The following is a 67,604-nucleotide window of genomic DNA, read 5'->3' as shown; positions in this document are numbered from 1 at the left end:
GGGAGAGAGAGAGAGAGAGAGAGAGAGAGAGAGAGAGAGAGAGAGAGAGAGAGACCGGATGACAAAGTTCAAGTCCTTGGCTCCAACTTGGCCCCGGAAGCTGGTCTCCGCTAGGACTCTTCAGGGAATAAATTCCTCCCTTGTGAGGCTGACTCTGTTTTTTGTCATGGTAACTGAATGGTTCTGCATGCCCCAAACACAAGCTCCCCAGCTCCTTCACTTTGCAACGAGCCACTCACTAGCCAGGGGAATGACAGAGGTATCATGAGAAGCTTTCTTCTGTTGGCCTGGGAGCCCACTCTCTTGGTGGCACAGCCAGGTGACACACCAGGGTGAGAGCATGTTCCCTTTCTGGGAAAAGACTCAAACCTGATGGTCAGAGGAGATTCCAGGGTGAAGGCTGAGCTCCTGCTTCCCCTCTGCCCAGATCCCCACTGGCCCGTGCACCTGGGCTCTGTCGAGGGCCCCCTCCCAGCCTGGAGTCTCCCTTAAACCGCTCCTCCCTGGAGTGGTCTTCTCTGGCCACCTGGCTGAAGGACAGCACTCGATCCCAGCTTGGGTTTGCTCTGCGAGTGGCCTTCTGACACGCCACCTCTGTGAAAGCAAGGACCGGTCTGTCCTGGTCCCTGCTGTACCCCCAGCTCTTCCCAGGGTCTGGGACATTCTGGAAGTACCATCTGAAAACACAACTGCAGGGCCTGGGGCTATAGCTCAGTTGGTAGGGTGCTTGCCTCGCATGCACGAGGCCCTGGGTTCAATCCCCAGCACCACCAAAAAAAAAAAAAGAGAGAGGGGCTCGGGATGTGGCTCAAGTGGTAGCGCGCTCACCTGGCATGCGTGAGGCACTGGGTTCGATCCTCAGCACCACATACAAATAAAATAAAGATATTGTGTCCATCTAAAATTAAAAAATAAATATTAAGAAAAAAAAAAGAGTGCCTAGCTAGCTAGCACAGGGTTTGTAGTTTGGAGGCCGGGGGGCGGGGGGGGGCAAGCAGCAGGCTGCCACGTCTCCAGATAGTCCGACATGATGCTGTATCACCAGGACCACGTGGCTGGGAACTTATTTCCTCTTGCCGTATTTTCCCGTGTCTTTGGGAGTGAAAGAGAAGCCCTGGTTCGCTGATAACAGGTCTTTGCCCTCTGAACCAGGGACCACCTTGCCTGTCCCGGGCCGGGGCCTGCTGGGGTAGGATACGGTGGCAGGTTCCACTGCGGTTATTTGATAGCTGCCTTCCAATTATAGCCAGTGACTCTGATTTTCCGTTCAGGGTAGTAACAGGAAGTTTCTTTTTCAAATAAATTTACATAAGTAAAAGGATATCAGCTACAAGGAAAATAGCAATTCAGTGACAAAACAGGTGGTGGCATTGTTAACAGGGCCCCAGAGGAAGGGGTGCGTGACGGAGCACGAAGATGCCAGAAAGGCAGCCTCTGGGGGAGTGGCCAGTGCAGTCTGGCTCTGAACCCCAGAGGCCACCCGGCCGGGCACAGGCCCCTGCCAGCAGGTAGAGTTGGTGGTCACTTAGCTGCTCTGAAGCAGCCTTGGCTAGTGGGACGGGTGCTCTGAGGACAGCAAAGGGACGCTGGCCTCAGGACTGCAGCCCAACCTGAACCGAGCTTCCGCCTGGGGCCAGGAAGCCAGGCCGGGCTAAAGGCTTCCACCCAGGCCTCAACGCTGACCCTGAGCCCAAGTCCAGCCCGGTGGCCTCGCCAAGGGTTTTCTGGAATTTGAACCTGGAATTATTTGGCCTGCCTTGCCTGTCAAAGCATATCACTTTGATGTGGATGTCCCACGTCTGGTTCTTGCACTGTCCCTGTCTCCTGTGACCTTGAGTGACCCTCTGCAGGCCTCACTTTCCCCATCTATAAACAGAGAATATGAATTAAATGGCTTTGAAGGAACATTGAGAGGACCAGGGACGCGTCCCCTCCCTCCCCTCTCCTCTTCCAGTACAGGGCTCAATAAGTGAAGTACGGGCCGCGGGTCCAACCCATCTGAGCTTCATTTCCTGGTCTACCAACTGTTAGCTGTGTGACCCCAGGTAAGTCACCTAGCCCCTCAGGGTGTCTGTGTCCTTCTCTGTACATGGGGTGGGAGCAGGGCCCACACGGGGGAAGCCTGCCTGCAGTAAGAGACCCCCAGCATCTCCGGATGCAGGTCTCACCAGCAGGCCTAATCCCATCCCAAGGGGAGACCCCAGGACACTGGCTCCTTGGGGCATCAGGACCATGTGCCCAGAGCACGTTCCGGGGAGAGGCTGGCATGGTGCCACCAGTGAGAGCCACCCAGGACCTGGGCTGGTGCACCTGTCAGAGACAGGGGGAAGGCCAGGTGGGGAGGAGCCCAGGAAAGTACCTGCCCGGGCTCTGGGGGTGATTTTCCTCAAGGCCCCCCTCAGTCAGTTTGCAGGGAAGCCTCACCTGCAGGGGGCGGGAGTGGGGGTAGGAGTAGGGGTGATCTCGTTAAAGTGGCCATTCTGGCTGAGCAGGCCGAGGCGGGACTGAAGGTCTGCATTTCTCCCAAGCCCTGGGGAGCCCGCTGCTGCTGACCCCAGCCCCACCCAGGCCTTGAGGGCAGGTGCTCCTCACCTCTCCCGTGGGCCCAGCTTTTGTGAAAGCAGGAGAATTTCAGCCCGGCTTCCTTCCAGCTCCCCAAAGCCCCCTGGAACAAGGTCTAAGTGAAATGCACAGTGGAAAGGACCCAGGAAAACGGGAAGTGGGGTGTCCCCGTGGGGTCACCGTGAGCCATGAGGGAAACTCCCTGGGGAAGGGCCTGAGAATTCAAGGACTTATTCCCCAAACCCAAGAAATGAGTGGGTCTCTGACTCCTGGAGCAAATGGCATGTGTCAGGAAGAGATGGCCATCACGGTCATCCCAGGACGACCCACAGTGGATGAGGACACTGTGCACATGACCAGCAGAAACTCCACTGGACCCACGGGCTGCGGCTGTTGGGAGAACTGGGAGAAGAGCATGAGTGTCATGCGCTGGGGTCCCAAAGCTGCCCTTTGTGGCGGCTCCTGATTATTCAGGAGCTGGAGTGATCCTTTACCTGAGAATTCTGTCAGGAGCCAGTCCTTCTGCAGGTGGTAGTGATGGGGAACACCCCTCTACGACTGTGTAGGTATTTCTAACCCATATGGGTATTTTCTCTGTGTGTGCACGCCACACACACACACACACACACACACACACATCATATATTTGTGACTTTGAGATGCACAGTGTCTTCACCTTATGCTCCTTCTTGACCTAGATCCACGTTGACTTCCTTTAGAGAGAGCTTGCAATAGCAGTTGCAGGAACACCTCCAAGTGAAACCGCTTCAACACGACTGCTCTTCTGGTGCTATTTTGGACCACACTGTTGTACTCAGCCCCCAAACGTGGGTGAGCACAAGCTTGCAGTCCAAATTCTCTGACATCCCCTCCTCTACCCATGCCAAGCTTGATTCATGCAAATGTCCTCTTGTCCCTCCCTGCCCAGCAGGTGTCTTCATCCACTTTTATTGTTGCTATAACTGAATAGCACAGACAGGGACATTTATAAAGAATGAATATTTACTCAACTCAGAGTTCTGGAGGCCCCACATCTAGGGGATGCAGCTAGTGAGGACCTTTCTGCTCATGAGGATCCAGAATCCCACGGCAGGGCGGCTATCACCAGGCAAGACAGAGCAAGTGGGTCAGCTTGGGTCTCTCTTCCTCTTTTAAAGTCACTAATGCAATCATGGGGTTCCCACCCTAATGGCATCCCTAATCCTGACTGCCTCCCAAAAATTCCACCTCCAAACACCATAGATTAAGTTTCTACCCTCCTAATACCTCACAGTAGGGATTAAATTTCAGCATGAAATTTAATCCACCCAGAATGGTAGGTTTCTCTTGCATTGACTCTCATATTGGGGACCTAACTCTTGGTCTCCCAGTCTGCTGGAATCCCCTATGAAACTCTTCAGCGTTTGGGTACTTTTTCTTTCTTAGTAAATATTTGGTGCATTTTACAATTGAGAATATTTTATAGTTGATGAAATAATTTGCAGTTTCAGTAGGATCTTCATAATAGCAGAGTCACGACTTTTATTTTTTTCATTTAACACTCTAGTTTCCCATATGCCCTGGCTTTCAAGAAGTCCAACATATTCCTGCTTCCAGGGTCCTTCTCCTGGAGTAAACAGAGAGACAGGAGGGTTTTCTTTGTCCAAAGCTGTCTGTGTTTTATTCTCACCCTCAGGAAAGAGCCGGGATTGGGCCACACAGTGGTTGCCACAAGGTGTCGCTGTTGAACAGACTCTGGTGTAGTTTAGTGAATGCTTGTCCACTGCTGCCTTGACCTGGGCCATATCCCACTCTGGCCAAAGTAGTGCCCAACATTAAGGTTTCCAAATTTTGGCCAGAGAGTTTAGTTTAGGTCTTCAGGGGCTTCCAGGCTCAGATACACATTGGCCCAATTCAGCCTGTACCGTTAGCTCAGGTCATTGGTGCCGGCTCTCCACCCCACTCTGGTGTCCATGGTGTGAGTCCTTTCCTGATAGTAGGCCTCAGTAGTCCTTTCCTGACAGTAGACAGTAGGCCCCACACTATCAGAGAGGTTCCAGGAACTCTGTACCTCAAATGGAGAGCTGTTGAGAATTCAGTCTGTTTTCTATCCAGAGGCCCCACTGCATGTTCTTATTCCCCCTCCTTCCAGGGCTACATCTACATATCTGGGGATGCCATTCAGGTAACATTGGCCATATGAGTGAAACTACAACTCCAGGCAATGTGTTCTAGCATCCTAGTCAGAGAGGTCTCTGGAACTTCCCTTTCTAAAAATGCCCGTCATAGAATCTTATGATATGATAGCTTTCTGGCCCAGTATCCTCCTGCCACCCTTCAAAGACCGGTGTACAACCTTCACCCTGGGGGCTCTGCACGGGGAGAGGCTGTCCTGAAGGGACAATAGGAGAGCCTTTGATTTGCCGAGTGAGGTCTGCATGCTAAGGGGAAGAGCAAGAATATTAGGATAATGGGTGGGTCTTTTTTTTTTTTTTTTTTTGGTCTTGCAGATTGAACCCAGGGGCACTTGGAAACTGAGGCACATCCCCAGCCCTTTTGGGGGGGCTTCCACACCCGGCTGGGTGGGTCTACTTATAAGCATAAGAGCAGCAAAAAAAGACCCAGGGCAGCTGGAGAGCCCTCTGCCAGGAAATTACCTGCGCTTAGTCCATGATTCGTGATGCAAACCTCTCCTCCTGCTTCCCACAAAAACATCAGTAAGGTCCACAGCACTCTCCAACATTTTTTGCAGCTAGTTTTGTGGTTTGGAGATGAAGGGAGCCTGACATCAGGGGACCTAAGCTAGAAACACAGGGGGTCCCAGGAGCACCTCGTTCCATACAGATCAGAGGGACTTGCCCAACGTCACCCAGCAACTCACAGCTCCCAACAGGTCCTCCCGTGAAAAACGCTGCCCGCGCGGCCCACCGGAGCCACGGTGGCCCCTAGTCTCCCTGCCAGGTGCCCGGCTGGCTCAGGACAGATACTCCCGCACCGTGAGCTCCTTGAGGGTGAAGCCCCGGTGGGTGGGCTTCCGGAGCTGGCTCTCCTCCAGCCTGCCCTGCAGGGACACGAAGTCCTTGCCCAGCACGTAGGCCAGGCGGATCATGGCGTCCAGCAGGGGCGCATAGTAGCGATGGCCCTCCCGGGCCTGCAGGCACCGCAGGGCCCGCTCCCCGGCGGCGAAGGCCTCGGCGGGGCGCTCCAGGTCGCGGTGGCACACGAGCATGGCGCAGAGCGCGGGGACGGCGGCCGTGGGGCAGTGGGCCGTGAGCTTCTCCTGCAGCGGCACCACGCGCACCAGCAGCTCGAGCGCGCGCGCGTACTGGCCGGCGCGCAGGCAGCCGAAGGCCTCGCGCAGCTCGGGCCGCGTGAGGAAGTCGGCGAACTCGCGCGAGCGGCGCACGCAGCGCAGCGCGTAGAGCAGCCCCAGGTACTCCTTGAGCTCCAGCTTGCGCTCGCAGATCATCTCCTCCGAGAAGTTCCCCGTCAGGCGCTTCCGGGGGAACACCACGTCCTCCATCTCCTCCCGGAACGTCTTCAGCAGGCTCTTGTGCAGCCTCTCGAAGTCCGAGTAGCGCCGATCCAGGACAGCCTTGTTGCTGTCGAAGCTCCCCGTCTGGATGACCACGATCTGGTACATCTGCGGGACAGGTGGGGCCGGGCACACCTTTGACTACGCGCGAGCAGGTGAAAATGACAGAGCCCCCGGCAAAGGACAGTAACGACGAGGATACCCTGCAAATGGGTCATCCTTATATGCAATTCTGTTCTAATTGCCCTAGCCGTCGTCTGAGCTGTAAAGGGGCTCAGGACAGACACCAACCCTGCAGTAACGACTACAGCACCATAGGGCAGCTCAGAGGAAAAAAAGACACATGCAGGGGGCCTGGGGACCCTCGTGGCTTTCCCTCATCAAAGCTGGGCCTCTGCGATCTGAACTGGGAAGTGGGTCAGAGCATCCTGCACACACACTGGTAGTGATGGCCCATCAGGAAATTATTGTTTTAATTCTCCTTCAAGAGAGTACTGGCGGGCTGGGGCTGGGCTCAGTAGCAGAGCGCTTGCCTCGCATGGCATGTGTGAGGCACTGGGTTTGATCCTCAGCACCACATTAAAAATAAATGAATAAAATAAAGGCATTGCGTCCATCTACAACTAAAAAAAAAAAATTACACACATACACAAAAAAAGAAGAGTACTGGTGAAGGGTACAGACTCTGGAGCCAGACGGCCTGGGTTATAATTCCAGCCCCATCACAATCTAGCTGTGTGGTCTTAGGTAATTTATCCTCTCTGAGCCTCACGTATCTTATCCATAAATTGATGATAGGAATAGTACCTACTTCAATCACTGTATGAGGATTAAATGAGTTAATGCACTGAAACCACATGGAACTGTGCCTAGCATGCAGTCAGCACGCAGTGGTAGCTATAGTTATTGTCCTGGTTCCAATTAAGTGGAGAAGAGGGGTCAAGTGTGGCTCTGACATCTTCCTAACACAGGCTGGAATTCCAGCCTTGCTAAGACAGCAGCCCCCAAGCACAGAGCTGTCCAAGGCCCTAGTAGCCAGCCAATTGAATTACAGTATTTAGTTTTATTTGTTATTTACATTTGTAGTTGTACGTACTTTTCTTTATGCCATGTGATTGTGATTTTCCATTTAAATATATTCAGTGTTTTAAAGAAGGGATCCAAGTTATGGTGGCAGATGCCTGTAATCCCAGCAGCTCGGGAGGCTGAGGCAGGAGGATCATGAATTCAAAGCCAGCCTCAGCAACTGTGTGGTACTAAGCATCTCAGTGAGACCCTCTCTAAATAAAATACATGCGGCTCAGTGGTTGAATGCCCCTGGGTTCAATCCCCAGTAAGCCCTCCCCCTGCAAAAAAAAAAAAAAAGAAAAAGAAAAAGAATTGATTCAATCTAAAGAAAAAAAATTAAATAGCAGTAAAAGACACAAGGTTAGGACAAAATCCAGTGGAGAGGGATGAAGATGACTAATACCTGATCACCTGGGCTTCAGCAGGGCTATTTCTTAGGGTCAGGAAGCTTGACTCCTCCTACCTCTCTAATTTTCACAGAATTTAGCACAGTGCTCTTTGGCCATTGCTCTGGAAGAACTCTGTGAGTTAAAGTCTATCAACCCATTTCGTGGTTGGGGAGGTTGAGGTCTTGCCCAGGGCCATTTGAAAGGGCTCCATCACTTCCCCATCTCAACTTACCACAAACTTGGAGACCTTTCGCTCCTCGATGCGGGCTGAGGCGATCTCAAAGAGCAGCTTAACGTGCTTCCAGCGGCACTTCTCCTTCTTCCAGTACTCCTGCAGCTCCCGGGTGGTCATGCTGGAGTTGGAGCTCGGACTGGGGTGGGCACCTGGAAGGACAGCCTCCTTAGGGATCTGCACCAGGGCTGTGCACTTGAGAGGCAAGGGCTGGGGCGGTGGCTGGGTCTGTCTTGGAGGGGGCATCAGGATTCAGGAGGAGCGGTAATTATGCCCCTCTGCCCACCCTTACATTTATAAAACTGAGTGTGGGGGAGGGCATCAGCCAGGAGCCTGCGTCCAAACTGGCAGAACCCACCCACTGCTGACGACTTCAAATAGCCAATCACCGCAGCTGGTTTCCTGATGGTGAAATGCAGTGCGGGCATGTTGCAGAAGCCCTCTGGCCTGCAGATCAGCACTGTGCAGCCCTGTACTGCTGACAGTACCCTGCCTTGTCTACCTGGGCCCTGCCTGCAGCACTGACTGTCCGTGGCTGCCCCAAGGACCCTAAGCACATGCCAGAGGGGTGGAGGGAGCTGCCAAGATCCTGGGTTCCAGCCTCAGCCTGGCCCGCCCCTCCTCGCCCTCGCTCACTGCCCACCAGGCCTGCTTTTTCTACCATGGGCCACTTATCTGCTTTGAACCCAACCCTCCCATTGCCCTATCTGGAAACCAACTCTGTTTCTTTCCCTTTTTTGGTGTTTGTAATCTTTTTAAAAAATTGACTTATCCTAATTTGTTGTATATGACAGCAGAATGCAATTCAATTCATATTACACAAATAGAGCACAATTTTTCATGTCTCTGGTTGTAACAAAATAGAGTCACACCATTCGTGTTTTTATAAGTGCACTTAGGGTAAGTCTCACTCCACCGTCTTTCCTATCCCCAAGCCCCCTCCCTTCCTCTTCCTCCCCTTTGCCCTATCTGAAGTTCATCTATTCCTCCCAGGCTGCCCCCAACTCCCATTATGAATCAGCCTCCTTGTATCAGGGAAAACATTTGGCATTTTTTTTTGGGGGGGGGAGGGGATTGACTGACTTAGCATTATCTTCTCCAACTCCATCCATTTACCTGCAAATGCCATATTGCTGAGTAATATTCCATTGTGTATAAATGCCACATTTTCATTATCCATTCATCTACTGAAGGGCATCCACAGTTTAGCTATAGTGAATTGTGCTGCTATAAACATGATGTGGCTGTGTCCCTGTAGTATGCTGATTTTAAGTTCCTTTGGGTATAAAGCAAGGAGTAGGATAGCTGGGTCAAATGGTGGTTCCATTTCCAGTTTTCCAAGGAATCTGCATAGTGCTTTCCAGAATGGCTGCACTATTTTATCGTCCCACCAGCACTGTATGAGGGTACCTTTTTTCCCACATCCTCGCCAACACTTATTGTTGTTTGTATTCTTCATAGCTGCCATTCTGACTGGAGGGAGATGAAATCTTAGAGTGGTTTGGATTTACATTTCTCTAATTGCTAGAGATGATGAACATTTTTTCACATATTTTCTTGGTCAATTGTATCTCATCTTCTGAGAAGTATCTGTTCAGTTCCTTGGCCCATTTATTGATTGGGTTATTTGTTTTTTGATGTTAAGATTTTTGAGTCCTTTATGTATCCTAGAGATTAGTGCTCTATCTGATGTGCGTGTGGTACCAACTGTGTTTCTGAAACCTCCCTTGAGACCTGAGCCCCTCTGAGAATCTTGAGACAGCTTAGAATCTTTCTCTACTAAAATTGTGCAAGTAATTGTGCATTTTTTTTGTGTGTGTGTGAATGATGTGGTCCCCAGAAGCCCTGGCCTAGTGTGTCCACCTGCCTACATGTCACTTCAACTGCTCCTTGGCATTACAGTCCTTCCCACCTTGTTCCAATAGCTCTTTGTGGCACTTCTAATTGTTTTGCATGGGTGTTTCCCTGAGGAACCAGAGGCCAGTACAGTGGTTTGTTCTCTGCATTGAGTACAGCAGGTTTTCAATGGGTCCATCTTGAAGGACTGTCGGGAGAGATTAGTTCCAGGAGGGGTGCTATGGGAGGTATCAGTGCCTGGCTGGGGCCTTGGGCACTCATTGTCCTGGAACATGCTACTGACTTTCTAGGGGAAGCACTAGACTCCCAGCGTAAGGGCTTTCTGGGGCCATAGCGACAAGCGCAGGGGCCTCCCTCAGCTGAGACGGGATGGGACTGTGGTCTCACAACTCTGAGATACGTTCCACCACACGACCTCCTAGAAGATTCCTTTGGGAGTGAGCCTGTCACCTACCCAAGTCATGTGCTCACTGGTACCCTGGGTGGCTCCCCACTTTCCCCATCCTCATTTCCCGATCCCCTGCCCTTGCCTCCTGGTCACCTACCACATAAGCAACTAGCACCAAACCTCATCCCAGGGTCAAGGGTGACCCAGGGTAAAAGAGCTGCCAGACTGTCCTGCACCCATTCGTTGTAGGCGCCCACGTTTGTACTTCAAGTGTCTTTAAACCTGTCCCCCTCACAGAGTCCCAAGCTGCAGGCCCACCTGAGTGTTCTCTAGGTCCTGGGCTTGGGAGATCTGGGTCTGAGGTGGGTGCTTCCTGCTTGGTCTTAGCAGCACACTGGGTTACAGGTCCTGTCCAGCCAGGGCTCCCAGGGTGCTCAGGACATGCCATGTTCCAAGGCTGCCAGGGCAGAAGAGAGAACAGTGAGTGCCCATTCATCACATACTGTACTGTCTGCTCAGTACAGAGGGGAATGACAATACTCCCCCCAGCTGACCCTCCACTGCCCACCCAGCTGCAAGATCCAGACCTGGGTCTGCTCTTCTGCTGGACAGATGGTTCCAAGGTGACATAGACCTTCTGTTAGGATTATGATCCTTGTACTATTAAGTTGCTCTTGATTTTCAATGTGGTGACTTCAAGCCAAGATAATGGCTTGTCCAGTTAAATGCCCCAATGCTCAATTTTAGATTACTCTGTGTGTATCATCTAACATCATCTATCTACTGTCTATTATCTATCTACCAATCTGTCTGTCATCTATCATTACCTATCATCTACCATTCATCTATTGTCTATCATCTGTTATCTATCATTATCTATCATCTGTCTATCTATCATCTATCATCTACCTATCAAGTTACCTATCTATCATCATCATGTATCCTTTATCCTATTTTTTCTATTTCTGTACCATCTATCTATAATCTATACATCACCTATCATCTATCTATTTATAAGGAAACTTTTACTGACAGCTTATTTGGCCCACTTCTTATTCACCTAGTTCTTCATATTCCTTGTCTAATTTACAGCTCACAGAAATCTATCATTTCCTGTAAATAACAGATGAGGAAACGGAGGTCTAGCCCAAGGTCACATGGCTGGTGAGTGTGCCCAGTGAGCAAAGTGGAACTTGTTTGGTGTGCACTCTGCATTCAATCCGCTCACTCTCTCACTTAATCTGACCACCATCGGTGATAGGGACTACTTTTATCTTCACTCTGTGATAAAAGAACTTGGATTTAGAATTGCCCAAGAGCAAGAGCTGGTACCTGGTGTCAGGACACACCCCCGCCTGGCTGACTCTGTCTTAGCCAGGTGAGTTGGGAGGGCAGGCAGGTGGTAACCGAGTTCGGTGGATGCAGCAACTCTGCTAGTGACCCAGATGAGTGAATGAGATGACCTGGAAGCCGGAAAGTTTCTCGGCTTCTCTGTGCAGCCAAGTCCCATGGCATCACAGCCAACCCATCTGCACGAGGTGGGTGGACTGTCAGGCAGACCCTGGAAACAGCCAGTCAGGGCACACACACATACTCGGTGTAGTCATCCTGTTTTTAGGATCTGGTAGGTGCTGGATGCTTTGGGAAGTAGTTGTGGAATCAATGACTCCAGGGTGTGAGCTGGAGTGGAATTCCATATCCCTGCATGTCAGAAAAAGGGGCGGAGCATTTGGAGCAAGTAGCTGGGGCACCGCTCAGGCCAAAGGATTCAAACTTGGGAGGATGCAAGTGACCCCCTACCAGGCTTTATCACTGTGGGATGGTGGCAGTGGGGGTGAGGGGAGCTGGTTCTTGAACTCTGGTCTGTTGGGTTCCAATCCCTGGGTCTGACCCTCCGGCTGGCCACGGCCTGGAATGAAGCAGGCCACTGGTGGTTCCCTGGGGTCCCTGCTCCAGGGGTGAGGGCCTTTCTCATCTGGCCTGACCTGGGGAGGGTGAGCTCGGCTGGGACTGGAGCCAGGCTTCAGGGGGCTGTGGAATCCGAGCCCTGGCCATACTCCAGGTCCCCAGCTGGGCAGTTGTCTAGTGGCTGTCCCCAGGGGCCCTTGATCCGACTTCTCCTTTCACAGATGAGCAAATTGGGGCACAGGGCAGGGGCCTGGCTGGCCAGGACTATGGGAGCTCAAGCCTGCTGCAGCTCACACACCTCAGCCATCTCATTCTGTCCTCAAGGAGTCAGGAGACCCGGCTTCTGTCCTGACCAACTGTGGGCTCTTGGGCAGGTACTGTTTCCCCACCCCTATATCATGCCAAGTGATCAAGCAAGATGGCGGTGGTCCCAGGCTTTCCTATCTAATGGACTCTTGGTAACCGGGATTCCTCGGGGACGCAGGTTTGTGGGCAGGCCTCTGCATGGGCCTCAGCCAGCTTATCTGTAAAATGGGTGACTGTGAATGGATTGGCCCCAAGGGTCCCAGCCCTTCCCGTTCTGCTTTCGTGATTGGGCAACTAATACCAGGTCAGAAGCAAGGCCTGGCTTTCTCAAGAACTTAAAAGATCCCAGAAATGATGCCTTGGCTGGAAACTGCAGTAAAGACCCGAGAAAGCCGAAACCTGGGCTTAGAATGAAAATCAAATTGAAGAGCCAAAGCCGGCTCACTTAGGTTTCCTCTGTGGGGTTTGCTGGGTGTCACCCATTTATAAAGGAGTAGAAAGGGAAAAGTCACGCACTGGTGCCACCATGGGGTCTTGGGCAGCTTCCCATCCATGCCCAGGCCTCAGTCACTCCATCTGTGAAATGGGACAGCAAAGAACTCTAAAGGTCTTTGGGGTCAGCCACATAAGGGATTCTGAGGACTCGTCCCTCCCTTCCCCATGGCCTCTGCTGAAAATATTTCTAAACTTCACTATAAAACACTGAAGTGTGGGGGGCCAGCTTGGCCCAGAGGACAGAGCAAGAGCTGGTACACGGTGCCCGGACACTCACCCAGCCTGTGTGTCTATGTATCAGCTCCCAGCCCCTTGGCCCTCTGGCTTGGTGTGTGTGACAGTCATCCTACTCCTCCTTGACTCCCAGGTCCCCTGACCCTCACTCCCTGCTTTGAAGAGTCCTGCCATGTCCAGTCCTTCTGATGGGCACACAGGGCCATCTGCAGAGCCCACGCTCCCTTCCTGAGGGGGCTGCAGAGGCTTCTCATCTGGGATGAGTCTGGTGGAGTGGAATAAAGCTCCCTGGCCTGTCCAGGAGGCAGAAGAATTTGGGACGTTGGATGCACAGCTGCCCTCACTGGAGAGAGGGTGGGCCCCACTGGACACCTGGACATTCCCTGAGAAGCCTGCCCAATGGCAGGGACTCCCGCATATGCGTGTGCATCAGGATGCCCTGGTGGGGTGGGGTCTGGGAGCTGGTTCAAAAGCAGATTTCCTGGCTCTCGACACCCAGAGTCTCATCTAGTTCTGGGGTGAGCCCTCGGTTTGTATTTTGTACCGATTCCCCAGGGCTGTGCTGATGCAGGGTCCCAGGCACTGCTTTTTGGTTCCCCAGGACCAAGAGGGCTTGGAAGAGTGCTGGCATTTCAAGAGGAATCGAGGTGATGGGAAGGGGGGCTGCTCCCTGCTCGGCCCCAGGGTGCTACAGGCTATCACAACCCTTCCCCGTCCCACCCTCTCCCCAACAAACATGGAGGGGTCACAGGAGGAATGGATGGAGCTCAGAAGCCACCTGATCTTGGGATCAAACACTGACCTGAGGTCTTCGGGCCCTGAGTACGTCCAAGGGTCCAGGAGCGGGTCACATAGCCCCTTATTTTCTCGGTTCCAAGCTCCCGTAAGTGGTTGAGTGGCTTTTGCTTTGCTAAGTTCCCTGTTTGAAAACAGGAAATAGGCTGTGTGACCTGTCCTGATCGCCCCCGCTGATTGGCTGGTGAAAGGTGATACTGAGAAGCCCGCAGACAGACGGCCTGTGGTCTCCTGTAGCAGTCCCCCGTGGGAGGGGCAGTGTGGAGCAGGGCAGGAGTCTAGGCTGGTCTCACTGCTCAGCAGCCCAGCTCCAGCCCAGCCCAGACAGTCCCTGGCACTCCCAGAGTGGCTCCTAGAGCCCTTCATTTTAGTCCTTTTCTGATGCTGTGAGGGAAGACCGTAGACTGAGAAATTTATAAAGAAAAGAAGTTCTTCTCAGCTCACGGTTCTGGAGGCTGCGAAGTCAAGGCTTAGTGGCAGTCCTCGTGTCTGCCGAGGGCCTTCTGCTTCTAGTGTCATAACATGGCAGAAGGTGAAAGGGCAAGCAAGTGCTTGCACAAGACGGCACCTGCTCTGTCTAGTTAGCCACTCCCACATCATTGATCCATTCTGACCCATGACCCGATCTTCTCTCAGGACCCTCTCGACCCAATCACCTCTTTCAAGGCCTCACCTTCCAACCCCATCATTCCTCCAAAACATGAGATTGGGAGGCATTCGAACCCCAACACTCTTTAGTATTTATTGTTCTATCCTCTGAGCTTGGCAGGATGGGAACCATCATGCCCATTAACAGATGGACAAACTGAGGGTCGGAGCACAAAGACGGTGGACGCAGAGTCAGTGCCTGATGTGGATGGGAATGTGACGGCCTCAGATCTTCATCTGGTGCAAAGCCACGTCCAACAGCTACCAGGGAACTGATCCTGGGCAGCTAAGTGATCCATGGCCCTCGGTATTTATGCCTCAAGGGCAAGAGGCTGGGCAGGAAAAAAGAAAAATAAAGTGTGCTGCCTCCTCCTGGGAGTCCAGCAGGTTTCCCAGTCCTGGCAGGGGCCATCAGAGTCTGGATTCTGATGATGGCTACCTCCTCGCTCTGGGAATTTACTGCCTATGAATAGATTCTTACACATCCCAGTTTCTTTCTTCTCAGTTTTGAATTCTATATAAATTGAGCCATCTATGCTGTGTGTGTTCTTTGGCATTTTGCTTCTTTCATTCAACATTTACGTGTGTAAGGTTCAACAATTTGCGTGTGCGTGTGCGTGTGCGTGTGCGTTTGTGTGTTTGTAGTTGGAGTTTTTTAAAAAAATTCTGTTGTAGCATTTCTACATTATTTTAAGGCATCGCTGTTTACCCTTCTTTGGGTCTGTTGGTGCACATTTGAGTAGTTTCGAGGATGGTGTGTTAGTCATCTTTTTGTCACTGTGACCAAAATACCTGACAAGAACAACTTAGAAGAGGAAGTTCGTTCTGAGCCCACAGTTCCAGAGGTTCAGTCCCTGGTTGGCCAATGCCATTTCTCTGGGTCCAAGTGAGGAACATCAGCAGGGTGTGGTGGAGGACAGCGGCTCAGGTAGCTGAGAAGCAGGGACGGGGGAGGGGAAGAGAGGAGGAGGAGGAGAGAGAAAGAGGGACGAGATACAACCCCCAAGGCAACTCCACCAGTGACCTGCGTCCTTCAGCTATGGACCCCCTGTCTGTAGTTACCACCCAGTCGTCCATTCAGATTGTGAGTCCATCAATGTATCAACCCACTGATGAGGCTCCAGCTCTCTTAATCATTTTACCCCTGAACATTCCTGTTGACCTAACATGAGCTTTTCCAGGGGTGTCTCATATCCAAACCTTAACACAGGACCATCAGATCAATGCGGCTGGCAGAGTGACCTGTTCATCCAGTACCTGTGACTACTGGAGGTGAGACTGCGGGGTCTTGAGTGGGACAGCTGCAGCGGTAGAGACTATTCCCGATCGTCCTCTAGCACGGCTGTACCTTTTTGCAGTGACCCCAGCACAGGATGTGAGTTCCAGGGACTCCAGATTCTCACTCACATTTGACAGTGTCATATCATTTTTTTTTATTGTCACCCACTGATGGATGTTCAGTGGTATCTCATCACGGTTTCAACAACTGCATTTCTCTGAAGACTAACCATGTCAGACACCTTTTTCCTGGGCTAACTTCCCATCTCTAGCTCCTCCTCGTGATGTGTCCCCTCAGATCCATCACTCATTTTGTTTTTTTTTTTAGAGAGAGAGAGAATCTTAATATTTATTTTTTAGTTTTCGGCGAACACAACATCTTTGTTTGTATGTGGCGCTGAGGATCGAACCCTGGCCGCACGCATGCCAGGCGAGCGCGCTACCGCTTGAGCCACTCCCCAGCCCCCATTGCTCATTTTTTGTTGAGTTGTCTTTGATGGCGTGGAGGTATTCGTTGCGTATTCTCTTTTGGTGCCTGTGTCCTCAGCATCCTGTCCCTCCTCTGGTTTGCACTGGTACTTACTAGTGGGACTTTGGGATGACCAGAAGTGGCCAACTTTAAAGCCTTCAGCGCTATCGGCCGTCTCTGTCACAGCCAGAGCCGTGGCCAGTTCTTCCTCATCGGCTTCTGCAGCTTCGTCCTGGTTGGTCCCAGGCCTGAGTTGAGATGTGGGCAGCGCTTACAACAGCGCTCTTCTGGGCCACACAGCCCCTTATTCTAGCCCTCGGTGTGTCCTTCTCTTTGGGCTCTAGGTCGCAGGGTTTACCTACTGGCCTTGTTTATTGAAGTGACCGCCCAGCCCCACCTCCTGGCAGTACCTGGTGTCCTGAGTCTCCGCCTGTGGACAGGTCTGTCGGGGGAGACGCTCCAGGGAGCTGCCCTGCAGGTGGCCTCCGGCTGCCAGCTGGGAAGCCCTTGGGCGCAGGTGCGGCATCTCACCGGGCCGCGCCTCAGGTCGCCTGGCCGAGGCCTGTGCTGTGGCGATGGAGGGTCAGAGGTGAGGCTGGACCGCCCTCCTCTGTCCTTCAGCTCCCCAGTTGCCTGGCCCGGCTCTGCCCAGCCTGCTGTGCCATGCCGGCTCCGACTCAGCCCTTCCCTTGGCCGGCAGCTCCGGGCCGGAGTCTGCAGCTGCAGGGGACAGGGGCGGGAGCCTTCTCTGGAAACCCCAGACGTGGAGGGGTGTCTGGCCGGGTCGGGAGGGCCTCGCTGGGTGCAGTGACTGGGGCTTCGTGCCCGGCCACCGGCTAGTGTCGCTTTTCTCTGCAGCATGGCGCTGTGTGCAGTAGGGAGCAGGAAGGGCCCTGTCTTGGGCCACCCGGCACCCGGCCAAGTCCCGCAGCCCCGGCCTTGCATGACTACCGGGTCTCACCGTTCTGGAGGCTGCGAGGTTCACTATCAGGGTGCTCACAGAGTCCGTGTCGGGTCCACAGTTGGCCATCTTCTCATTGTACCCTTCCATGGAAGAGAGAGGGCACACCTCTGTCAAGATTTGTCATTGACACAGGGGTCTTTTCATAAGGACACTAGTCTCCTTCTCGGGGACTGCACTCAGGCCTCCCCTAGGCCCTGCCTCCCAATACCATCACAGGGGGTGTTAGGATCTCAACTGGATTTGGGGGGACCCACTCAGTCCATGACAAGCAGAGAAGGGTCCACTGTCACTGCTGGGGTTGGGACACAACAGTGGTCACCCCTCATTGCAGTACTGAAGCCAGAAAGTGAGGAGGGGGCACCAAGGGGCACGAGGAGTAAGGGGAAGTGCTGTCCCCTCAGAGTCCCATGTCCTCTGTGCAATTCAAGATCAGAGTGGACCTCCCCTGCTGGGACCCTCCGGTGGCTTCCGCCACATGCAGAATGAAGCCAGCTCCCCACCCAGGCCTCTGTGAGCTGCTAGCTGTTCTGGTCCTGACCTCTGGGTCCTCCCCTGCCACCACTCTCCCACGCCCAGAGCCGCCCTGGACCCTCCTCCTGTTCCTCTAACTGGAAATACCCTTTCCGGGGTTCTTTCCAGGATGGACTCTCACATCCTTAGGTGACGGCTTTATTTCTGTCAAGATGTGTCATTGTTTTGCTTCTTTGCTTCCTGATTGATTGTCTGGCTCAAATGTCATCAGGGCAGGGACTTCACCGGGGTCCGTATTTCTGACTCAACACCCAGCACAGTGCCTGCCACCTGTGGGCACTGGAAGGAGTTGGGGTGGGGGTGCATGGGGGTGAACGTGAGGAGGGGCTGTCTGGGCTGGAACTCCAGATGAGCCCAGAGTCACAGCGCGATGCTGGGCGTCCGCTTCCCTCTCTGAATTTTGGTTTTCCTAACCGCAACATGAGATCGGATCAAGTCCTCCTGCGGAATGCATTCTGTTTGAACAGATAACTGAGTCCTAGAAATTCCTCTCACTGCCATTCCCGATGTCGGGCACACGGGGGACCATGATATCAAAACATTTTCTTTGAAAAGTTCAACAGGAATTGATCACCCCCAGGTGCGTCTCCCCTCAGGTGGGGTGAAGCAGATGCAAACTGGGGAGTGTTTTGCAGATGACACAGGACGTGGGGTCCCATCAGTCTTGTTCCCCACAGCTGGTGTGTGAGCAGAGGTGATTAACAAGATTTCAAAGGTTCTGAAAGTTGCAGGACTTTGACATTGCAGCCACAGGCAGAATGACCTGCGGGACACCACTGTGGTGGTGTTGAGGCCCGGTGGGGTAAGTCAGGCTGCTCCGTAGGTGTGGGGAGTGCCGGTCACTACAGTGGAGCCTCCTGGCCCTCGCTCCCCCTCTGAATGGCCAGGTCTGATGTGTGTGAGATTCACGAGGACGTTGCAGAGAAAATCTAATTTTTCTTCTCAGGAGAAACATCCCTCCCATTCTTGGGCAACCTGTTTGTTCAGGTGGAGACTTTGACAGTACCCTGCTGGACGCTGGGGCCACCCTGTATTGTTTTAAAGGTCTGTTCCTTGCACAGGGCCCTGAGAAGAGCAGGGAGGGATGGAAGTCGGGCCCCCTCCCCTGACGATGAAGAGGGGCCTTCTTCTCCTTAGAAAAGCCGTGCAATGTGGCCTGGCCACGAGTTCCTTCATGACGGAGGGTGGAGGGTGAGGAACTGGTTCTTCAAAGTCACTGTATTCCGTGGATGGAACATTTCATTTTGGGGAAGTGGGATTTGTAAGCTTGGGGTGAGAACAAAGGCTTCAGAAAACAGAGGTGATTCTAACCGCAGTGGGGGAGAGAAAGAAGAGCGGCAGTCACAGCAAGGTGTCAGCGAGGGGGACGGGGCAGCTGGGTTATTTTGCTGGGGGTCTGGTGGCCTTGGCTGCTCAGGCTGCTATGACAGACTCCTGGGGACTCTGGCTTATACATTAGGCAGAGATTTCTTCCTCATACTTCTGAAGGCTCAGGAAATCCACCACCGAGTCACCCCCAGATGCAGTGTCTGCCGGGGGCCTTCATCGTAAGTCATGTGGCGGAGGCCGTGAGGCTCGCTCTTGTACAAGGCCAGAAATCCCACTCATGGGGCTCCATCCTCAAGGCCTCATCACAGCCCACGGGCCCCAGCTGCTGACCCCCTGGGCGTTAGGATTCCAAGGGCTATGTTGAGGGGGACACTCGTGTTCAGACGGTAGCTGATCTTAAGCACAGCCTGCCGGGTCACTGGTGAGCTAGAGTTGGGTCAGGATTCCGGAGAGAATCCCGGGAGAGAACTGCCCAGGAGGCCCAGACGCACTGGGTTCCCTGGGCTGGAGACAGCTCAGTGGAAAGCTGCTGCCCTGGTGTGTCCTTCCCTCACGCCTGTCCCTCCTTCAGTAAGTCACTCAACAAACTAACTTGGGCCTACCACTTGGGCCAGAGGCTGAGGTCCAGCCATGATAAATGGGAGCTCTGAGCCCCCAGGACTGACACTCTGGTGGGAAAACAGGACAAACCCAGGGGATACGAGCTGAATGGAAGGTCCCCTGGGCTGATCACAGCGGGCAAGGCAGGGTCCTGTAGGGACGGCAGGGTCCCAGCATCCTCCTTGGGGAGGTGGTATTGAGGGGTAGGTAGGTTCCAGGGAAAGTGGGTAGACAAGGACATGGACTGGACTCGTTGATCCACCGTTTAGTAGCTGGCTCATCTTGGAACCTCGGTTTCTTCATCTTGACGGTAGGGACAAAGAACCGAACCTCGTCCATGAGGGAGGGGTGAGGATGACCCCGGGAGTGCGGAGCCTGGGGGACCCTGTGCCCGTTACAGACGGCTTAGTGCTTACCACACGCCACGCCCCCAGCTCATGGCAGGACCTAAGTGGATGGTCCTCTCCACAGAGCTTTCAGGGAGACTGGGGTCAAGAGGGGCTCAGCAGCTGGCCAAGAACAGGCGGCTGTCCAGAGGCAGAGCGGGGTTCAAGCCACTTCTGCTCGAGCCCAACGTCCTGCTGCCACCCACTGGGGCACGGAGCGAGCGAAAGCTCGGAGCCGGCACAGCCCGAGCCCGAGGGAGCGGTGCAGCTGGCGGGGTGCCCCGGGGGGAGGGGAGGCAGGTCCTGGCTCATGGGGGCTGTGGGGGGCGTGGGGCCTGCTGAGGGCAGGGCTGCCTGGGGACTGCTGCGCAGCGGGACAGCGGGTGGGCACCTGTGTCCACAGCAGCCACAGGTGCTGGGCTGTCCCCTTCCGGAGGCTTGCTGGAGAGGGTCCCAGCTCCCGAGGGCAGCCCGCAGCCCCCTGTTCCTTGCGACTCCCACATGGGAGAGTCTTAAACGACCAAACCCTGAGGTTTGTCTGGAAGAGGACAGGCCCTGGCCAGAGGGTTCCTGGAGGGTTTGTCACCTGCTCCTTCTGAGCTCTGCCCGGCTGCGGCCTACGTCAGAGCCCTTGGGAATAGAAGCATTGCCATGGCACCCTGATTGCCTGTCCCTGGCATAGGGCCTGCATACAGAGAGTTTTAAATGGATGCCCCTTAACACATTGGAATTAATATATATATATATATTATTATACAGGTAGTCCGTGCTTATTAGGAAAGATGGATTATCTTAAAAGAGTTTTAGAAATGCACTTATAATCTGATCATAAATTTTGAAGAACCATAGATTCTTATTGCAAAAATAGGAGCATACAACAAAAAATGTTTTTTAATTGAGATATAATTCACAAACCATAAAACTCACTATTTTAAGGCTCACAATTCAGTGTTTTTACTATATTCATAAGGTTATGTAACCATCGCCATTATCTAATTCCAGAATTTTTCATCGTGCCAAAAAGAAACAGTACGTATTAGCAGTCTCTCCCCATTCTCCTCTCCTCCTAGTACCTAGCAACCACGGATCTGCTCTCTGTTTCCATGGACTTCTTATTCTGGACATTTCATATACATGGATTCATGGAATACATGGCATTTTTGTGTCTAGCTTCTTCCTTTTAAGCCTAATGTTTTCAAATTTCCTCCACGTTGGAGGAGGTATCAGTACTTTGTTCTTTTTTATGGCTGAATAATATTCCACTGTATGGACCTATTACCTTTTTTAAAAAATCCATTCTTCAGTTAATGGGGATGTGGGTTGTCTCCACTTTTTGGATATTACTTCTATAAACATCTGTGTGCAGGTTTTGTGTGCATGTCTGTTTTCAGTTCTTGAGCATATACCTAGGTGGGAATTGCTGGAGCAGATGGTAACTCCATGTGATGTTTAATATTTTAAAGAACCACCCAACTATTTTCCACAATGACTTCACCATTTTTTATTCCTGCCAGCAATGTATGAGGGTTCAAATTTCTCCACATTCTTTGTAACACCTGTTATTTTTTTTCTCCTTTTAACTATAGCCACCTTTGTGGGGGTGAAGGGGTATCTCACTGTAGTTTTGATTTGCATTTTCCTTCTGATTAGTAATGTCTGGCATCTTTCTCTGTGTTTGTTCCCCACTTTTACATCTTCTTTGCAGTAATGTCTACTTAAATCCTTTGCTCATTTAAAATTGCATTAGTCTTTTTAAAATTATTTTTAGGGATCTTCAATGTAGAATATTCTAGATTCAATATGCAAATGTTTTCTCTCATTCTGTTGGTTGCCTTTTTTTTCCTTCCTTGTCTCTCTCTCTCTCTCTCTCTCTCTCTCTCTCTCTAGGTGCTGGGGATTGAACCTAGGGCCTCATACATGCTCAGCAAATGCTTTACGACTGGGTTACACCCCCAGTCCTCTGCTCTTGTTAGCATCTTTTGAAACACGTAAGTTTGTAACTTTGATAAAGTCCAATTTACCTAATTCTCTTCTTTGGTTGTTTGTGTTTTAAGTGTCAAACCTGAGAAATCATTGCTTTGAGGCCACAAAGATCTAATTTATGTTTTCTTCCAAGATTTTAGCTTTTGTGTTTAGGTCTTTGGTCCAATTTGGATTAGTTTTTGTATGGAGTATGAGTAAGAATCCAAATTCATTTTTTTTTTTTTTTTGCATATGCGTATCCAGTTTGCCCAGCACCATTTGTTGAAAAGACGATTTTTTTTTTTTTCCTTCAAATTGTCTTGTTAAAAAGCAACCTACTTGGGGCTGGGGTTGTGGCTCAGCGGTAGAGCGCTCGCCTAGCACGTGTGAGGCCCTGGGTTCAATCCTCAGCACCACACAAAATAAAGACGTTGTCCATCTACAACTAAAAAAATAAATTTAAATAAATCAACCTACTTTTAACATTTAGTATATTATGGGCATCTTTCTATACTAATAAATGGACAGTATAGCATCTTTTAAAAATAAATTTTTATAAAAATATAATGTCCATAAAGGAAAATGCAAATGACTGTTAAACTTGACCAATTTTCACAAAGTATTTGCACCATGTAGCCACGATTCAGAGCAAAAATAGCACCCCAGACTTCCCCTTTGTCCCCATCCTCGCCACCACCTCCAGCCTCCGACCCCCTCCCCAGTGGTAGCTTCCACTCTGGCTCCTACCGCTGTAATTTGGCTTCCCCTACTTTTAAGCTCTATGTCGCACAATTTGCATGCTCTTTGCACCTGGCTGCTTTCACCCAACATTCCACCAAGGCCGAGGGACTCCTGGGATGTGGTGGTTTGTTCCTTGTCACAGGTTGTTAGGATCACAGCATCACTTCTTAGTGTTTTTCCTTTGCAAATATTGACTGCATGCTAGGTCCCGTTCTAGGCCCTGGGAGAGGGTGCGAACAAGGAAGAAGGTTCCTGATCCCTTGGAGTGAGAGAGACAGCAAAGGCTATAAATCAATAGAACACAGAGCCTGTTGTGTGGAGACAGCGCTAAAAAGGAAAGTCCAAAATAAGTCCAGGAAAGGGGCAGTGGGGGATTGCAGTTGGACACCTCACTGAGGTGCAGGGAAGGCCTCACTGAGAAAATCACACGTAAGCAAAGACCCGAAAGAGGTGAAGGAGCAAGCCATGTGGGTTTCTAAAGGAAGAGCATTCCAGGCAGAGGGGACAGCAAGGGCCTGGAGATGGTGGCAGGTCTGCCAGATCTCAGGAACAGCCGGGAGGCCAGTGTGGCTGGAGGAGCTGGAGTCAGGGGAAAGTGGGGCTGTTTTGGTCAGGGTTCTCCAGGGGGACAGAGCCCATGGGGAGGCACATGGCTTACAGGGTCAGAGGCTGGGTACTCCCACAATGGCTGTCCATAGGCTAGAGAGCCGAGGAACCCGCAGCCGCTCAGTCCAAGAAGCTGAAGCCTCAGAAGAAGAGGGACCAGAAGGTCTGGGGGTGCCACCGAGAGTCACCAACGTGAGTCCTCAATTAAAGGCAGAAGAAACTGGAGTCTGCAGGTGGTGGCAGGAGCACTAGCTCAAGAAGAATGAGCTTGATTGTGTTGGCACGCTCTCCCCTCCTTCTGCCTTTTGTCCCACTGGGGCCCCCTGCCTACAGGACAGTGTTGCCCACGTTGAAGGGAGCCCCCACCCCCACTTTGCTGACCCACATCCTGGTCGTCTCTGCAGGCACATGTGACAGACAAGCTGGTGGTCAACGTCCTAAGACAGATCTGTACCCACCCACTCGGGCCCCTAAAGCCAGCATGTGCCCTCCTCAGCAGTGTGGGGTAGTGGTTAGAGCATGACCTCTCGTGTCAGAGGTGTGGGGCTAATGTTGGCCTTGGCAGGTTACCTGGCTTTTATGTGCCTCAGTTTCTCTATCTATAAACTAGGGATGTTAACAGCCAATACCAGTGGGTGGGATTAACTGGGTTAACCGTGTAAAAACGGATGATATATAGTAAGCACTACTCCAATGTCCGTTATTTCCTTATTTCTCATCATTTTTCTTTTGAGTTAGACTTTGTTTTTTTAAAATCCTCAATTTTTTTAAAAATCCTCAAATAAGTGTTTTTATTTTAACACCTTAAATGTACAACCATCGTCACTTGCTTGGAGGAATAAGTTCTAAAGTAACTCTCAATTAAACACAACCATGCTCTTAAATTCCGGGAGGGATGGCTGCAGGGCCCCTAGGACAGACTGCGGTAGGCAGGTGTTTAGGCCCCGTTAGTAGGAAACCTGCGTCCTCTGGCCTCAGCTTTCACAGGAAACTGAGAAAAGAGAAGCTCTGGGCTAGGGTGACTAAGACTTCTGGTCCCTCAAAGGGCGCGTCGTTTCCTACTGACCACGGACTTTCCCAACCTGGTTCCACCGAGCAGGGCCCAGGGTGCGCGTGGGGCCGGGGTGGGGCCTGCTGCCAGGACTCCCCGGTTCCCTCCGGGTTGACACGTGGCCCAGAAGGTGGCACACACTTCGCCAGGGAACGCGGCCAGGGTCGCGCAGTCCCGCCGGCACCAGACTCCTTGGGGTCAGCGGATCCACGCGGTCCCGGGAGAGGACCGGCCAGCCCACCCGGGACCGCACGGCGCGGGAGGGGAGTGGCCTCCTCGGGGCGGAGCAGGGCCGAAGTGGGCGGGGCCTGGGAGGCGGGGCCGAGGGCGGCCGAAGTGGGCGGGGCCCGGGAGGCGGGGCCGGGGGCGGGGCGAATCCTGGACCTGCCGGATCCCCTGGTGCAGGCGCGTCCGGCTGGGCCGAGGATCCGGGTGCCGGCCGCTGGGCGGTGAGTGCTTGTCCAGGCCCCAGGAAGGCAGGCGGACAGTGGGCACCGAGGGTCCCGCCCCGGGGTCACTTGGCTCCGGAGCCAGGCTGGCCGCCCGGCTTGGGGAGGAGTTGCCTCGGTTTCCCCCAGGGGAGGGAGAAGAACGGGGCGTCGCGAGGGCGGGAGCCCCCTGGCAGGGCTCTGGGGGTGTGGACAAATTGGCCAGAACCCTCAGTGGTCTCTGCGACCTGAGAGGCTGTGCCTTGGGGCTGGTGGGGGCTGTGGAGCGAGGAGACTGTGTCCTTTCTCTCCATGGCCAGCGAGGGACATCGCCCTGTAACTCTTACTGGGGTCTCTGGCCTCTCCCTTCCCCCTTGGTGCGGAGAAGGCCCAGTTCAGATCCCACCCTGCCCAGACAGGCCCACCCACCCAGGCCTGCCGTGTGCTGCAGTCTCAGGCTGTGGGCCTCTGCTTTGCTCTCAGGTTGGGGGAGCAGCCACCTGGTCCTACCTGACTTCAGGCAAACTGAAAGCTCTCCCACTCTGCAGCCTTGGGGTGCGTCTTCCTCAGGTGGATGGGGCTGGAGCGGGGACCCAGGCTCCCAGATGCTCTGACTTTCCTGGCTCTTTCCCTGTCTCCCTGCCTGGCTCTCCATGGACCATGACCTGGCTCCTCCAGGGCCCTTGTTCTCAGAGGGGAAAAAGCAGGCCTGCCACTCCTCCTCTGGCCTCTTAGTGAAGACCAGGTTGCTATCCCCACTGGTCCTGTGTTATGGCACTGCCAGAGCCCCTGGTCTTTGGTGACTCAAGCCCCCTTTGCCTCTCTCAATCTGAGTCTGAAAGTGCCCCGTCCAGCCACCTCCCTCCCACCCTGGTGGGAACTCCTCTGCAGCATAGGCCCCCACCCTGAGCCTGTTACTTGTGAGGTGGCCGTTCAGTGTTCTGCAGCTGCAGCTCTTGTTTCATTCAGCTAGCGGCTGTGGCTTGCCTCTGTCACCCCCTTGGGTCCTTGTGTGCCATTGGAGCCACACAGAGCAAGTGCATTCTTTCATTCCTTCCAACAACCTTTCTCAATGCACGGAGGGAGACAAGGGAAACCCAGCCATGGAAACATCAGACAGCACTCCTGCCCTGCTCTTGTGGAGTGCACACTCTAGAAAGGAGCACCAGCCGTGAAGTAAGCAACACATGGCATCTCAGGGGGTGAGAAGAGCTATGGAGAAAAAGAAAACAGGCAAGGTTGGGTGCTGTGGTTGGGGATGGCAGTTTTGTATAGCATAGAGAGGGACCACGGAGCAAAGTCTTAAGGAGGTGAGGGACAAGCCAGGTGACTAGTTTGGGGGGGAGGCTTAGAGATAGTACCCATTAAGCAAAGAGCTGGTGCAAATGTCCTGAAGCAGGAATATGACAGGCAGGAGCAGGCCTGACTTGTTCTTGGAAGGAGGAGGAGGCCAGTGTAGCTGGACCAGGAATGGGTGAGGAATTAGGAGGAAGTGAGTGCAGAAAGGTAAGTGGCAGGGAGCTGAGTGTTCACTGAATGGGTCATTGAAGGTGGCAGTGTGGGCCACCACAGGGCTCTGAGCGGGGGAGTCCACCTGCTCTGCCTTAGCAGGTTCAGCTAGCTGTGAGGCTGAGAGTGGACGGTAGGGCATGAGGGAACAGGAGGACACAGTGAAGGGGGACCACCCAGGACAGAGATTTCAGATTCAGTGAGTATTCTGAAGCTTGGGTTGCCAGGATGTGGGGTGCAGGAGAAAGGTAGAGCCTAGGAGGACGCTGAGGCTTTGGCTTGAGCATCTACAAGTCTGGGGCTGCCATCGCTGAGATGGAGCTGTTTAGGGGGAGGGTCAGGGATTTGGTTTTGTGCTTTTCCAGCTTGAGATGCCCCCAGACATCCATGTGGTGTCAAGTAGGCCACTGGGAAGAGTGAGGGGTGGGATTGGAGCTGGTGAGGACAGTTTAGGCATCGTCACCGTGAGGTTGGTATTTCAAGCCAGGAGAGCAGGTGGGCTCACTCAGGGAGGGGGGTATGGAGGAGAGGTCTAGTCCTTGAGCTCTGGGGCCTCAGTTCCAGGAACCAGCCAGAGAGAGAGAGAGAGACAGAGAGAGAGAGAATCCAGTGGGAGGGGGAGGAGTCGGAGTCTGGTGACCTGAGGGCCATGAGGGGAGCGTGTCAAGGGGGAGGGAGAGCCGTGGGGACCGACGCCTCTGGCAGAGGAGACCAGAGGAGACAAATGAGATTGTGTCATGGGAGGTCACGGGTGACCTCGACCAAAGTGGCCATCAGAGGGTTGGAAGGGCCATCAGAGGGGAAGAGCAGGAGGATTTGAGGACAGCTGTTCAGCCATAGACAGGGGGCAAAGGGGCTTGGAGCTGAACGAGGATAGCAGCCCAGGGTGGGCTTTACGTTCACGGAGGAGGAATTAGTCCACAGTGTCACCATGGGAGTGGTCTCTGAGGGAAGAGCAGCCGAGAGCAGGGGAGGAGGATAGACCCTGTGGCCAGGGGAAGGAGGGAATGGATCTAATACTCCCGGGGAGGCTTGGCTCCAGCTCGGACCCAGGCAGCCCTAGCTGGGCCTCCTTGGGCCTCCCTTTCCTTCTGTCTGCAGGGGGTGGAGGCTAAGATTTTAACACACCGAGCACCTGTTGTGACTGCCAGGCAGGCTGTGATGTCAGGAAGGAGGTGTCCGGGTGCAGGCCTGAGCTTGGGGGTAAGGGAGGTGCCACATGGGTCACCTTGACCCTCTGTTTCACAAAGTGGTGCCTTTCTTTGTTTCAGCCTCACCTTGGGGAGGACAGTAGTGACTCCTAACCTCTAATAACTAGAGAAGAAAAGGCAATAGAGACCGACTGAAGTATTGATCTAAAGAGGAGGAGTCTGCCCAGGTGATAAAGGTGCAAGTGGTAAGATTTCAGGCACAGTTTTTATGGAATAAGTGATAAGTGAACATCTACCTATTTCCCTCCCTTCCAATTTAAGTGGAAGCAGGAGTAACTCAAGCTAGATATAACGAAGAACTTCCTGAGTTTATGAACTTCCTGAGCTGGCTAGTGAGGACAGCACCGAGGTCAGTCTTCTTTGCCAGGTGTTTAAGAAGAGCTAGAGCAACACCTGCTGAGAGGCGGGGCTGGCTGGGAATCCCTGGGGATTCTCCTCGCTCTGAGGTTTCCACAGGATTGGCACAGATGGGATTTTCCCACTGCTGGCAGGAGGACAAATCACCAGGCCTCATGGCTTGGGCCAGCCTCTCCCTCTGAGTCCCTTATGTCACTAGCCAGGCAGCCCTGGCCTTGGCATGTTTGGGAAGGGCCTGCTCCTTGCAGCTCCTGTCCCTGGGGGTGGGCACGTCTGCTGGGTGTGTCTCGGGTCTCCAGTGGGCCCTGTCCTGCCTTTCAGTGAGGGCCACGGTGGACGCAACCAGGCTTTGTGCCAAGATCACGGTGCTCTGGTAGCTGGCTCCGGCTTCCGGCCCATCCTTTCGGGATTTCCCCTGAAGGTGGGGTCTGTGGATGCCCCAGGACTGCCCGTCCTGTGCCCCTCTCTGCTCAAGGCTCACCCACAGTTGGCCTGGCCTGCCTGCTCCTCCTGCCTGGTGGGCTTTGCTGAGAGGCTGGGCTAGACTGTCCACATGAGAAGGAGGTAGCGGATGTCCCTCCCCGGGCATCCCCTAGGTAAGAGGAGTGGGCACTGCCTGGGCTCGGCCTAGTCTTCACCTTCCTCTTCTCCTGGCTGCACCCTGCTTGCCAGGCTGAGGGCTGAGGAGGGTGCTGACCCCTCTTCTGGGCTATTCTCAGGGAGGGAGAGTGGGGGCAGTTACTTCCTAGGACCTGGACAGGGGTTGGGGGCTAGTGTCTCTGCTGCTAAGACGACCCCAGGTCCCACCCAGAACTCCACTGCCCCTTGCTGTCCTCCCCTCCCTTGTCCCTGGTTGTTGGTGGCTCAGTGAGGACACCTTCTTGACCGAGGAGAGCTGTCTTGATTCCTGGTTTACAGTGGCCTGTGCATAGGGACACCATCTCCCCCAAGCTGCCGGACACACAGGTCCAGGTGACATGCAGGCCAGGCATGAGGCCAGTCTGCATGTCACTGTCTTATGAGAAGGTGCAGGATGCTCCCGTCCCCCCTCTCCCTGCTTGGAGGTTTGATTGGTGACCCTTCCCAGGGTCCTCTGCTGGGCCAAGCGCGTGCCAGGCTTAGGGATGGGGGCCAGGAAGAGGAGACCCAGGCTTTGCCATGGGCCCAGCAGGAAGCCACCAGCAGGACAGAGGTGAAGCCCCCAGGCCACTTGCTGCCCGTGTCCCTCTGCTGTCTTCTTCCGTGCCTTTCTTCCTTTCACTTTCGTTTTCCCTGGGCGCTGCACCAGCCCTTGTCCCTGACCCCGTGACAGTCACAGAACTGACCATGCTGAGAGATTTTCTCTGCCACTCAGGGATCCTACTAGCGCTTGACGCTTCTGGAGGTCACTTCCCCTCAAATTCCCAGAGTCTGGGGGCTGAGCCCAGAGTAAGCCATTGATGACGGCCACGGTGACAGTGCCAGCCTGTGATGTGTGATGGTGTGTGTGGAGGAAGTGAGGGCCGCGGGGGCGGCTGTGTGTGTGTGTGTGTGTGTGTGTGCAGACGCTCCAGCAGGCTCTGAAACAACTTAGTTGGCACCACGGTTTTCCACCTCACCTCGCCTGGTATCTCGGTAGCCACGTCCCCCAGTTGGGTGGCCGTGGGTCACCTACACAGGGGTGGGCGCGAGGCCCTGTGGGGAACTCCAATACAGGGGGTTAAGGGCATGCCTCCTGAAGTCGCGCTGCGTGCCTTCAGGTCCCAGCTCTGCCTCATGCACGGTTTGTGCAACCATGACCCTGTGTGCCTCAGTTTCTTCCTCTGTAAAAGGGGGCTGAGCACGGCACCGATTTCAGAGTGGCAGGCAGGGTTAAGTGGATTCACGCAGCAAAGCATTTAGGATGGTGCTCACGCATTATTGAAGCTGCTTGGCGGGAGTCTGAGCTTGGTGGCGAGGTCCTCTCTTCCTGCCTCAAAGAGAGCCAATTCCCTGATCCCCCAGGAGACATTGCCCCTCATCTTAGCTCCAGCCCTTTTGACCTCTGAAGCCGGGGATGGAGCAGGAGATGGGAGCCAGGGGTTCTTGATTTAGTTCTTGGCTGCTTCAATCTTGCCGTGGGACCTGGAGCTCGGGCCTGGTTTGCAGTCTGTACCGTGGAGAGCTTGGGGTGCGTAACGCTGGGGGGGCGCCACGGCTGACCAGGTCCTGGGGTGGGCTGGCCGCCCCTCCCTGGCTGCTGGGGAGCCCTCCTGAGCCCTGCTCTCTGTCTCTCCCTAGGTTGTGAGATGTGCTCCCAGGAGGCTCTCCAGGCACAGAGGAGTCACCTGGTGGGGCTGCTGGTCTCAGGGTCCCTGGAGGGCTTCGAGAGCATCTTGGACTGGCTGCTGTCCTGGGAAGTCCTCTCCTGGGAGGACTACGAGAGCCTCAGCCTCCCAGGCCAGCCTCTTTCCCGCTTGGCCAGGTGCCTGCTGGACACTGTCGGGAACAAGGGCGCTTGGGGCTGTGAGAAGCTGGTCGCAGCTCTCCAGGAAGCCCAGGCCGGCGGTCAGTCCCCTGAGCGACGTGACGGCTGGGACCCCCACTCACTCCACCCAGCCCGAGACCTGCAGAGTCACCGGCCGGCCATCGTCAGGAGACTGTACAGCCATGTGGAGGCTGTGCTGGACCTGGTGCGGGAGCGCGGCTTCATCAGCCAGTACGAGTGTGATGACATCAGACTGCCCATTTTCACGTCCTCCCAGAGGGTGAGGCACAGCCTGGGGTCCGCGAGCACAGGAAAGGCTCTTAGTCATCCAGACTGACTGTGCCTGGGAGGTCAGCCCGTGGGGTAACGCGGTCCACGGGATTCCCCCTAAAGAGCAGCCAGGAGGGGAGGAGCTGCCCTTGGTTATTGGCAGTGAACCACTGCTGGTGAGGGCAGGAGGTTGGCACCAGGCTCCGGTTCTGGTGCCGGAATGATGCAGGGTCAAGGTCAGCTCTGGGTGCTTCCGACTTCTGTGTGGAACCTGTGCATCTTTAGTCTCTCCTGTCTCAGTTTCCTCATCTGAACAATACTCTAAATAGTTCCATACTTATCTTACGTGATTTTGGGGAGAATTTAATATGGCACATAAGAAGCACACATCCACGTCACCCCTGACTGCTGTTATAAGCCATGTTCTGTCCTTGCACAATCTTATCGCTGTCTTTTAAATGAACAGCTCAACAGAGCATAACGCTTCACTATATTAAGTCTGTATCAATAATTGAAATAGCACGCAATGTACTAATATGTTCTCGTAGGATTTCTAATGGGAAATCATGTTAGATCACAGGCGTTTGGAGCTGGGATGTAGCTGTCCCTGAAAATACAATGATTCAACGGAGACCGCAAGGACAGAAAAGTGTCTGTGGGTATTTTTTGAAACGCTCTGTTTTATTTTCCTCAAACAGCGATCGTCAGGCCTTCAGATGGAAAAGAGGCATTAACATTCCACTTGACAGAATAGGGAATTAAGGCCCAGGAAAGTGGTTTGGATGACGGTGGTTGAGCAGAGAGCCACTGTTGGACCACAGCCTTGACCATTCATTCATCACTAATTCATTCGCTCATTTATTCAGCCAGACGCTATTCAGAGCTTATCACATTCCAGGCTCTTACCTGAAGTTTGTACTCAGAGTCCATGGTACTATGGTAAGTGCTCTGTAAACACTTGCTGCTGAAATGAATGGATTGCTGAGTGAATGAATGAAGTGGAGTGCAGTTGGAGTTTTAGAATGGTCTGAATTGGGGAAATTTGTAGTTTTTATGTTTGCCTGTTTTTAAACACATATTTGATGTGTGGACCTAGGTAAGGCTAGGTGGAGGATGATGAAATAAACTACTCTGTTTTCAAGTTGACTCAAGTTGGCTAATTATTCACAGTGCAGACACATTGTGGTCCTCTCTAACTAGTGCAGATAAGACCTACCTGTTCAAGTCTCTTGTGTTTTATTGGAGGGATAGAAGCGGCCCACCCAGGAAGTTACAAGTTAATGTCTGGTTGTCCCTGATCAAGTGATCAGCAGTGTGGTCTGGTCTGGATGCTCTGAGGGATTTGGAGAAGCTAGCTGAGATGCCTAGGGCCCAGACAGAGGAAGTATTTGGATTGGTAAAGAAAAAAAAAATGGTATAGCTTATGGATCAAAGAAGAAACCATACTGGAAATCAGAAAGTATTTAAGATCAAAAAAATAATGAGAGCTGGGTGTGGTGGCCTGTGATTCCAGCAGCTTGGGAGGCTGAAGCAGGAGGATTATGAGTTCAAAGCCAGTCTCAGCCAAAAAAAAAAAAGCGAGGTGCTAAGCAACTCAAGGAGACCCTGTCTCTAAATAAAATTCAAAATAGGGCTGGGGGTGGGACTCAGTGGTTGGGCACCCTGAGTTCCATCCCTGGCACTGCCCCCCAAATGAGAATATTATTATCAAAGTTTATGAGATGCAGCTAAAGCAGAATATAGAGGGAAACGAAGAGCCTTAAAATGCTTAGGTTGGGCACGAAGACGGGCTGGATTTCATGAACTAAGAATCCCTCCTGAGAAAGAACTAAGTGGACCGCAGAAGCCACACACACGGAAAGTGGGGACTGAGCTGAGCGGTGGAAGGGACAGTGGGGCGCAGAGCTGAGGACTGGGGGAGGGGCCAAGGGCGGCCCAGAGAGTTCTAGGTGTTTAGAATCCACCTTTCTCTGAGTTTCCTTCAAGTTGTGCTTTGGTGTTTGGTGCCCCCCCACCCCCCACGGCCGAATTTCGGATTCAGTGTGGGCGGTAACTGTGGTATGTCCTATTAACATGACCCCCCGGGGAACCTTTCAATTTCCTACATAGAGGTGCTAGCATTGACCATTGATAATGATATCAGGTTGGGGGCTGGAAAGGAGTGTGGAATGAAACAAAATGCAAGCTGAGGAACTAAATCCATAAAGTAACCAATGCTACTGTTGTCTGCACTGTAAATAATCAGCCAGCTTGCAGACAGAGTAGTTTATTTCATCATTCTCAACCTAGCCTTACCTAGGCTCACTTAAACATCAAATATGTGTTTAAAAGGACCTACTATGTGCCCCACGCTGTACTCAGCCTTTTCCCTATACTACATCATTTAATCCTCACTACGTCCTCCCAATGGTGTGGTATGACTACAGTCTTCCTTGACAATGTGGAAACCATCCAAATTGCCCATCTGGGAAGGGGCCAGCTAGAATTTGAATCCAGGTCTGTTTTTCTCCAAAGTTTAGGTTGTTTCTTTTTTTTGGTGGGGGGGGGGTAAGGGGAATACCAGGGGCACTCAACCACTGATCCACACTCCCAGCCCTATTTTGTATTTTATTTAGAGACGGGGTCTCACTGAGTTGCTTAGCGCCTCACTTTTGCTGAGGCTGGCTTTGAACTTGCAATCCTCCCGCCTCAGTGCCCCTCGCTGCTGGGATCATAGACGTGCACCACTGCACCCAGCTCTTGTGTTCTTTCTCTGTCATAAAATGTGAGGGCTTCCTGTGGTCTTGCTCAGTTGGGAATAACAGTTGTTAGGAAACCTGAGACTGGTAACACCAGCTGTGACATCAACTGTCCGTGTGACTCATGCAACTGCTAAAGTTAATGGGACTGGGGTGTCAGAGTGAGCTCTGAATTGCTTGCTCCTGTCACAATATTAACTTAAACATTTTTAGATTCGGAAACATACCATGCCTACAGAGTAGTGGATAAATTTCATACATACCGGATAAATATGTTGCATCACCCTGATTAAGAAAGAGAACGCTATCAGCACCCAGACCCTTCTTCAGTTGCAACAACCAGAGGCAACGTCTGGCCTGACCTTGGTGTTAATCATTCCTTCGCTTTATGGTTTTAGCACCTTTTAAACGAAACCCTTAAATGCTGGACTTTTTTTTCTTTTCTTTTGAAAAACTGAGTAGCAAGCCACACATTGTTGTGTAAGAAAAGGGCCAAATTGCCCTTTCTTAGGTCAATGTTCCCAGGTCAGGGAAGCTTAACAGGGTCTTGTGGATGTGGACTGGCCCTGCCTTCCCTGGTAGTTTATAAGGGACTCTGGGAGGTTGGTGGACAAGGTCAGGCTGGAGGATCTGGAAGCACCCGTATGAGAGAGGAGCTGCATGTCCAGTGGGAATATGGTCAGAGTAGGTGGGCTTCTCTTTCACTCAGTTGTGAGCTCACCAAAGGCTATTCTGGCTCCCAGGAAGAGGTCAAGACAAGCGCCCCTGTGGGGTGAAATGAATGTCCTCAGCTGACTTAGGCAGCAGGGTTGAGAGGAACGATGCTAGCTCATGGTGAAGACAAGTCACAAACAGATAAGGATGAGGGCCAGGCTTACCTGGGGTCTCGGAGGTGACGGCCCTCAGATTTGAGTCAGTGGTGATTCCATCTAAACAGGTGGCCCTCTGTGTAGCACACAGCCATCATCCTGATATTGGCCTTCCTGTGTTGGGTTTCCTGTATCCCGAATACTATGTCTTCTTCTTTTATTATTTATTCCATTATGATAGATCATATGTCTTCTAGAAAGAATGTGTGTCTGTCATTTCAACCATACTTTATTGACAGTTAGACTGGGTATAAAATTCTATGTTGGCCATCATTTTCCTTTAGAATTCTGATGACATTATTCCGTTACCTTCTCTTCCGGATGTTGTTGCCAAGAACTCTAAAACCATTGTATATGTCTTTCTGGAAGCTTTTCAGATTTTCTTTTGGTCTTCAAAGTTCTGAAATTTCACACTTAAGTACTTCGGGTGCTGGATACCCAACAGGCTCTTTGAATGCAGAAGCTCATATCTTTATGTTCTGGGAAATTTAATTGATGAGTTTATTCCACTTTATTTTCTCTCTTCTCTCTTTATGCAATTATAATTACTTGAATGTTAGAATTTCTTGACTAACTCTTTAATTTCCTTCTATTTTCCATTTCTATTTTTTGCTCTATTTTATATATGATATTCTCTACTGTAAACTCTTAAATTTTTCGTTTTTGCTATCACACTTTTAATGTGCAAGGGCAATTTTGACTATTCCTTTATTATAGCATCTTGCTCTTGTTTTATGAATACAGTCTTTTCTTTTCCTTAATGATACTTATTTTGTTCTGTTTTGTTTGCTTGGGTAGGTTAGGTTGTTTCCTTCATCACACATAAACTTTTCTATCCAACAAGTTGCTTTCCCTTTCCCCACTGGTTTGACTTTTACCTCCCGTATTAAATATTTTCTTTGGGCATATGGTAGTCCTTGGTTGTCCTTCTTGTTATTGAAATAGAGAACTTTAAAATTCAATGAGTGTGCAGGTGAAATTTGTCTGCTATGTATTCCACTGTAGAGATTTTGGGAAATGGCAGATTGAGATATCTATCTATCTATTTATCTGCATCTTTAGACTTTCCTTCTGGATTGACCAAATTCCTTGCCTAGACCCGCCTGGGGGTAAAGGTCTGATAACCACAGTCCTGGGAGCCCAGGGGCTGCGAGGCAGTGGGTGCTGGTAGGAAAAGTTTCAGTGTTCAGCGTTTGTTTTGCACCGGGTCATTAAACCTGTGTTTGGTGTGTGATGAATTTAATTGTGCCTGATGTCTCATAATCCAGAGATCCACCCCCCACTTCTTTTTTTTGGTACCAGGGATTGAACCCATGGGCGCTTAACCAGTGAGCCACATCCTCAGCCCTTTTTTGTATTTTATTTGGAGACAGGATCTTACTGAATTGCTTAGGGCCTCACTAAATGGCTGAGGCTAGCTTTGAATTTGTGATCCTCCTGCCTCAGTCTCCCGAGCCGCTGGGATTACAGGCGTGTACCATCACACCCAGCCAGGGATCCTCTCTTTACCCTTTCCAGAATATCAATAGGCCGACTTTGCCACGGCAGGCAGGGATATTTGCTGGTGGCTTGGAGTGGGCAAGGGCATCTGGAGATCTAGTTCATAGAGCACTTTGACTCAGTGCTTGCCTTTGTCATTTCCTTTGGTTCCAAAGGTACTGGATGATGAGAGTCTCAGAGCCTCTGACAGATTCTAGAATGTACCTATGCACTTCCTGACTTCCCTATTGTTGGCTTGGGATTTGGCTTTCCGGAGTCTTCTGAGCACTGGGAGTGTGCCCGGTACTCTTCTAGGGGCAGAAGGAATTGAGCTGCAGAGTGTGTTAGAAAGTGCTCGTGCCGCGGAGAGTTGGTGGAGTGTTCTGGACGTGGAGAGGGTAGGGAGAGCAGGGAGCAAGTGAGTTCACGTTTAAATAGAGTAGTTGAGAGATCCCACTGGGAAGATGGAATCTGGGCAAAGAACTGGAGGAGGGGAGGGAATTTGCCATGGTCCAGGTGGGGAGAGGGCATCACAGGTCGGGGATGCAGCCAGAGCAGAGGCCCAGAGGCAGGAGCATGCTGGGATTCCCAGGGAATAGGAGCCCAGTGCTGAGTCGGGTGGTCAAGGAAGAGGAGGAAGAGCGGAGGTCGGGGTGCAGCTGGGAGCTAGATGGTTATGGACAGAGACTTTTGTCTGTTTTGTGCCGTGAAGTTTACTGTGGGACTCAGGGTTTGGTTGTGCTGTTTAACAGGAGGTGTGAGGATCTTTTGTTTATAAAGGAGACGATGGGGCAGGGACACAGAAGGGAGGCCCATTTGGCAGGCTCTGCAGTTTTCTGGGTGAGCAGGGTGTTCTAGAGGGGGTACGGGGGAATGGTGGGGCTCTGCAGCTGTAGACGAGGCCACGTGTGGCCACTGAGTGCTCAAAACACGTGGTCCACACGGATATTCTCCCCACTGTTTTGTAGGGAGAAGAAATCTTCCATTGTAAAGAGAAGATGCAAGCCGGGCGCTCCCTGAGTCTTGTTCCAGCAGCCTCGAGAGGGAAAGCTCATCAGAGTTTAGAGACAATATGGAGGAAAGAATGCCGCATTATCACACTCATTTTTTTTTTTTTTTATAATATTGACTATGTGTTGAAATGGTAATCCTTTGCACATCTTGGGCTAAATGGAATATATAGTTAAAATCAATTTCATCTTTTTAAACATTAAAGAAGGTGGCTGTTGGAAGATTTTAAATCTCGAACGTGGCTCACATTTGTAGTTGATTTCTAGTTCCATTGGGCAGTGTTCTAGGTATCCTTAATGGTGCCCAAAGGATTTCTGGTGGATTGAAGCTTCAAGGGTGACTTCAAACCTCTGGGGCTATGCACCTGGAAGATGGCGTTGACTTCAGCTGATATGAGGATGGCTCTAGGCTTGGCACATGTGTGGGTGTATGTGAGTGGAGATGGCAAATCGGCAATTGATGAGCCAGGCCCAGATTCAGGGACGAGTTCAGGCTGGGGGTCAAGAACAGAGATCATGTTCAAGCATTGAAGCCATGAGACTTGAAATCATTTTTCTTTCAAGTTATCGACAGCTTTTGGAATCATTTTCCTTATCTTTGTACATTTGTTTATTTTTTTAGGTATTTACTTCTTGAGTGGGTTTGGAGAAGGAGCCAGATTGGATGAGTGTGTTTATCTCACCATCCAATGTTGTACCAACTTCTTTTAACTCCTGTGATAATTTATTTGTCTTTCAGGCCTTTTATTGTGATGGCAGAGAGATCCTATGGCGTTGTAGTTCATATAGAGTATCTTTTATCTTAAATGCTTGAATCAGAAATGTCTTGGTTTTCTGTTTGTTTTTTTTTCAGATTTTGGAATATTTGCATATACATATCTTGGGGATGAGGCCCAAATCTAAAAGTGAAATTCATTTATGTTTCATATACACCTTATACACATAGCCTGAAGATAATCTTATACAATATTTCAAATAATTCTGTGCATGCAACAGTTTCATAGTATGGAATCATCCACTTGTGACATCGTGTTGATGCTCAGAAAGTTTTGGATTTGGGAGCATTTCCTATTTCAGGTTTGCAGATTAGAGATGCTCAACTTGTACTTGGTCGAAACCTTCCCACACCCCTCCTCAGCCCTTCTGGAAAAATAATGGCTTCTTCTTCTCCCACAGGCAAGGAGGCTGCTTGATCTTGCCGCAGTGAAGGCAAATGGATTGGCTGCTTTCCTTCTCCGGCACATTCTGGAATTACCAGTCCCATTGCCCCTGCCTTTAGTGGGTATGTGTTTGTTCTTCTCAGTTTGTCAGGAAGGAGAAGGAAGTCAGCGCAGATTCATGGTTAATAGCAGAGCATGCATCCGTTGGCACCCACATATTGATTCTGCATCAGCCTTCCATGAGAGTCAGTTTCCTCATTTTAAAGCTAACATGGCTCCCGGACTCATCGGGCTTGCAGGGAGGGAATGAAAGGATGAAATTATTGACCTTGTCCCTTGGCTTTGATCATGTCCTGTGCTGCATCGTGATTACTAGAATTGCCATGAAGCAAGGGCTAACAACAGGTGCTCCTTACCGTGCCAACTCTTGTCGTCTGCACTAGGAAGATCCAGATTCACTTTTAGAGGTGGGCTGGGTATCTCTTGACCTCTGAAATGTAGTTTTTGTTCTTCTCCAGTTTGTCAGAAAGGAAAAGGAAGTCAGCACAGATTCATGGTTAATGGCAGAGCATTTACTCATGATCAGAACCTCAGGGACCAAGTGGATTTAGAGAACATGGCACCCCTCAGTGCCCATGCTCACCAACCCCACCCAGGAATGGGAGAGGCCTGTGCACACAGCTACAACACACTGTACAATAAATGCCCTTTGCAATAACCCTGGGAATTAGGTGTTTCCTCCACTTTACAGATGTGGAAACTGGGCAGGCAGGTTAAGTGACGAAGCAGTGGAGACGGGTGTGACTGCAAACTGTCCTCACCTGCACTGTCTTGTGGGGAGAAGAAATCTTCCATTGTAAAGAGAAGATGCAAGCTGGGCGCTCCCTGAGTCTTGTTCCAGCAGCCTCGAGAGGGAAAGCTGTCAGCACTGAAGGCCCTTGAGCTGTGTGCCTGGTGCTGACAGATGGGTTTCTCAGCCTGAGTCCTGGCCTCTCAGCAGCGAGCAGGCCTGAGGGCGGGATGGCTGGAGGCCTGTGCTTGGCATGTGGCTGTGTGTCATCTCCTTCAAGAGCAGGATAGAGACATCAATGCACAGTACCCAGCTGGCCCTTGGTTAACGATTATTGATATCATCAAGCATAGCTGGCGAGGCACGCACTGGGGACACCGTGCCATGGGGCAGGTGCTGCTGAAGGTGACAAGTGATATGTCTATTGATATCTTTAAAATGAGATTTTTTTTTGAGGAATTTGGTGTCGTTAACCATGGCTGTGAATCTGCGATGGAAGTCAGGGTATTGGAAGGAAAGGTCTATAGCTTCTGGTGTCTGCTTAGTGCTCCTGATATAGCCAAAGGGCAGAAATAGCAACAATGAGCATAGCTCTGGGAGCAAAAGAGGTGACACGTGTCTGTAGTCCCAGCCACTCAGGCGGCTGAGACAGGAGGACCACTTAGCCCGAGAGTTGGAGTCCAGTCCAGGCAGCATAGCAAGACTCCATCTTAAAAATGACCAAAAAATAAAACATAAAAAAACATAGACACAGAGCATCTGCAACTTCAGTGAGCTGAGAGCTCCCTGCAAAAATTACCTGTTGGCTCCTGGGTTGAGAACTAACGGGCCAGTGTTTGGTTGGGGGCAGTGCGGCTCCGATGATGTGAACCGTGCTGATGTCCTACCAGCCTAGCTCTTGGGACCGGCACTTCTCTATTTCCCAAAAGAGGAACTGACCCCTCACACAGGAAGTGGTTTGCACACCCTGGAACCAGGATGATAAAGGAAAACATCAGCCCTCTGGATGCACCCTGGGCACGCGAACTCTCCCTGCAGAGGGGACAAGAGGAGGATGGGGACGTGCAGGCAGAATCAGAGGGTCTTGTCTGAGTGCTTGGCCTGGGAACCACGGTGACCTTGAGACCCTCCAGTGTCCAGCCCACTCAGATTTTTGCAGGTTCCTCTCACTGCAGCCACCTAATCCCTTTTACCATGTAAGGGAACATAGTCACAGGCTCCAGGAATCAGGATGTGGACATCTTTGGCCAGGGGGCACTGCAGTGCCTGTACCAGTAATGTTAATAGTGAATACCACTTTTGGATTGTTTACCAAGTGCCAGATATTCTTCTAAACCCCGTTCGTCTCACTGCTCCTGAAACAGTTCTTCAAGATGTGGATTGTTCCCATTTCTATAGATCAGAAAACCAAGGCCTGGTCAGGTTAGGTGGTGTCCTCAAATGAATGGTGGATGCAGGTTTTTTTATTTTTTATATTTTTAGGTATAGATGGACACCATACCTTCATCTTATTTGCTTGTTTATTTATTTTTATGTGATGCTGAGGATGAAACCCAGTGCCTCACACGTGCTAGGCAAGCGCTCTACCGCTGAGCCAGAACTCCAGCCCCTGGACACAGGTTTTAAACCCAGGTGTGTCTGACTGCAGAATCCTAAGCCCTTAGATCCTGTTTCCCTCTAGGAAGAGGCAACTGAAGATGAGTGGTGAGGGGACTTGTGTAAAGCCACCTGGCCAACATGGTGGGAACAGCATCAGAACACAGGTCTCGTGACTCGAGCCCAATCCCCACAGCCAGTCTGGTGTCAGTAGTAGTCAGGGCACTGGATGATGTCTTTGGAGCATTTACTTTGTGAGGGACATTGTTCTTGGCACGGGACATGCATTATCTCAGTTGATCGTGTTAAAGCTCCATAAGGTGGTGACCGCCAGTCTCCCCACTTCACAGGGGAGACAACTGAGGTTTAGGTGGCTGTCTTTGAAGTCCCCAGCTAATGGGCGTCCACTGGCCCCTCTCTCCTATCAGCACATTCCTCCCCGCAGCCCGCTCCGGTTGGGTCCCACCTTGACCACAGTCTCGTCCTCATCCGCTCTTCTGCTGTCTTCCAGCTGCAGAATGCCGGAAGTACGTCTCCAAGCTGAGGAGCACCGTGTCCGCGCAGTGCCGCTTCCTCAGCACTTACAACGGCGCGGAGAATCTGTGCCTCGACGACGTGTACACAGAGAACACCCTGGAGCTGCGCACGGAGGTGGGCACGGCCGGGGCCCTGCACAAGAGCCCCGCCACCCTGGGCCTGGAGGAGCTCTTCAGAGCCCAGGGACACCTCAACAAAGACGCGGACACCGTGCTCGTGGTGGGCGAGGCGGGCAGCGGCAAGAGCACACTCCTGCAGCGGCTGCACTTGCTCTGGGCGACTGGGCAGCACTTCCAGGACTTTCTCTTCGTCTTCCCGTTCAGCTGCCGGCAGCTGCAGTGCGTGACCAAACCGCTGTCCTTGAGGACGTTGATCTTCGAGCACTGCTGTTGGCCCGATGCGGGCCAGCAGGACGTCTTTCAGTTCCTCCTCGACCACCCCGACCGTGTCCTGCTAACCTTCGATGGCTTTGATGAGTTCAGGTTCAGGTTCACCGATGGCGAGCGCCACTGCTCCCCGTCAGACCCCACGTCAGTCCCCACTCTGCTCTTCAACCTCCTGCAGGGCAACCTGCTCAAGAACGCACGCAAGGTGCTGACCAGCCGTCCAGACGCCGTGTCGGCCCTCCTCAGGAAGTACGCGTGCACCGAGTGCCACCTGAGGGGCTTCTCAAAGGAGGCCATCGAGCTTTACCTGAGGAGGTGCCATCCTGAGCCTGGGATGGCAGATCGCCTCCTCCACCTGCTCCAAGCTACCTCAGCCCTGTACGGCTTATGCCATCTTCCTGTTTTCTCATGGATGGTGTCCAGATGCCACCAGGAACTGCTGCTGCAGGACGGGGGGTCCCCAAAGACCACCACAGATATGTACCTTCTGATCCTGCAGCATTTCCTGCTGCGTGCCTCCCCACCAGACATGGCCTCCCACATCCGGGGACCCAGCCTCCTCCGAGGCAGGCTCTCCACCCTCCTGCACCTTGGTCAACTGGCTCTCTGGGGCCTGGGCATGTGCTGCTATGTGTTCTCTGCCCAGCAGCTGCAGGCAGCCCAGGTGGGCCCTGATGACATTTCTCTTGGCTTCCTGGTGTGTGCCCAGCGGGTGGTGCCAGGGAGCGCGCCAGACCTGGAATTCCTGCACATTACTTTCCAGTGCTTTTTTGCCGCCATCTACCTGGCGCTGAGTCCTGACGTGCCCGTAGCCTCGCTCAGACACCTCTTCAACTGCCACAGGCCGGGCAGCTCTCCACTGGCCCGGCTGCTGCCCGCACTGTGCGTCCAGGGCTCCAGGTGTGAGGAGGGCAGCGTGGTGGCTTTGCTGCAGAAGGCCGAGCCGCACAACCTTCAGATCACAGCAGCTTTCCTGGCAGGGCTCTTGTCCCAGGAGCACCGGGACCTGCTGGCTCTGTGCCAGGTGTCCAAGAAGGCCCTGCTCCGGCGCCGACGAGCCTGTACTCGCCGCTGTCTATCCCGCAGCCTCCGCAAGCACTTCCAGTCCATCCCGCCAGCTGTGCCGGGTGAGGCCAAGAGCATGCACGCCATGCCCGGGTTCATCTGGCTCATCCGGAGCCTGTATGAGATGCAGGAGGAGCAGCTGGCGCGGGAGGCGGTGCGCGGGCTGGATGTCGGGCACCTCAAGCTGACGTTTTGCAGGGTGGGCCCCGCAGAGTGTGCCGCCCTGGCCTTTGTGCTGCGGCACCTCCAGCGGCCCGTGGCCCTGCAGCTGGACTATAACTCTGTGGGTGACATTGGCGTGGAGCAGCTGCTGCCTTGCCTTGGTATCTGCAAGGCTCTTTAGTGAGTGCTGCTGGGCATTGCTGGTCGGGCATGGCGGGGGGACAGGGCCCGAAAAGTTATGCCCATTGGGATCCAGACGTCCCGGTGCACCCCCTGGTACGACACAGGCCAGACCCTTCCCCATTCTGGGCTTTAGTGTCAGTATGTGACAGCCATGCCTTAGTCAATGTCCCCTCTACCAGGTATGGTGCTTGCTGCTCTTTCCGGTATGATTTCATTTAATATCCACAGCCACTCTGTGCTGGCTGCAGGGCCATTATTATCCCCCTTGTCCTTGATCTGAGGCTCAGACAAGTGAAGTGAGTCACACAGAAGGGCTGGAGATGCGGCTAGCATTTGTCACTCCCTGAGTTCAATCCCCAGTGCCATGAAAACAAACCAACAAATAGAGACAGTCACAGGCTGGGGCTGGGGCTCAGCAGTAGAGCACTCATCTCCCATGTGTGAGGCCCGGGGTTCACCACATATTTAAAATAAAAATTAAAAAAGGTATTGTATCCTCCTACAACTGAAAAAATATTTAAAAAAGAGAGAGAGAGATAGTCACACAGGAAATTGCAGACTGGGTTTCACATTTTTCTGACTATCAGTTTTCTACTCTCCATCTCATCTCTGTGGATGCACTTCTAAGGCTCTAGGAAAACCTCAAGGTCATGTGCAGAGTTTTTTTTTGGGGGGATGGGGGGCGTTATTGAACTCAGGGTCACTCGACCACTGAGCTACATCCCCAGCCCTTTTTGTATTTTATTTAGAGACAGGGTCTTCCTGAGTTGCTGAGCGCCTCACTGTTGCTGAGGCTGGCTTTGAACTTGCGATCCTCCTGCCTCAGCCTCCCAGGCTGCTGGGATTACAGGCATGCTAATTTCCCTAGTCCTTTTGATTTTTATTTTGAGACAGTGTCTGGCTAGGTTGCCCAGGCTGGCTTCTGACTGGTGATCCTTCTGCCTCAGCCTCTCAAGTTTTAGGGAATATAAGTATGTGTCACTGTGCCCCACGTGGCCCACTTTTTTTCTATCAGGTAGTGCAGTGTGCAGGTGGGATTTCAGCATTACCCAGGGGAGGGAGTACTGCAATTCTGTAGAACCCATGAAAAAGCAAAAAGTTGTAGACAAAAGTTAAAATCTATTCACAATCTTCTGGGGCTTTTGGGCTACTTTCAGGTGACCTTTATTGACCCTAAGCAAAGGGTGAGAAGACCCTCCTTGAATGTATGAAGGTGGTGCGTCTTCTCTGAGGCAAATCAGCAAGCCTTCTTTTCCTCCATGAAACAAATACATGGAATCTACTTGAACTTGTTCAGTGGCTTTCATTAGCCCCGAGATAGGGACTGTGGTCATAAGTTTATAACATAGATTATGGGTAGTTAATCATCTATAGTATTATGTATATTATGTACAATTAATATAGAATGCAAGTATGGCTGACCTTGTTGTGGTCTTGGAGGAAACAGATCCCACACTTAAACTGCGGTAAGCTGAGGAGAGTCTAATAAAGGGACTGTCTACAGAGGTCATGAAGAGCCAAGGGGGATGGAGCAGGGCCCTGGGGCTAGTGGTGGTTGGTGGACCCGAGGCTCAGGGAGGGCAGACTTATTAGCTGAGAGGAAGGAGTGGCCAGGGCATCCTGAGCAGCCTGGGCTCCAGGAGAGTCAGGCTTGGCCCTGGTCAATGCCTCTGGTCAATGCCTTCCTCTGCTGAACCACCGAGGAGGCAGATCTGCCCCTGCTGCTGATGGCCACAGACGTCAGCCTCCTAGGACCAAGAGCCTGGCAGAGAAGGGAGACAGAGCATCTGGCCCAGTAACGGCACCATACTGCACTTCCTCTGGAGGGACGAGGTGTGGTCTTGTGGCTGGGGCGTCGGGAGGCCCGTCTGTCTGCTAAGCTGGTTCTCCCAGGGGTTCGTGAATCCCAAGAGACCAGAATGATTCTCATAGACCAGTCCGTCCCTGGAATTCTTCAGTGGGTCCTCTCTGACTGATCAGGAGTGTTCCCATGTGGTGTGCAGAGGGCTGTAGGGAGCTGGGCGCGGTGGTGAACGCCCGTAATCCCAGAGGCTTGGGAGGCTGAGATGCGAGGATCGTGAGTTCAAAGCCAGCCTCGGCAACTTAGTGAGGCACTAAGGAACTCAGTGAGACCCTGTCTCTAAATAAAATAAAAAATAGGGCTGGGGATGTGGCTCAGGGGTCAAGTGTCCCTGAGTTCAATCCCCAGTATCAAAAAATAAATAAATAAAAGGGCTTTAGGGAAGCTGTGGGTCTGTCTCTATTTTCAGAGAAAGGTGAGGCAGGCTGGGTTCCAGTGCATGGTGCTCAGACTACAGTGTGCAGAGTTAACTGACGCAGGGCAGATTTCTGGGCCTGCCCCCCGTAACTCCCATTCAGTGGGTGGCCTCGGTATCTGCAGCTGTCCCACACATTGCTGGTGATTCTGTTACAGCTGGTCTCACACCCAGAAGCCCTGGTCTGGAGGAGTCAGCTTGATGTTTCCATTAGCAGTCGCCACCATTTGGATAAGCATTCCCCAAAGGTCCACGTGTGAAAAGCTTTGTCCCCAGAGTAGCACTACTGGGAGATGGCGGGACCTTTAAGAAGTGGGCCTTGTAGGAAGTCTGCAGATTTTTGGAGGCGTGCCCTTGAGGCGGACTGTGGGACCCAGCCTCTGTCTCTTTCTCTTTCCTCTTTGGCTTGTGATGTTAAGAATGTTTGCTCCGTCACAAGCTTCTGCCATGAGTTGCTGCCTTGCCATCATCCCCACAGCAACCAAGGCCAATTGACCATGAACTGGAACTCCTAACTGTGTATCCAGATAACTCCTTCCTCTTTATGTGTTAGTTATGGGAGAGATTTCATTATAGAAACAGGAAGTGAACCAGTGGTTCAGGCCCTCGACCAAGATCCATTGTTCTTTATCCTACGCACAACTAGAAGGTTGCTTCTTGGGCATATTTGTGTGTGTGTGTGTGTGTGTGTGTGTGAGAGAGAGAGAGAGAGAGAGAGAGAGAGAGAGAGAGATGTGTGGGGGCGAGGGGGCCAAGCTCTCTCCCACAGCGCCAGGTTGCATCTCTCCACTTGAGGAGTTTCCATGCCAACTAAAGCCCTCAGCCTCTAGGAAACCCCGTATGTAAAGCACCCGATGCAGGGTTCTTTACACCCTGACTCTCTCTGACTCTAGGGTGATGGGTTTCAAAGTTTTTTGACGGTAACCCACAGTGAGAGCAAGCGGTGAGCAGACGCACCCGCGTTCAGAACTTCTAAATGAGAAGCTTCATGAGATGACTTTGCCTCGTTAGCTCTGAGACGCTCTGCTCTCTTCTTTTGTCCTATTTCAGTTTTAAAAATGCTGCTCAGGACCTTCAAAATAGGTTCTGTGACACACTAATGGGTCACACGACCTGCAGCCTGAAAACCGCTTCTCTAGAACGGGCAGCCATCCGAGGCCACAAGGGGGGCCCCACAGTGTTGTGGTTAGGGGTGGGATTTGGAGCCAGACCACTTAAGCTCAACCCTTTAGGTGCTGTGCAGCTTTAGCAAAGTCACTTCACGTGTCTGTGCCTCAGTTTCTTTCTAATGAGCATCATAGTAGTGCCTGCTCCAAGGGCTTGTGGTGAGGATAAGGTTACTGTTGGGAAGTGCCCAGGACCAGCACACAGAAAGTTCCATACGTGCTAGTGCTCCTGATGACAGGTGACTCGTACCATGTGCCAGGGGCTCACAGGGCTGTATGTGTACAGCCTGGAGAGGGTGATAATACAGTCGTTCCCTTCTTGTAGATGAAAGAAACAGAAAATAGCTAGTAAGAGCCTGGTCAGGATCAGAATGTCCAGATGAGGGACCCCAGTGCCTGAGCTGATAACCATTGAGTCAGGGCCATTGTCTGAGGATTAAAAAATCATTGCACAGATGTTAAAATATATGGACCTCTGGGCCCCACCCCGCGTGTATGGAAGCACCAGTTCAGGATAGATGCCCTAGAATCTAATCTGTATTTTAGGGAAGTTTTCAGATGAGCTCATGGTTAGATGAGCTAGAGGGGGCTTGCTAGGCAGGATCTGCCCTTCAGGAGTAGTGTCCTTGGGTCAAGGACAGCCCAGAGAGGCTTCACTATCTACAACCTGTTATGCACTAGTTGGGGCCAGTCTCATCCAACTGTCTACAGTCTGCTAACCAGAAGGTGGTGACCATCACTGCCCCAAGGGTTGGCCCATCTGGTATAGATCAGCCTCTTTCCACTGGGACCCTTCAGTGAGGCCACTGTGATGACCATTGTCCTTTTGCAGAAATAGAAATGGGGCCTGGAATTAGACCTGCGACTCTCCAAGGATTCCAGTGTTCTTCATTAGGGACTCTGAATCCTCGGGCTGTCCCCACCATAGTCAGCCACCTGGCCAGGAGTGCTGGGGGGTCTCCATGCTTCCGGGGTGCTCTGTCTTGGTGGTGGTTCCCAGAAGCACATATGCTGGCACTTTGGGGATATGAGCAAGACTCTATTTTGGGGGTGCTGTACATTTTCTTCCTGAAAAGCTCCATTTTTCAATTAATTCATTCCATCTTTTTTAGTTTGCGCAATAACGATATCTCAGACCGAGGCCTCTGCAAGCTCATTGAGCACGCTCTTCACTGTGAGCACCTGCAGAAGTTAGCGTAAGTTGGGCTGGGCTGTGGGCTTGGGGCCTTGTGTCCCCCAGTCTCATCCCAGGCCATGCTGTCTGGGCAGCGTGTGAAGGGCTGGGGGAGGGGTGTTGCCTGGCTGGCATGTGCTGATTGGCTCCTGCCAGGGGAGAATGGGCAGCCTTGGGTTTGAGGGCTCACTGGCCACAGGCCTCACCTGCACATCTCCTCTGTCCTGGGACATCACAGTTTGTTCAACAACAAATTGACTGACAGCTGTGCACACTCCCTGGCCACGCTCCTCGCATGCAAGCAGGACTTCTTGGCATTGAGGTAAGCCCTGGGTGTTCCTGTTCCCTGGAAGGTAATTTTTGGTGGGTTCTGGGTCCACCTGGCCCGGCCCACAGGTGGGCTTGTGACTTCCTGACTGAGCCCAGAGCAGTGTCATTGTGAGCTGGGTTCCCGCACTGCTTGGATCTCCTCTGGACCAGCTCTGCTCAGGGGCACCTGCCCTTTTGACCTTCAGCCCTCAGGGCAAAGAAGAGTTTCTAGGCCCTTGTCCCTCCCTGTGTCTAAGAGTGTCCCAGGCTCTTTGGGGTTCCAGGTTCCCTGATGGACACTGAGGGCATCCTGCTGGGGGAGACGTGTGCCATCTTTGCCCCAGGGCTGTGCCAGCCATTGGCTGAAATGCTCCTGGAAGGTCTTCGTCACCAGCTGGAGCATTGCTTTGTGGAAAAAATCTATTATTTTCACTTGCTGGCCTGGGTTTGGGGATGGAAGCTACTGTTTTTAAACTTGGCTTTGTAGCTCCGCCTCCTTCGGAGCTGCTGAGACCAAGGCCACAGGTGCCTTTTGCACAAAAGACTCTATTCTGCCATTACCACCTGCTTCCCCAGACTGACCTGGTTACCTGCCCAGGGAGGGTTGCAGGTGGCACTGGGGTGTGTACTTGCATTTGAAGCCCTGGGTTTCTGGTCAATGCATCAGAGTACTTGAAACCAGGGGCTCTAGAGCTGAGCTGCCCACAGTTTGACTCTAGGAACCCTTGGAATTTGAATCCTCATTAGCTGTGTGACCTTGGGTCAGCCTGGTAGATGTCTCTGTGCCTCCATTTTCCCCTTCTAGAAAATGAGGATAATGATCATAGCCCCCTCTGAGGTTATTGTGGTGGTTGAGCGAGTTATTATACATGAAGATCTAATGCAGAACAGTGAGTGCTTTGTATAGTGAGCTCAGCCCCTGAAAGATCGTGGGCAAGTTATGTAAGCTCACAGCTTGCGAGTCTCCTGTGAGTCCTCCAGGAAGGAACTGCACGGCCATCAGATTTGCTGGGGAAAATGTGTCCAAGGGGAAACGGGGAGGGGGCTGGGGAGGCTGAAGAAGCTTGTACTTCAGTGGAGCTCCGAGAGAGCTCAGCAAGGCCATCGGAGCGCCTCAAGACAAATCCATGGGGCTGGGGGATTTGGCCACCGTGTCTCTCGGTCACTGGGAGGGAGCCCCTTGTGGGAAGCCTTGGGCCTTGGTGCCGAGGCGAAGGGCATGGATTCTGGGGCCTTGGTTGCCTGCAGGGAGCTGAGGCTGGAGGTCGGGGAGGTGCCGTCTCATGGTGCTGCACCCCTTCTTAAAGGGAATAGCAGTGCTCACTCTGTAAGATTGTTGAGTCAGAATGACTTACAGTTCTTTGAACAGATGAAATTATATTCTGATTATTCCAGGAAGTGCTGGGTGGGTGAGAGCTCTGGGGATTTTTCTGACACTCTTGGACATACCTGAATTTGGCTTCAGCTGGACTCTTTCTGGTTGGGACCGGACCGTCCTCCTGCCCCAACACTCCCCTGTGTCCCTTTGGGGGTTGGCAATGTACATGCCCAGAGGCTCCTTCCTCTTCCCAGCTGCCTGAGCCTGCCCCAGCTCTTGCAGAAGAGGTAACTACTACCTGTGGCAAAGTAGTTTCTGCATGTCAGCAGGGACGTGCTGGGGTGACTGAGACGATTGGGAAAGGTGGGACAGAGTCATCTTCAGCTCTTGGGAAAACTACCTCCCAGGACAGCTGCCTGTTACGGTTCCTGCCCAGACCTGTCATACTATGTCACCAAATAGTTCCTCCTCCACTTTCCTTTGGCTGGGGACGACAAAGTTGGAGCCACTGAGTGAGCAGGTAGCTGCTGCACTCGGGCAAGGTCTTCAGGGCTTTCCTGCCAGGCCTCCCTGCCCTGGCACTGCGGAGCCTCGTCCCCTGCCCTCCGCTGAGCTCTCAGCCTCCTGCCTTCCCTTCCAGGCTGGGGAACAACCACATCACCGCGGCGGGGGCCCAGGTGCTGGCCCAGGGGCTCCGAAGCAATGCCTCCCTGCAGTTCCTGGGGTAGGTTGGACTCTGGGACAGATAGGTCTGTGTGGAGGAGTCTGGGGACTTCCAAGAATGTAGGGCAGGTCAAAACCACCAGTTGTAAGGCCCCAGAGGGGGCTGGGCCCCCCTGGGGGAAGGACAAACGGGGGGGGGGGAGTGAGTGGGTGGCTCTCAGCTGCTTATCATCTGATAAGCAGGAAGTTCAGGATGTCAGGGCTGGGGAAGGCAGCACCCTGAACCTGGGCCAGGAAGCCCTCTGGTCCTTGGGGTGCTTAGGGCTGTGCTTTGGCTGTACCTTGGAACCACTCCGTGCTTCTGAATGACACCATCATCAGGGCCCCATCCCAGACTCATGCAGTGAACATACCCCAGGGATGTGGGTCTCTGTGAGGGCCCTGACCTGGAGGGAGGGATGTGGGAAGGATGGTAGCCAGGATGGGAGTGTGACGCCTCGGCTCTTGAGCAATCGCCCTGGCAGTCGGGCCAAGCTGGCGCCTGCCAGGAAGGGGAGGGGGATCATCCACTGACTGTGAGAGGAGCCCCCACCCCACAGGGCTCCAGAGTGGGGCTTCCCCTGGTTGCTGGGCAGAGCATCTGTCCCTCCAGGGTGTCACTCCTGCTGTCCCCAGCAGTCCCTCGGCTGTCCCATGTGAACTGTTGTACATTTGACAAGAACAGGGATCTGAGACTGAAGAAGAGAGGAAAACTCTAGGGCTCAGCTCTTCCAGCCATTTCACAAGCAGTCAAGTTGCCCACAAGCTCAGTTGGAGGCGTGATGTTCTAGAAACCAGCACCCTGTTCAGGCTGCATCAGTAGCGACAGAGTTAAAACTAAGTGGGTCAGAGAGAATGACCCAGAACGGGAGAGGGTTGGACACCATGAAGGAGCTGAGGGTGCTAAGAAGAACAAGAGATATGAGCTGACTTGTGGGGAAAGAGGTAGACTGGTCCCGGGTGGTCCCTGGAGCTAGTTTCAGACATGGGTGGCAGCTACCAGGAAGCAAATCTGAACTCAAAGTTGGGAAAGTGTTACAACTCTGTGAGCTGCTGTTGAGGGTGGGCTCCATGTCCCTGGAGGTCTGGGATGGTTGGGCCTCTACTGTGTCTTAAGTCTGTGATTTAAGGCCACTGAAGTCTGAGAGAGGTTGGGCCATCCCACCAAAAAGATGGCAGCAGGTCCACTCTGCTGGGACCCAAGTGAGAACTTTGTGTCCCAGTGAGAACTCTCAGGGATCGGGTGGTCCTGCCCCACTGGCTGGGGCTTCAGGGGGCAGGCCAACATGAGGACAGTTCTAGAACCCACAGCAGGCGTCCACTAACAATCTGTTGACTCCATTGGTCCTCTCAGGCTCTGGGGTAACAAGGTGGGTGACAACGGTGCCCAGGCCCTGGCTGAGGCCTTAGATGACCACCAGAGCTTGAAGTGGCTCAGGTAAGCTGCAAGGTCCGCCTCGCGTTTTTTCACAGGGAGATGGGCAGTGAAGAGGAAGGAGATCAGGCCAGTTTTGAAGGTGGTTTAACTTCTTTCCATCCCTCTGTGTTAGGTGGTTGGGGAGGAAGAAAGACCATTGGTTTTGGAGTTGGGGCACTTGAGGATTTCTGGGTGACTCTGGAGACGACTCTTCTCCTCTTGAGAAGTTGTTCCTCCACCTGCAAAATTGAAGATCTTAGGCCAAATAAGTCATATTGTATCTTAAAAGACCAATTGCAATCCACTGGTTGTGGCTGTACAGTGTCCCTCGTGAGAAAGGATCTCTAAGGCTGCTCCTGGGCTTGAGGAGTGCTGTGATCCACTAGTGCACACTGGGTCAGTGGGGCTACGTGTGCCATCCGTGTTGCTCTCCGTAGGTTAGCTGATCTCTGAGGTCTCTCACCGCTCTGATGCCTTTCTGTTTCATGACTATGTCCAGCCTGGTGGGGAACAACATTGGCCGTGCAGGTGCCCAAGCCTTAGCACTGATGTTGGAAAAGAATGTGGCCCTAGAAGAACTCTGGTGAGTTCAGGGGATTCTCTGCTCTGGGGAGGAAGAGAACAGCCTTTCTTGATTGCCTGGCCACATCCAAAGAGCAGCTGTGTGGATAAGACATAGAGAGGATGACTGAGTGATTGATCAGTTTTTGTCTTTTTAATGTACTGAGAGGTATGAAGCTCACAGAGCCTGATGTATAGCTCCTGATTTGTTTTCATTTAATGCTTTTTATTAGTTTACTCATTTGTTTACTGTCCTCCCACAGCAAAATGGGTAAGAGTGCAGACTCTGGCATCAAGGAGGCTGTAATCTTAGGCAGGTTAAATAACAGTCTCTGAAACTCAGGTTTCTCACCTGTAAAATGAGAGTGAGAATGTTTCCAACTATAAAAATATGTGTATAAAAATTGTTAGGTAGTGCCTGTGAGAGCTTAATATAGTGCCTGTCATATGGGTGAGCACACCACAGATGTTAAACCATCGCAGCACTGAAGTCACCACTACTATGGTGGCAGCTGCTGCTATGACTACAGCTACTACTCATACTATGACAGCTGCTAATGATGAAGTTTTGTTATATATTTTTTTAATATATATTTTAGTTGTTGATGGACCTTCATTTTACTTATTTATTTATATGTGGTGCTGAGAATTGAACCCAGTGCCTCACACACATGCTATGCAAGCGCTCCACCACTGAGCTACAATCCCAGCCCGAGTTTTGTTATTTCAAAGTGAATCTGAATTCCTAAGAACACTGAGTGTTAGAATTAGGGGTCACCTTGGAAGGTGAATGGAATTTGGGGGAGTTGAAAGGTGACCCATGAATTGTGCTCATGCTGTTGACCTGAAGCAGACTCCCAAGTTTTCCATCCTATAGATATTGTTAACAGAGTCTTCAGTTCCAGGGTCATCTTTGTAGTTCCAAATTATATCAGGGAGCTAAAATGTTTAATGTTAAATTTTTCCAGGAAGCAGAAAAAGCACTGAACCATATAAACCTTGCCAGAAAATGGATATTGAGGATGGGTCACGGCTCTTGGCAGGGCTCACTAGTTCTGTCAAAGTACCACTGATGGAATCCTGATTGGATTTTGCCCCTTATCATTTCTTGGTGGAAGAGCATCTAACTGTGAGCGTATCAGTTATGATTACTGTTAAAAAAAAAAAAAGAACTTCAGACAAATTCATTTTAGCAAAATTAATTTGAAGAAAGACTGATTCATGAACTGGGCAGCACTTAGAACCAGGAGAGGTTCAAAGGGCTCCATCCAACCATGGATACACAGGATTTACAGACAGGGAAAGGAAGTGACATACAGAAACAGCCTGATTGGTCACTGCTCGGCACTGGTTTTATTTGGACACAGTGTGATGAATTAGCAGCCTGTGATTGGCTGAAGCTTAGCTGCTATGATTGAGATTTAGCTATTTGTTACACGAATATTCTCTTGGTTTACAGTTTGTTTGCATACTGAGTTAGGTTGCAGTTAGCAACAAAGGAACTCAAAGTATGGAGGCCACGTCAGGCCAAATTTAGTCTAACTTACCACTGCATGAGGCTGCAAGTAATTTTTTAAAAATCCATCTACAAGGCTTATACCAGTAAAGGATTTATTTTTCATGTATAAGTAGTCTGGAGGTAAGCAGTTTTGTTATGGTGGCTACTAAAGGTAGCAGAGGCCTTGACTCTGTCTCTATCTTTTAAATATTCTTTATTTTCTTGTGGCTTCATCCTCAAGGTTGGTTGCCTCATCATCACAAGACAGTTGCTCCACCTGCAGCAATTACTTCTGTATTCCAGGACTTAGTCTACAAATCTGAAAAGCACAGGCCAGCTATGACTCTCACCTTTCAAAAGCATTCCTGGAAGGCCCAACTGTCAACTTCCCCTATGTATCAGTGACCATGTATTTGGTCATTAGAGAGTGGGAAATATTTTTTACCAGTAAGATTATGACTGCCCCAAATGAAAGGAGGTTTCCATGGATATGAGAGAGCCGGGACCTGAAGGAGTTTATTATATAGAAGAGCTCTGGAGTGAATTCTCTTGCAAAGATGTCCCTGGAATTGGGAATCCTCAATCTTACCTTATCTGTCCTTACTTTATTTGTAGATTTAGATTTTCGGATGTTGGATGTGGATTACTGACATCATGTTCCATAATAAGTGCTATCATGTCAATGGGATTCTCTCTTTCTCTTGCCAGTCTGGAGGAGAACCATCTCCTGGATGAAGGTGTGTGTTTTCTTGCAGAAGGACTGAAGAGAAATTCCAGTTTGAAAGTCCTGAAGTAAGGACCCTGTAAGCAGGAGCTGGGGTGGTAAGGACTGGCTTTGGGAGCGGGTTTCTGGATCTGAGATCTGGGCAGCTTCCCAGTCCATATGAGGTGGCCTGCTCTGGGTGGATAAGGATCCTGGTGCAACTTGTTGACCTGGGACATGGTGTCAGCAAGCTTGATGGGAGAGCAGTGGAGTAAGGCAGGGACGGACGGAAACCCATGAGTGTGCTTAGTAAGGAAACTGGAGCTCCCTGCTGCTGAGACCTCCCAGAGTCAGGGTAGAACACGCTGGTCACCTCCCAACCAGTGGATGAGGAAGCAGGGGCATCTGTCCACCCACTACCTGTCCTTTGTGTAGCAGGGCATTGCATCAGTCAGCTTTTGCATTACCGTGATCAAAATGCCTGACTAGAACAGCTTAGAGGTTGGAAAGTTTGTTTGGGGCTCACGGTTTGGGAGGTTTCAGTCCCCAGACAGCCAGTTCCATTGCTCTGGGCTTCAGGTGAGAGAGCACCTCATGGGAGAAGGGCCCGGAGGAGGAGAACCCTCTGCTCAGTCAGGAAGCAGAGGGGGTGGGGAAGGGATTGCAGGGAGATGCATCCTCCCAGAGCCCCCCCCCCAGGGACCCACCTCCTCCAGCCTCGCCCTACCTGCCTGCAGTTACCCCCCAGCCCACCCAAAACCTGGAACGACCGATGGGGTTAAAACAGCCATCACATTCTGATCATTTGACCTCTGTGTATTCCTGCATGAATAGGAGCTTTTAGGGGGACACCTCACATCAAATCGTAACAGTGTGCTTGCTTGCGGGAATGTGAAGTCTCCAGCTCGTCCTCATGACTGAGTGTGCCCCTGGGGCAGGAGAAAGGTCTCAGGCAGAGAGGGGCAGGTCTTCCCGGCAAGCAGCCCTCAGAGTTGGAGGTGAAAGCTGGGGGCAGGGTGGGCAGGTTGCCAACCCCTAGGGGCCTGGTTGGGCGTTTTGGATGCCCAACACCAGGGGTCTCTCTCACTGTGTGAAGCGGGCACAGGTGCTGCGTTTACGCATGAGTGCTCTCTCCCGGTCCTCTGACACCTGTGCGCACATTCTTTCATGCCCACATTCCCCCACATAGGTGGTCATACGAGAAGGGTTTCTCCTGCTTGGGGTACCGAGGAGAGAGTGGCCATAAACGACAAGGTCATTTCTGATTCCAGAAGGTCAGGAAGAGGTTGCTGCTCTTGGGCAGGGCCTCTCTGAGAACGTGGAGTCTGAATTGACACCTGAACCGCAGGAAGGCGCCTGCCGTGCTGAGGTCTCAGGGAAGCGCATCCTTGGGGCAGGAGGGACGAATCCGCCAGTGCCAAGGCGCAGGCAGCTGCAGACCTGGTGGCCCTGGGAACAGAGGGGTTCCTGCAGCCGGGGTGGAGGGGGAAGGAGGAGGAAGCCCCAGAGCCACGCAAGGACTCTGGTGTGGAGAGGGGTTTCACCCTAAGGGACAGTGGGTGTCATCAGTAGCCCACTTCATGACCCCCGCAGGCTGTCAGTTTGTCTGCAGCTGCTGCCCAAGGTCTCGCTTCATGGGGACCTCAGGGCACCATGGATGGCTGCCTCTGCAGGAGGAAGGTGGTGTCTTCCCAGGTGAACACGGCCCAGGAAACACACTTGTCTTCCAGACAGGTGCTCGGCTGCCTCTGGATGAGCATCATCTGTGCTGCCAGACCGCTCCTCTCTGGCAAGGCGTGCTGGGTTGCTTTGCAGGGGCCAGGACGTTGCCAGTGTTTGGGGAAAACACTTCCACTCATCAAGTGGGCCGTGAGGCCTGGGCACAGCCCGGATTTGCCTGAGCCTGATGCCAGCTTTGCACAAAGCGGGGCCCTTGGCAGTACCTGGCCCATTGTGACCAGGTGTGGATGTGGCAAGTGCACCCTCCCAGACTTATCCCACAGATGCCAGGCATGACGGGGGTGGGGTGCTTGTCCCGTGCTACGTTGTCACCAGCTTTATTATTGAGCATCCTGAACTATATCATGTCCCACTGTTTCCCCATAAAAACTGAGCTGCTGGTATGGAGAGAGAGAGAGAGAGAGAGAGAGAGAGAGAGAAACCCACATCTTTCTTTTTCTAGCATATTCTCTGCCAAGCATTGGTTAGAGTCCAGGCTGTGCAGCCAGACAGCCTGGGTTCATACCCCAGCTCCCCCACTGCCAGCTGTTTCTCCTTGGATGGCTGCCTGGGTGGCCTCAAGTGTGAATGGGGATAGCAATTGGCCCCTCCTCATGGGGCTGGGCACATTCATTGATGTAATCGTGAACTGGCCTATAGAACAGCTTGGCATTGCCTCAGGTCAGCTGTGGGGTGGAGGGGAGACAGGGAGTGGATATACTAGAAGGCAAAGCTTTAAACATCAGGGTGGTGTGGGAAACACGGAGCTCTTCCCCTCCTCCCTGGGCTGTAGCTCATCTCCAGCCTCCTGTGGTTTCTAACCTGTGGTCCTGGGTGCCCTGAATCCTCCCCAGATCTGAAAACATTAGCTTGTTGATATTTTCTGACAGTCAGGCACGGTGCCCCATGCCATCCTTTGTTCAATTCTATGTGGTGGGTCCCCCTTTATGCCCATTTCACAGATGAGAAATGAGATAAATTTGCTTGAGACCAAAAAGGAGCTGGTGCTGGGTGTGGTGGGGTATGCCTATAACTCCAGTGACTGGAGGCTGAGGCAGGAGGATCCTAAGTTCAAGGTTAACTTGAAGCAATTTAGTGAGGCCCTAAGCAACTTAGCAAGACCCTGTATCAAGATTAAAAATAAAAAGGTCTGAGGGTATAGCTCAGTGATAGAGTACACCCTAGGTCCAGTCTCAAGTACCACACAATAAAAAGGAGATGGTGCAGGCTGGATTTGAACCCTGGGTTCCTGGAAGTCCTCTGACCCCTTAAATGTAGGAACTTAGCCATTCCACTACAGCACCCTCCTAAGGGGAGGGTTGCGAATCCCAGAGAGGAGAGGGATGTTCCAAGGGGACAGGTGGGCTCAGGTAGGCTGGCTGACTCCCAAAGTCTCCTGTAACTGGACAGGCTCAGGAGGCAAACCAAGCATCTTTGCAGCTCACCATCTCCTCTTCTTCTCCAGGCTGTCCAACAATGGCATCACCTTCCTGGGTGCAGAAGCCCTCCTGCAGGCCCTCAAGAGGAATGACACCATCCTGGAAGTCTGGTAAGGACCCTGGGAAATCCTCCGAGCCTCAGTTTTCCTATCTGCAAAATGGGTAAAGGGGAGAGAGGAACAGCACAATGTTCAAAATCCCTTCTGACTCTGACACTCTGTGTCGCTCTGCATGTGACGGAACTGGATCTCTGGCTGGGAAAGAATTCTTGGTGTCTCTGAGTGGAGATCAATTCTTTCGTTTTAAAATCATGAGTACTTACTCAAAAAGTTCAGGAACAGGGTAGGATTGGGAGTGTGATTGAGGAATGAAAATAAGAGAGAAGAACTTGATGCCCGCCCTGGTGAGATCCTCTGCAGTTCTGGATCCTGGAGGTTACCCACTGGGGAGGCTGGGGCTCAGTGTATCCACAGCCGTGCAATTTAGAACCACAGTCCTTCATGCATTTGGAAAAAGCATCAAGTCACGACTTCAGAGATGTAGCCTCCCTGTTTCCAGGGATCTGTTTCTCACTCAGACAATAAGTAGAAAGTGTTACCCTGCTCTAGCTCATTATGAGGGAATGTTGCTGTCTGTGTTTCGGGTACCGATATTTTAAAACAGTAAGAGATCTGCTATGCAAATCTATATTTCAGGGTTTTCTTGAAAGAGCCAGCAAATCTGGAGTCCCATTTGCAATGCCCTTGATCAGAGGAGGGAAAAGGTGGGCAGTCTCAGGCTGTGCTGGATGCAGACCCCGCCATGCCTGCTGTCTTAGAGCAAGACCTTTGGCTTCTGTATTTTACCTCCCCGACCCTGGAAGCTCTGACCCCTATTTTAATATAGACTTTGTCCTTTCTGCCCAAAAGTACATTTAAGCGGCAGCAAATGTGGATATCAAATGATGAAATCAAGCACAAATCTGTTTGTGAAAATTCGTCCTGGGCTGGAGTGGTTTTGCTTTCTGTAAAATTGTGGAACCCCATAGCCTCCAAGGTCACTGGGTCCTGGGCTGGAGGGTGGTTTTTATTTTTTTATTTATTTTTAAACCATTGCACAGTCCTCAGAAATGTCACGTTCTGTGTCCAGGGAGCAAGCCAGCGTCAGGTGGGTATTTTAAGGGCTTGGATGCTGCTTGCCGCCTGTCAAACAGGGCTTGGGAGGAGGTATCAGGATTCGATCGTGGCTGCCTTAAAAAGAAGGGCCGGCCTGGGGGAGTCTGCAGCCGGCCTGGCTCAGGGCGGTGGACTCTTTCTGCAGCGTCACTGAGCCTTGTTCATCCTGCAGAGTGATTCATGAGCCGCCCTGGGTGACCGAGGGTAAAAACAGCACCAACTTCCCTTCCCCGAGCGCCGCAGCGGGGCCAAGGGGTCAGCCCCTCCCAGGCATGGGTGGCCAAAGTGGCAGCTTCCCTTTGAAAGCCTGGCTCTAATTTTGTCCTCCATCCAACCTCTCTTCCCTTTATCCTTCCAGGCTCCGAGGCAACAGTCTCTCTCTGGAGGAAACCGAGCAGCTCAGCCACAGGGACAGCAGACTCCTGCTTTGATGTTTCCAGGCCGAGGCTCATTTCAGTTGGTTTGTGAGGAAGCTGTGGTCTGGACCCTGGAAGCTGGATTGGCAGCAGCCCATTCAGACAGAGCCCTGTCCTGCCCCGGGATGAATCTGTTTTCAGAGAGCACCACAGGTCACCTGACTCCACAGGAGGAGGGCACCGCAGTGCCCTTCAGAGTGGACTTCCCCAAGCCTACTTCTGCTCTCAGGTTCTGCCCCAGACTCAATCCATGGGATGGACAAGAGGGGCAGCCCCTCCCTCCCAGTCTGGGCCCGGGCCCAGCTAATCCACCAGGGTTCTGAGGGGGGTCAGTGGGGCCATGGGTGTCTACTGAGTGCCTGCAGGTCCTGACCCACAAGTCGTCAGAGGAGGTACATCCAGGAAGCAGCTTTCTGCCACATCCGTCTCCTGGTTCATCCACCCAGTGGTTCCCAGCCTGCCTCCTCCACTACCCTGCGGAGACCCAGAGAGCTCCCAGCCCTGGCCCTGAGTATGGGATGGGCCACAACTTCCCCTGCTCTGCCGCCTAAAACAGTGCTAGAGGGAGACATGGGGCAGCCTTTTGTTCCCTAAGATATTCTTAGATTTGCAAGAAAAATAGGATCATGCTTCAGCTCGGACACACATGGACTTTTATTTCCAGTGAAATCAATTACACTTCAGTTAAGCTTTTGGAACTAGCTCCCATCCAAATGCAGCTTTTAAAAATTAATCTGGGCCAGAATTTCAAACGGCCCCAGTAGGCTTCTGCTTGATGCCTCTGAACTGAAATCTTGACAACAGACTTTTGAAATGTATCCATAAGAGATGGTTCCATTTCATTTGTGCAGAATGCTTCAGGATATATAGTTATGGATTGGAAGTTTACAGGGGGCAAAAACAGACCCTTCTTTCAAAGCAATGTTCTTTCTATACTTTTATTTTTCTCTCTCTTTTTTTGTACTGAAATTGAATCCACCCAGGGGAAATATAGCACTAACCACACCCCTAGGCCTTTCAGTGTATTTTTTGTTTTCAAATTTTGAGATAGGTTTGAGGCTGGCCTCAAACATGTGATCCTCCTGCCTCAGTCTCCCTTGTAGCTGTGTTATAGATAGGTATGCACCACTGTGGTTGGTTGTTCTCTCTGGATTTTTCAAAATGATACAGGTTGAAACCTTTGAAAACTGTCAGGTGCTGCACGTGTGTTATCACTGTAAACATTATTATGTGTGAAAACGGCTTAATATTTGTAAACTACTTTGTTTTATTCTCCCCAGTTGATACTTTCATAGAGCACAAGATGACGAACTTTTTCCTGTAAATAATCACAGAGGAGAAAAACTGTTGAGTTACCAATGCCATCTTCGTTGTGACCAAACATTTTTAAATATTCCAAAAACTTGTCAAATTTTAAAGCACAATGTTCTTCTCAAATGGGGGAAAGGAATGTTTTCAACAAGATAATTTATTGCTGAAGGCAGAAGCAATTCTTAGAAATCGTCTGGCAATCAAAACGCATGTGGCTTTAGCTGAGAGACTCTAACTCAGTGTGAAGGTCTAAGCTGTGCCTGAGCCTCCCGGTGTCCCACTGAGGGTCCGAGCAAATGTGAACAGGCCCCCAGGGCCTCCGTCAGTTCTCTCCAAGTGGCTGCAGGAGTCTTTACCAGGACAAAGATGGAGATTTACAGGCTCTGTCCTCGGCTGGTGGCCTCTCCTGCGGGCCCTGCTGAAAGGATTCTTATCTACATTTAATGAGCATGAGCTCAGGTGGCCACTGGCCACAGTGGAGTCCAGACTCTCTGAAAGATTTCGAGTATGTCTGGCTCCCTAAATGGCGCCATCTCCCTGGGCTCTGAGCTTGGGCAAGCCCCTGGGCTCTTGGTTACTGGTGCTGTGCTGCTCTGCCCCGCCTGTGCTTTCTGGTGCGGAGGGTCTGGAGGGAGGTGGGCATGGAGCTGCTCTCACTGAGGCGTGAACACAGCAGCCCATTCGTGCAGCACCATCTTGGGTGGAAATTCATCCTTCCTGAGTCCATTCAGCAAGGACTTATTAACCAGTGGTGTTGGGACCACCTGTGGATAAACAAAACAGACATATTCCCTGTCCTCAAGGCACTTAGGTGAGGGTGGAGGAAAAGGCAGGAAGAAATTAGGTACATTGAAAATCGTATCAAAATAAGGTCCACTGCAGTAAGTGCTGGGAGGGAGACTGAAGTTTGGGATGGGAAATGCCTCCTGGAGGCCGGGGCGTTAGAGGCTAGGTTGCCAATCTGTGGTGCTCATGGGAGAGCGTGGGACCTTCAGGATGTAGGCACAAGGCAGTTAAGTCCCTGGGGACCTGCCTTTGAAGGGGATATTGAGATCCAGGACTCTTCTTCTCTCGGAATTCCTGGCCTTCAGGAGGTGACCAGCCTCCTCTGACATGTGCCCCCTTGCCATGATGTACTGGGTGCCACCAAGGCCCAAAGCAACAGGGACAAGTGACCTTTCCTCCTTTTATCTTAGGTATTTTGTCACAGCAAAGGAAAGCTGGCCAAGAGAGAAATGAATAAAGGTGCAAGGTAGAGGGGACCTTCTTCACACCACGGAGGGGTTGGTCTGAGACAGGACCTCAGAGGAGGTGCCAGGTATGCTGTGTCCCCAAGAAGGAGGAGGGCTGGCCATGCCATGAGAGAGGGGGAGAGAAGGCCTTCCAGTTACAGGAAGGAGCTGTTTACAAAGAGTCTGTCAAGGGCAGGACTTGCTATGTGCGGCAGGCTGGTCAGCCCCCAAAGCCATCAGGCCCTGGTCCCTGAGACCCGTGAATGCTGTTTACATGGCAGCAGGGAAGGGGTACGGGTGGTATTGAAATCATGGACTTTGCAGACGTGATTAAGTTCAGGATCTTGAGATCATCCTGGATTATGTGGTAGGACCTAAATGCTATCACCAGTGTCCTTATAAGAGAGAAGCAAAGGAGTGGTTGACAAGAGAGAAGGCAGCCTGGGACCACCGAAGCCAGATGCCATGCTGCTGGGTTGGACGGTGGAAGAAGGGGCCAGGCGCCCAGGAGTGCAGCAGCTGCTTTAGAAGCCTTTGGAAAAGGCAGTGACCCAGACTCTCCCTTGGAACTTTGGGGGGAGTTGGTAGCCCTGGCTACCCTGGGTCCATTCCATGTTGGATTTCTGGCCTCCAGGTTACAAGAGAATATTTGTGTCACCTGAAACCACCAAGTTTGTGACAGTTTGTCACGGCAGCCAGAGGAAACTCATACAGTAGGTTGGTGGCCAGCGGAGGGCAGGCTGTCACCGGATGGGTTTGCATCTTGCACCAGTTCATGAAGAGTTTAGATGGCCACGGTTAGGAAGGTGACCTTGATGTTAGAATAACAGCAAGCCCTGAAGGATTCAGAGCGGGAGAGATGTGACCCAATGACTGTGTAACCAAGACCTTCTTTGCTCTTGATGGAGATGGGACTACAGGAAGAGAAAGTGGGGAGATGGCCTCAGTGTCTTGCAGGTGAGAGGCAGTGGGCCAGCCTGGGGTGTTGGCAGTGGAGGTGCACAGAAGAGAAGGGATTCCAAGGCATTCTGGAGGCAGATTCTCAAGAGCTTATGGGTAGACTGGATGAGAGAGCTCGGGGGAAGGCAAGGGTCCAGGGTGCCTCCTAGATATCTGCCTTGAGTACCTAAGGACTGGGATCAATAGAAAACAAATTTAGAAGGGGAAAGAACTTCTGTTCTGGATTGCCAAGATTGAGATGCTTAAGTAGAAGAAGTCAAGTGGCGTCCAGGTAAAGGGTAAGGGTGGTACTGAAATCTTGGTATATTAACTTTGAAAAATCTAGCAGCTATCATCAAGAGTATTCTGGGCCTGTGTAGGTAAGCAGTGAACTAGGATTCTTTTTTAAAAAAATATTTGTTAATTGTTGATAGACCTTTATTTATTGATTGATTTACATGTGGTGCTGAGAATCGAACCCAGTGCTTCACACATACCAGGTAAGTGAGCTACTGCTGAGCCCCAGCCCCAGCCCCTAGGATTCTTAATCTTAAGGTTCTCTGATAGGGAAGCTACCTGAATGAGCTGTGATCGTGGCTGGTGGCTTATCCAGGAGAGACAGATCCTAGATTTATGACTAAGAATATTTATTTCCTATGTGCAGAAAAACAAGGTATTTGTGCATGAGAATTTTCAAAAGAGCCTCAGACTTTAATTATATTTACCATCATCCTGGAATACAAAAGTGTCAATCTGAGTGTTTCTGCTAGTCCCCAGTCCTCTTAATAATGCCAAAAACAGGATGCTGGAATGAACACACCCCACTGAAATGTGAAATGAGAACAGAGCGTTGTTCCTCGTTGTACCAATGTATCTTCCAGCCTTTCTCCCACTCAGATGACTGGTCCAGATCACCCTGGCAGTGCCCATGTATGAGGGCACCTGTATCCTTGGGCCCTGGATAGTATTACAGGTGAACGGTAAGGTGACCCAGGACACTGGGACTGACCTGAACAACTTCCCCTTGGAGAGCCGCATTTGAAGAGACTACAGCTGTGCAAACTAGAAATATAAGATCTTTGTCTTTGCTTAGTGCCAAACTATCATCAGTTCCAGAACCATCCACCAATCCAATCCTCTAAGCCTTGACGGTCCCCCATCACTCTCCCTGAAAACCCTCTCAGGAGCTCCGCATCGTGTTCTATTTGGAACACCTCCTTTCTTGACATCTAGAGTTCCATATTCCTTCCCACCCCTGCTTCTTCCCGGCTTTCCCCTAGAAAACAAGGACCCCTTGAGAACCCCTTTTGCCTGGATTCTTTCTTTCTTACATTGATTTCCTGGATTCTTGCAGCAGTGTCTTGAAGGGTTTCCCTTTCTCTGCTTCCATACCCTTGTCCGTGTCTGGTCCCTCTTAGGGATGTCCTCTTCCCCTAGACAGTGCTGTGGCTTGCTCCATTTCCTCCGGGCCTTTGTTCAGATACCTCCTCATTGAGGGAGTCCTTCCCTGAACCATCTGTCTATGCTCAGCCATTCCTTTCTCCCCCAGCCTGTGTAATGGTGTACTACTGGGTGTACATTTGTTTCTTCCTTTGTGCTATAGTTTGGATTTTTTTTGGGGGGTGGGGTACTGGGCATTAAACTCAGAGGCACTCAACCCCTGAGCCACATCTCCAGCCCTATCTTGTATTTTATTTAGAAACAGAGTCTCACTGAGTTGCTTAGGACCTCACCAAATTGCTGGCTTTGAACTTGTGATCCATAGTTTGGATCTTGAATGTCTCCCAAAGGCTTGTGTGTCAAGGGCTTGGAGATCAGTTTTGTGCCATTGGGAGGGGGTGGGTCCTTTAGGAGGTGGGGCTTAGTGGAAGGAAGTTAGGTCACTCAGGGGCATGGCCTTGAAGAGGATATTTGAATCCTAGCCCTTCCTTCCCCCTGCTCTCTCTTTCTCTCTCTGGCTGCCATGAGGTGAACAGGACTCTTCTGCCACATGCTCCTACCATGATGTACTTTGCTGCCACAGGCCCAAATCAACAGGGACAAGTGACCATAGACTGAAACCTCTGAAATCATAAACCAAAATAAACCCTTCCTCCTTATGAGTTGATTTTTCTCAGGTATTTTCTTGCAGTTAGAGAAAGCTGACTGATGACACTTCCCCTGGAATACCAGCTCCTTGAGAACAGGAACAATACTCACTGCAGTGTATTCAGAGTCTATAAAGGTGCCCAGCCTTAGTAGGTGCTCAATAAATATTTGTTAACTAGATGAAGGATTCACCCTACTTAAAGGGAACAGAAAACTGAAGTTGAGACAGGTTGTAAGAATGACCCCACCTCCACTCCCTTGACACTGCTAATGCCTCCTTGCTATGGAGGAAGGTTCTGCTGGACACGAGGCCAATCCTATTGCACCAACTGTCTGAGATTACAGTTGTAGCATAAAGTTCTCAATGGTGAGCATTAAGCTTTTCTCCTCTCTGTGTTTTTAAATCATACCCAGAAATCATTTGTCACTGATATCAAAAAATAGCTCAAAAAAGGAGAGCATAGGTTTATAGTTCAGCTGGATTAGTTTAAAGGTGATTAAAATAATCCCTTTTATCTCATCATAAAGAGGTTGTAGGTGACCAGAGTAAAAGCCCCCAGGCAGAATGCTCAGTTGCACCAGAGTTTCTCCTCCTTGAAGGATAAGCACATCTCTGAGATGGAGGTCTCCCAACTCCTCATCCAAGGATCAAGACAGGTCACAGGGCTACTATGGAGAAAACACTGGTACCCTATCCTTACCTGTGTGGACGCCTGGTCCAGGTCGCCCCTTGGCTCAGAGCTCATTCTGAATGCCCGTGTGCACAGGGGGGTGGGAAGATGACTGGAACCATGGGAGGCCGGAAGAGTGATTGGAAGTTACTGAGGTGGGGACAGCAGTGGGACTGCAGCAGGTGTGGGGACTATCACCTGATCACTTTTGGTGATGGTGAGTGGAGAGGTGGAGTAGTGCGTGAAATAAGAAGTGAACATGGAATCTGATGAGGCTGGAAGGAGAAGGAGCCTGTGGCAGCCACTAGGAAGCCTGGGACAGGACCTGATCAATAACCTCAGCCAGTGCTATGGAGAGGGCTTCTGTGAGTCTGACCATCTGTGACATCAGAGGCTCCTACTAGGCTCTGGAATTTACCAGCTTCCTTAACCTTTTTGCTGCCCTGCCGTGCTCTGCCGCTTTCAGTTCCTTCAACATGTCATGCACCTTTCAGTTCCCTCTGTGTGCAGTGCTTACCCTCACCTTCAACCGCGGCCATCATTCCTATCTCAGTTAAAGTGGCTTCCTCAAACAGGCCGTCCCTGAGTGCCCCACCACCCTTCCTGTATGCCCAAAGCAATTCTCCCCCTGAATTTACTAGAACTGTAATTAAGTTGGGTGATTGTGTAATCAGTGGTAAAGTCCACCTTCCTTGTTAGGGGCAGCACTGCGGTGTTGACTGGCTCCTGTTCAGTAACTCAACCGCCACTTGCATAAACCCAGGGGTCAGGCTGGGTGGAACAGGCTGAGGGGAGGAGTGGAGAGACAGAGGTGATCAGTGGGGACTAGAGCCATCAACAAAGACCCCCCTGACGAGGCTAGACTTTGGCTGGGCCCTATATGAAGGAAGTATTTGGAAGTTAGGATGAACCGTTCAGTTGGTGAATCCATTGAAACAGAGATGAAAGAATCCTGGATGGAATAAGGAAAATCAGCTCTTAACCCATCTCCTGGGTGACTATGGAAAGTTATTTTCCCTCTCTGGACCTTAATACTTCTTCTATAAAAGCAGAGGATGGTTGATAAAGGACTGCAAATAAATAACACTATGACTCTGTTCTGTCATATCACTCCATGACAGGCCCCTGTGAGTCTGAATACGTGGCTTCAGGATAGTCACCAACATACAGTTCCAAGCAGTCGTTACCCACTGATAGGAGATGGTAGCTGATATAAGCCTGTTTGTCAGGCTTGGCTTGGATGACATCTCTTGGATGAAATCAGGCCCAGATACTGATTCAAAGGACATGTGACAGGAGGGCTGAGCAAGGTATCTGACCACTGCTGGTAGGAAAGAAAGCCCTACCAGTACCAGATGCCACCATCAGAAAGGACATAAAGATGCTCTAGTCCAGGGGTGGCAAACCAAAATGTCTTCAGGGGCTAATAGATAATACAAAAGAGAGAAGTGGTCCAGAGGCATAAAATAGTGTATGTTGAGAGGTATGGCAAACTAGAGGAAGAGAGAGCTTGCTTTGTCTGAAAGATTCAAAACCCCTCTCTCTGCTTTCTCTTCTTTTCCATTCTTCTTATTGTTTGGGTCAAGCAAAAACAGCCTTCAGAATGAAATTTTTTCCCAGACAGCCAGACTGACTTATGAGTCTACCAGCTTTATTGGAGAATGTAGATCTAGAGGGCAATGGTGCTGTCTAAGGCCACACGGCAAGCTAGGCTGTAGATGCTCATCATATTGCTCCTGTCTGGGGTGTGCTCACAAAACCTGGGAAACAGGATAAGGGTGTCCTAAGGATAGAGAGGACTGAGGTTTAGGTTTTCAAAAATGTTCATTTCATTCTGAGTGATTATGGAGAGGGAGAGGAGGTAGTCTGTTTAGGATCACTTTTAGTAATCACTCATGGCACTTCTTTTATGTACTCATTGGTTTAAATCCCCCAGATCCCCAGAAACATGTCACTTTCCACTGGGGAAATTTGTGTCATGATTAAGAGCGCACACACGCACATCCCTCCCCCTTTCTCAGTATTAATCACCTTCCACCATAATTAGTACTTAAAATGTCAAAGGAGAAGGAATTAATTAATGAGAGTATCCAGTGCAGCAAGGCAGGCTGCAAAGCTCTTGGACTGATTATAAAAAGCATTTCCTTAAATATTTTGAGCACTTTTGGGAATCAGAAGCCTCTCTTTTAATTGAAAGATCCTTAACTACACCCCAAGTCCTGGCTGATGGCCAGGGGTGCAGGGCTGACTGATGAGGCTCGTGGAAATTCCTTCTTTACCAACCACCCTTAGGAAACCTCTCTGCAAACTGGGGATGGATGGTAACCGAGGTTCAGAAACAGCAGGGATCCCAGGACGCCTCTGAGGGGGTAGTAAGAGTTTTAACCTTTACTGAGCTCCTACTGCGTGCCAGAAACTTTAATATGGCCTTACACAATAGTCCGGTAAGACAACTAATACTCTTCTCTTTATTTTACAGATGAGGAAATTGAGACTCAACGTGGTTGTGAATTCCCCCCTGTCACGCGGCGAATTGAGAGAGCAAAAAATTCACTCTTAGGTGTGACTCTAAAGCTTTGCTCTTTCATGAAATCCTGGAACACTGTTCCCAGCTCTCATCTGGACTGCTTCCCACCGGTTTTGACAGCTAAGGCAGGAGCCAAGACCTGAGTATGGGAGGTGGGGCCGGCAGCCCGGCACCACGCCCTGGCTCTGGCCTCAGCCAATGGTGACGCGGCACCCGCAGCCTTTCGTCCAATCAATCGGGGCTTCCCGCCCCCCCCTTCCCGTTCTTCTCCGCCCCTTCTCTCTGCTTTCCCTTTGGTTCCACCGAGCTTGACAGAGCGGAAAGTCCCTTCTGCCGGCGCCGCGCCGACAGCCATTGGAGGAAGGTCTGTCACAGGAAGGCCCAATCAGGACGCACGTAGAAACGCAACTCGGGCTGCGATTGGTTATCGAGGTGGTTGCCCCCTTCGCCCCCGCTTCTCGCCCCCCACCCCGGC

General features: G+C 51.5%; 2 protein-coding genes and 1 non-coding gene across 16 annotated transcripts; 2 read left to right on the top strand and 1 right to left on the bottom strand.

Moving 5' to 3' along the window:
• The first annotated feature begins 700 nt into the window (after window positions 1-700).
• Trnaa-cgc lies at window positions 701-773 on the top strand. The gene has a single exon. It is a non-coding gene; the product is annotated as a tRNA-Ala (tRNA).
• Window positions 774-5,101: 4,328 nt separating this feature from the next.
• Window positions 5,102-13,915, bottom strand: Snx20 (sorting nexin 20). 3 transcript variants are annotated; one of them, XM_048792215.1, is made up of 5 exons: window positions 13,756-13,891; window positions 10,598-11,291; window positions 10,329-10,467; window positions 7,766-7,917; window positions 5,102-6,184 (listed from the first exon to the last, which is right to left on the bottom strand). In XM_048792215.1, exons 3-5 carry the CDS (start codon window positions 10,456-10,458, stop codon window positions 5,516-5,518), a joined length of 951 nt encoding a protein of 316 aa, XP_048648172.1. In that variant the 5' UTR covers window positions 10,459-10,467; window positions 10,598-11,291; window positions 13,756-13,891; the 3' UTR covers window positions 5,102-5,515. The 3 variants fall into 3 exon arrangements, with proteins under 3 accessions (XP_048648172.1, XP_048648173.1, XP_015344239.1); XM_048792216.1 differs by lacking the exon at window positions 10,598-11,291 and adding an exon at window positions 11,343-11,711 and having other exon boundaries at window positions 13,756-13,890; XM_015488753.2 differs by lacking the exon at window positions 10,598-11,291 and having other exon boundaries at window positions 13,756-13,915.
• A 10,773-nt stretch (window positions 13,916-24,688) lies between these two features.
• On the top strand, window positions 24,689-59,779 carry Nod2 (nucleotide binding oligomerization domain containing 2). Of its 12 annotated transcripts, none has more exons than XM_015488751.2 (13): window positions 24,689-24,762; window positions 30,078-30,544; window positions 37,807-37,912; window positions 40,688-42,506; window positions 47,064-47,147; window positions 47,364-47,447; window positions 49,393-49,476; window positions 50,809-50,892; window positions 51,371-51,454; window positions 53,639-53,722; window positions 55,307-55,594; window positions 56,818-56,901; window positions 58,304-59,779. In XM_015488751.2, the coding sequence occupies exons 2-13, from the start codon at window positions 30,086-30,088 to the stop codon at window positions 58,374-58,376; spliced, it is 3,333 nt and encodes a 1,110-aa protein (XP_015344237.1). In that variant the 5' UTR covers window positions 24,689-24,762; window positions 30,078-30,085; the 3' UTR covers window positions 58,377-59,779. The 12 variants fall into 12 exon arrangements, 6 of the variants coding, with proteins under 6 accessions (XP_015344237.1, XP_048648161.1, XP_015344234.1 ...); XM_015488748.2 differs by lacking the exon at window positions 24,689-24,762 and adding an exon at window positions 26,911-28,414; XR_007343487.1 differs by lacking the exons at window positions 24,689-24,762; window positions 55,307-55,594 and adding an exon at window positions 26,912-28,414 and having other exon boundaries at window positions 53,639-53,733; window positions 58,304-58,357.
• Window positions 59,780-67,604: the final 7,825 nt, after the last annotated feature.

This window comes from Marmota marmota, unplaced genomic scaffold, assembly GCF_001458135.2.
Source record: "Marmota marmota marmota unplaced genomic scaffold, marMar, whole genome shotgun sequence".
In the NCBI taxonomy this organism is placed as follows: Eukaryota; Metazoa; Chordata; class Mammalia; order Rodentia; family Sciuridae; genus Marmota; species Marmota marmota.
The sequence above is the reverse complement of the archived record's forward strand: the minus strand, read 5'-3'. Positions and strand labels throughout refer to the sequence as shown.

Bases quoted from the DNA above. Each gene is read 5' to 3' on its own strand.
- Snx20 (XM_015488753.2), bottom strand. From the start codon at position 10,458: ATGGCATGTCCTGAGCACCCTGGGAGCCCTGGCTGGACAGGACCTGTA. The intron at 7,918-10,328 runs GTGGGCCTGCAG...CTGTCCTTCCAG, and splicing joins AGGACCTAGAGAACACTCAG to GTGCCCACCCCAGTCCGAGC. The intron at 6,185-7,765 runs GTAAGTTGAGAT...CCTGTCCCGCAG, and splicing joins GAAAGGTCTCCAAGTTTGTG to ATGTACCAGATCGTGGTCAT.
- Nod2 (XM_015488748.2), top strand. From the start codon at position 28,390: ATGTCCCTCCCCGGGCATCCCCTAG. The intron at 28,415-30,077 runs GTAAGAGGAGTG...GTCTCTCCCTAG, and splicing joins CCTCCCCGGGCATCCCCTAG to GTTGTGAGATGTGCTCCCAG. The intron at 30,545-37,806 runs GTGAGGCACAGC...CTTCTCCCACAG, and splicing joins TTTTCACGTCCTCCCAGAGG to GCAAGGAGGCTGCTTGATCT.